This window comes from Sciurus carolinensis, chromosome 9 (assembly GCF_902686445.1).
Source record: "Sciurus carolinensis chromosome 9, mSciCar1.2, whole genome shotgun sequence".
NCBI classification, from domain to species: domain Eukaryota; kingdom Metazoa; phylum Chordata; class Mammalia; order Rodentia; family Sciuridae; genus Sciurus; species Sciurus carolinensis.
Window position 1 is genome coordinate 124706329 of NC_062221.1, and position 72089 is coordinate 124778417.

The 72089-nt window shown below is 38.6% G+C and overlaps 1 protein-coding gene across 4 annotated transcripts; it reads right to left on the reverse strand.

Moving 5' to 3' along the window:
• Nucleotides 1–7635: 7635 nt before the first annotated feature.
• Nucleotides 7636–57066, reverse strand: Adamts5 (ADAM metallopeptidase with thrombospondin type 1 motif 5). Of its 4 annotated transcripts, none has more exons than XM_047564853.1 (9): nucleotides 56689–57066; nucleotides 54516–56354; nucleotides 42783–42915; nucleotides 32696–32863; nucleotides 24789–25072; nucleotides 23157–23340; nucleotides 22610–22785; nucleotides 20581–20756; nucleotides 7636–7946 (listed from the first exon to the last, which is right to left on the reverse strand). In XM_047564853.1, the coding sequence occupies exons 2-9, from the start codon at nucleotides 55617–55619 to the stop codon at nucleotides 7925–7927; spliced, it is 2247 nt and encodes a 748-aa protein (XP_047420809.1). In that variant the 5' UTR covers nucleotides 55620–56354; nucleotides 56689–57066; the 3' UTR covers nucleotides 7636–7924. The 4 variants fall into 4 exon arrangements, with proteins under 4 accessions (XP_047420809.1, XP_047420808.1, XP_047420806.1 ...); XM_047564852.1 differs by lacking the exon at nucleotides 7636–7946 and adding an exon at nucleotides 13568–16030 and having other exon boundaries at nucleotides 54516–56304; nucleotides 56689–57063; XM_047564850.1 differs by lacking the exon at nucleotides 7636–7946 and adding an exon at nucleotides 13568–16030 and having other exon boundaries at nucleotides 56689–57063.
• Between the last annotated feature and the right edge of the window lie 15023 nt (nucleotides 57067–72089).

Below are 72089 nucleotides of genomic sequence, written 5' to 3' on the forward strand. Positions count from 1 at the left end.
CCAAGATGGCACCTGGCAGTCAGCCAGAAGTTGTTTTGGTCACATCACACCAGGTGATTTGTCATTGGCTGTATTCAATTAAGTCCATGCATACAATGCATGCACATGTGTTCTTGAGTGCTCCTGATCGTGCCTGCTCAGTTTTGACCTTTACCATAATTGGGCAGCTGGCTCCTCGCCTGATCTTCGCATAATTGGCGTCAACCCTTCCCTTCACCTCCTGGGGGGATATAAGCCGGCTCTCCTCCAGCGCTGGGGTTCCAGGTTCGAGGTTCCAGTTCCCGGGTTTCCTGAATCTACAATGAACCATTCCGAATTCAAGAGCCTCGCTATTCGTTTGTCTCCCGTGCCAAATTGACTCCGCTGGACGGCGTCACCTCCTACCATTGTGACAATCAAAACTATCTTCATACTCTGCTAAGTGTGCCCTGGTGGGCAAAATTTCCCTTTTGAGATAAACTGTACTTAGGTGGTATGATTTGAATATGACTTATGTCCCCCAAGCCTCCATTGTGTTTAAAGTCTAGGTCCCCAGGATGGTGCTATTGAGCAGCACTAGAACCTTTGGTAGATGGGACCTGGTGGGAGGTCTTTTGACAACTGGGACATGAAGTGTTCCAAGTATGAATCCTTGGAACTTTTCATGTGACTGCTTTGGCAGTTCTCCATAGATGTTGGTTCTACAAGCCTGAGTGTGGCTCTGCCCAGTTGTCTGGTTTCTGGCTGAAGATGTGGCAGTGTGGCTACTTGCCCAGGCAAGCGGAATGGAGGTTACTATTAGCAGTGCCTGCAGCATATCTTGTTGCTCCTGTGATTGCCATCTGCCATTCGCCATGAGGTTCTCACCAGAATCGAGATGATGTTGGTGCCATGCCCTTAAACCTGCAGAACTAAATATGCCTTCTATCTATATAAAGTTAGATGCCTCAGGCATTTTTATAGTGATGAAAACTGACTAATACATACAGAGAAATTAAAACTAGGAATTTGTAATAGGTCAACATCGTGTACAGAATGCATGAAGTATATAGCAGTCTATAGGATAAAAGGAAATATTGGGAGAATTATTTGTTAAACATACTTATAAGTAATATATATAACTTAAAAGATATATATGTATGTATATATATATATATATATATATATATATATATATATATATATATACAAAGAATACACTGACACATTGGGAAAACTTTTTATTAGGGGAGGGATGTGGTAGAAAATGAACCTCTACAGTTACGTTACTTCAGACACACCTGCAATTGGAAGAACTTTCAGAACATGAAATGTTCTTCGACATTGCTTCTTACTTTGACCAACTCACTGGTTTTTCATTCTATCCTTTTCTTTGGTTATCCAAAAAAAATTCTTTTTGGTTTTCCTTCCCCTTATGCTATGGTTTGAATATGAAGTATCCACCAAAGAGTTAAGTGTTGAAGTCTTGATCCCTAATGCAACAGGGTTCACAGGGATTGGATCATGGGGGCACTAGTATTATTAGTGGATTAATCCACTCATGGACTCATAGCTGAATGAACTATTGAGGGGTGGTGGAAATTTTAGGAGGCAGAGTCTAGTTGGAGGAAGTAGATAGGTCATCAGGGGCTTGTTCTTGAGGGGTTAATCATACCATGTCCTGTCCCCCATCTCTCTAGGTCTCTTTCTCTCTCACTCTTTCCTTCTTTTGCTTCACTTTCTAGCCGCCATGAGGTGAATCCACACCATCCTACAGTGATACTCTGTCTCACATGGGTCTCAACAATGGAGCCAATAGACTAGGAAGTGAAACTCTGAAGCCATGAGCCAGAATAAGTATTTTCTCCTTTAGGCTATTTTTCTCAGGTATTTTGTCACAGAAATAGACTAATACATATGTGTTTGAAACTGTTTGAAAACACATTACTGCATCATTTTAAAATTCCAACTTTTTTTTTCCCTATACAAAACAGAACACAATGTTAAGGTCTCCATCTTTCTTATCTCTTTTCCCTAGTGGATCTTCCATCTGTTTATATTCTATTAAATTTTTATACCCAGGATTGAAAAATTAAATTCCCATGGAAGCTGAATAAAAAATACATCTCTCAGAAAGATAGAGATCATTGGGTAGTTATCTAAACCTCAAGAAAACCCCTGTTTGTTCATAACAAGGAACTCAAAGATGGTTAATAGTTGTCATTTGACTGCTCAAAGACCTAGCCTCTTGTTGGGCATCTGCCCTACTATGGTTAGTATGGATCAAGGAAGGCAAGTGGAATGAGAAATTTGGAAGTCTGCTACATATCTTGTCAAGCAGATCAGGAAGAATATCAGTCTATAACTGTATAAATGTGCTATAAAAGTCTAGTTGCTTCTTTGGCAATCATATCACCTAATTGGTATTGCATTTTAGTAATATCATAGAAGAAATTCCTTCTAATGTAATTTTCTTGTCACTTATATGTGCATTACCCCGGTCATTGATGCTGGATCTGTGTCTTGTTTGCTATTGCATTCCAATATTATCAGAGGCCATATTAGAAGGTGCTAAGGAAACATTTTTTTAAGATTATCAATGTCTGCCAAATATGTTCTAATCTTAACAGCAACTTTTTCATTTACAAAGAGATATTTACTAGAAAAATTTTGTTTACAACATATATCTTTGGTTTGTATTAAATTGAATTTCCCTATTTATCTTCTGGAAGTCTATGAATTCTTTAGAAATTGTGTGCAATATTTTGTAGGCATGTGCATTTATTAAGCAAACCACAGTTTTAATCAGGTTCTTAAAGAAGTATATTATAGTTCCTATACAATAAGGCTTTTTCAGAAAAAAATGTAAGTGAAAGATCAGAGATAAAGTGCCTTGAGAGAAGACTTATTTTCAGGAAAATAATATATTTCTCTAGGGCACATTTTTATGATGGGCTAACAGATCTGGTTCCATGAGAATGTTATAGGCTAGACAGACTCCATTTTACTCTGAGACTCCATGTTATTTAGGAAATAAGCTTCTCCCATGGGAACACCCCACCTCTTTCCTCATCATCAGTTACTTAGGGTGACATGTTTAGCAATACAAAATGACAATTCTTATGTAATGAAAAATGCTCTTTTGATTCCTATTGCTCCTAAACAATGTACCATGTGAACTGTGATTGTGTGGATGTTAATAACCATTCTTTAGTTTGTACCTAGGTAAGGGTCGTTTTGACCCACTTCCCCCTCTGCTGATGATCTCGTGATGTTAGTTTGTAATTTCGAATCATAGCAACAGACACTTATGATTGATGTGATTTTAGGTATAAGAACCCCTACAACCCTATGGTGGGGGCCATTCTCCCAATAGCCATTTTTTGGGGGCATTGTATGAGACAGTCAGCTGACCGGCTTAATAAAGATTCTCAAATTTGAACTTCTCTGTGGTGATTAGTCTTTTCTTAAGTTGTACCCCATAGCAATTTTGTTGTAATTTCTATTTCCTCTGATGAACCCAAAGTTAAAAAAAATAGGTTTACCATGACAGTTCTGATTTTATGTCTGATTCTGTTATGGAGGTCAATGTCAAAATTCCATAAAGGATTTGAGAGTCTATCTCTAGTAGATTATAGGGATAGCAATAAGGGGTTCCAGAAACACTACCAAAGTTTAGCTTCGTTTTCTCAATATAAGATGAATGCACACAGAGGCTGTCATTTCAAATATCTCCTGTTGAGCTGCAGATGCCTTTTAAAATCTGGGCCCATAGTTCCCATGGATTCTCTCATAATCTCTAACCCAGGTAGGACCAATGGCAGAGAAACTGACAGTGTTTAGGAATAAAGTTTGTCAGTTTAAAGGAGCTGGAACTTGATTGTTCTTCATTAAATGGATCCAGATTAAAGTGCCACAGACATTTCCTAAATGATGTATTTCCTGTTTTCATCCTTCTAATTAAAGAGGTTTCAATTGCTCTTGAAATGACCCAGCAGACGTGTGAAGATTTCAGCATACCACTGTATACATCTGGCCTAGCATATTTAGGGGAATGATGATGTGCAGCTTAACACATTTAACTTTATGTTGAATAATGCCAAGTTGATAACTTTCTTTGCAATCTTAAATCTGGAACCTCTCTTCCTGGTCTACAGAATGACATTCCTGGTCTACAGAATGACGAAATCCTTTAGAAATGTTAATTTCCTCCACCCACTCCCCAGAAAGACATGCAGACTGGTAAAACAAAAGAAAAAGACAACAAAAATCAATTCAACTTCCCCCCAACCAGAAAGATTCCGGAGTCAGGGCTGGTGCACCAAGTTAATTACAAGCCTGCATGATTTACTGTCTTCAGTTAGCTTGTTATGTACTCAAATGAATACAAAGGGTAATGCTCTCCATTTAATTGTTGACTATTATGCTTTTGCAATTCTAAACATTGTTGTTTCTGAAATGAAAGTCTCCACTTCTTTTGTGTGTGTGTGTACAAATGACATGTTAGCAAAAAAAAAACAAAACCAAAATTAAGAAGTTGATAATCAAAGAACAAAGAGTGACATATTTTATAATTTTTCAGCTTTTGAAAGAATCAAGGAAGAATCTTTGAAATTGTTGATTCACATAATGTAAAATTTTTAATTAGTGTGATTAAGAGATGGAAATTCAAGGGATAGGACGGAAAAAGCCTTGTAGATTCCTCTTGAGTCTCTGGAAACATCTGCTGTTGGAAGATGCTTCGTAAGAAGAATGAGAACCCTGCTGGAGAGGACCCTACTTGACAAGACTACAAAAAGACAGAGGGGACCCAGCAGGGACTGACCTCCCAGCTATCCCTGCATCAACACCAGGTGTTGTGGATGAGTCTGGTTTGGACACTGAAGCTAGATGATGCACTCACTCAACTGAGCTCTGACTCACAAAATCACTAAATTTGGGGATGGTTGGCTAACAGTACTTTATAGCCAAAAACCTTCATTAAAATTTTAAATTATGTGACTAACGTTTAGCAATGTTTTTGCTTATCCTCACTGTGGCTACAGTCTTGCTCTGCACCAAGCTTTTAGGTAAACCTGTCTTTGAGTCAGAGTGTATATCTGAACCCCTCAAGTGACTGTATACAAACATTAGATTGGATGGTGACCTCACTCCAAGCTTTTGTGCCAAATCTAGTAACTGCGATACTCTGTTTTTCTTATGTTCTCCCCTTGTATTTTAGCCCCAATAACTGGTCTTAACCTTGTTCATTCTGCTCATGTTTCTAACATGCAGCCTTTCTCAAGTTCCACTCTAGCTTGTGATCTTTGCCTGTTTTCATCTGTGCAATCATTTTCCATTAGTACCAAAACCAAAGTCAAGCGTTCAGCAGCTATTGATAACACTCTTTAATTATCTCAGAGTTCTGGAGGCTCAGAGTGGCTCAGCTACGTCTCTGCTCTGGGTGTTAATAAGGCTGGAGTCAAGATATGTGTTTTGTAGGCTTCAAAAATGAATGTGATTCCAAGTTTGGCTTAGTCAGTTTTATGTTACTATAACGAAATAACACAGAATAGGTAATTTATCAATAAAAGAGATTAATTTCTCTCAGTTTTGGAAGATTTGGAAGTCTGAGGACCAGAAGCCAGTATCTGAGGGTCTTTTTGCTGCATCATGACATGGCAGAGGATGCAAGGGTGAGCTAGAACCAAGGGGGCTAAAGTCATCTTTTTATAAGGAATCCAATCTAGAGATAAGTAATGCCCTCCCACAGCAATGGCATTAATGCATGCATAGGGTCAGAGCCCTCATGACCTAATACCCTCTTAAATGTACTACCTCTCAACACTGTCATACGGGGTATTAAGACTTCAATACATGAACTTTGGGGTACACATCCGAACTGTAGCAAAACTCTGTCATGTTTTTGCTAGAATCCAGTTTCTTGCAGTTGTGAAACTCAGGTCCCTGTTTTCTTGCTGGCTATGGGACACAGTGGTTCTCAGCTTCTAGATGTACCTGAATTACCTAGTGTAATTCAGGTGTGTGACTACTTTTCTCCATTTTCTAAGTCAGCAATGGAACCATGGAATCCTTCTCATGCTTGGAATATCTCTGATTTCCCCTTTTTCTTTTCTCTTCTGCGTTTCAGAGTTCGTGATATTCAAGTTAATTTGGGATAATTTTCCTATTTGAACACTTGTTGAGTAGTAACATTAAGTACATGGCACAATACCTTCAGAGCAGTACTTAGGTTGGTGTTTGAATAATCAAGGAATGGGAATTGTGGACATCTGTAGAATTTTGCCTTCTACAAAGCATCATAACTGGAACAGAAGATCCATCTTGGAATCAAATAACTGAGTTCTTGTAACTATTTTGAATCCCTTACTTCCCTAGCCTAGTCCTGGCTTGAATTTTCTTCTAAAATGTTTTTTTAAATGGTTTACATATTCAATATATTTTGTCACATTTGCCTGCTTGGTGTGGATAGCATTGACTATTCCTTGAACCCCTTAATACCGATTATCTGCTTAGAGTGTCATCAATTCAGTCACTCATTTATGTATAAAACTACTTATTAAGCACTTATATGTCCATTGCATTCCTGGGAGCTGATGATATAGCAGTGAAAAATAAAGATCAAGTGCTCAAAATATGTACATTTGTAGTTCTGAGTATATGATAGTGGTTGATGAACTTGTATAAATGGGTACATAATGAAATTTCAAGTGATGATAAATTCCATGAAGAAAAATAGAAGTATCTATTAGATTTAGGTGGTCTGGGTTGAGAGATTGCATTAAGCAGAGGCTTGTTGGAAGGGAGGAAGTTAGTATATATCTGGAGAACAGTATTCTAGGCATAAGGTTTTAGACACGGTTCATCTATGATGCAGTGAATGGCAAGGAGGTCAATCAGCTGGAAGTAGGAGAGAACATCAGAGAGGTAGCCAAGACCAGATCCTCTGGGGGCTCTTTAGACCCTGGAAAGGACATTGTTCTTTACTTTGAAAAAAGCAGAAAGGTTCTGGAGAATTTTTAGCAGAGGAGTTAAATGATTGGATTTACAGTTTTCCATGACCAGTCTTGTTGCTGATGGAAGCCGGCAGCTCTACCAGGTATTTGTAATTGTTCAGGGTAGAAAATATTGGTAGCATTGACCTGGGAAATAGCAGTGGATAGCAGTAACTGGCTGTTTAAGCATAACCTTGAAGGAAGGGACATCTATTGCTTATTCTCATAGATGAACATCCTGTTTGACCAACCAGAGCTGTTCATCCTTCAGAAACTTCTTCAGGGTTCTCCCTATAAAACCTCTTGTGTCTATTGCATCTTATGCCTGATCCCTTAAAACTGCCTAAAAACATACTAGGGAGATCCAAGGAACAATAAAAAACATCTTTGAGTAGGCAGAGGGACAGTAAAGAAGCTTGATCCGAAGAAGTGATCTAGGCAACTTATTTACAATGTCTGGTAGGTACCAGACATATTCGGAAGATGAAAAGGTTCATGACTCTCAACACCTTCATAGATGAAAACAACTCTTTTTAACCTAAAATGAGTTCAGTTACTGTTTGTAGAATGAACCTCCTTATAAGTGATCAAGGATGCACTTTTTTGCTTTCCAAGATTTAGATGCATTTAGTCATAAATTATAGCAGCAACAGAAGGTCTATGATTCCAACTGAAGACAAATCCTGAGTTAGGAGGAAATAGGGACACAAGACACTTTGGGCAGGTAGCACAAAGAAACATCTGTATTATATGTCATTTCACAGGTGGACGTTAAGTGAGGTCCTGGGTTGGCTTGCTTTCCTCCATCCCTGGGACTACCCCAGATAGTTGATCATTCTGGAGTTTGATTCTTTACCCATGTGATAGACATGGACAGAACTAAGAAAACTAGAACTTTCCACTATAAACCCCTCACTTGTGTCTACATAAAAACATACAGAGTCAATTGGTTCCAGGATCCTTCACAGATGTCAAAATCCAAGGATGGAGAATCTGTGGATACAGAGGATAGACTGTGATCACTGGTTCTGTGTGTAAACATGAGTATAATTGAGCAGAGAAAACACTCAATGGTATATCTAGAAAAACACAAAAGAAATAAGCATTAAGAATAATTTGGACTTCACATAATCTCCAGTTTCATTTCTAACCATTTCTTTGTTCATTCTCTATTTTAAAAGCTACCCCTTACACTGATTTGTGCCTCTTTGCACTTACCAGTAATTTACTAGTTTTCCAAGTCAAATTCTCTATCCTCTCTCCTTAACAACAATCTTTTTGTACCACTCTTGGCTCCTGACTTTATCCATACTGCTTGCCTTATACTCTGTAGTTTTCTTGCAATTTTTATTGGAATTTTAGGACTGTTATTGATTTACTGTGGGGGCCCACATTAGTGTCTTTAAATAGTTCTGCACTTCCCCAATCCCTCACAGCCTTCCGTTCACCCTGTAATCCCTCCCTCAGACACACAGTCCATAAGGATTTAAGACTTTCAGTGATTAAAGCTGCCAGAGATGGATCATAAATATATAAGATACTCTCAATAATGCCTGGCACTTGGTGAAAGCTAGATAACCACTAATGGTAATCACATCATGAAGGTCACTTGTAATACTGGAATCTTAAGACCACCCTCATAAGATCACAGAGAAGGTTTGTGAGATGTTTACCATAGTGTCTGATCCAATGAGATGATCTAAAAATAGCCATAGAATGATGGCCAAGTTTATATACCATCTTTTAAAGAGTATAGATGTTTTTAATGATTTCTTTGAAATGTATACATCCTACTATGGCTAAAATTTATAAATTATCATGATTCTAAACTACAATTTGCCATGAGAGGGAAATTCAGTGTTTGCAACATACACTAAAACAGTAATGATTTCAGGGTTTAGAAGGAATTAATATCCTTAGGAAACTTAATGCTACAAATTTGTTAGCTAATATATAGTCTTATAATGAATTTCGAATTTAAAAAATTCTATGCTTGTATTCATATCTCAACTCCTTTAATTTTATATCTGGTACAAGTTTATGTACAAAAAATAAAAATGAAGTCAAAGTTATTGTTTGTTGTTTCTAATTGAACACTCCAATTTTAATATTAGGCAGACTTTAGGGAATGATAGTCTGGTAAGAGCTTGAAGCAATAGTTCTATAGTAATTTAGGTAAGAAAAAATACTGTTTTTGCCAAAGTGGTTGAAAGTTGATAGAATTACAGATAACCTAGGACTTCTTGAGATCTGGCTTTTTGCTACCAAGGTTATGGGAAAATTAAAAATATATGGACAATAGTTTTCAACTCTAAAACATGCAGTACATACTTTAACCTAGTTTACAATTTGTATTTATTATATCCACTGAAACCACAAGACCAATGCTTAATTTTACAGTTGGTAAGTCACACACAGAGAAATGCTTTACAAAGTAGGATATTGTTCCTCAACGAAAAGTCTTACAGAATAGGTCCCAGGTGGCTCAGTTCAAGCAGTTTACCTGAATAACAGAGCAGTTGTGGAATGCAGCCTATAAGACACAGTAATGCTTGGAGTGTTGATTCTGATTTGTAGTTTGCCAAAACTGAAGGGATATTTTTAACCAAGACCGTCTTGGTTTTCCAAGATTTTCGGTCTCTTGACTGTTTTGTACACCATCCCTTCTGGAAAACTGAGGAAAATAAGAGCTTACATTTAAAATTTTATGTTCAGCTGTGTGAATCTTCATTATTATTGTCTACCATGAAGGTGTGTTTCAAGGTGAAACCTATGTAGGTTTACTACTTTACTTTACTCACAGATACTAACGCAGAAATCAAAAATTTGTGCCATTGCTCACATCAAATATAACATATTTTGGCTATCTACTTAGTTATCTGCAATGTCTACTTACAAAGCATGTGCATGATTTCCACTGACTGATAAATCATTGACAAAATTTAAGCAGTTTGTCAACTGTTAAATGTAGTGAGACCAACCAACAAAGTCATGCCTGAGTGCACAATGCAGATACCATATCAATATTTCTTAATCAAAGGTCTAGCCTTACAAAATTACCCAGAGTATAAACTTCTCTTTTAAACATACATCAGTTTAGGTAGCAGTGCTTCTAATAGACTGAGTTGTTCAAAGGCTTAGATACAGTCACTACATGCTTAGTGTGGTCATAAAATATTGAAAAGTTTTTAAAATGTCAGGCCAAAACCACAGAAATTTGCATGAAATGGGTAAAATATGTTTCATCTAAGCATGACTGTGGCCTGACACTCTTCATGTTTTGATGGCAACTTAAACATTATCAGAGGCACATAGGGTCTCTGTTATTGACCACAGTTGGTTGAAAATGACCACTGAATGTGCTTATTTCCTGAATATTCAGTATTAAATTGTGCTCAGACTTGACAAAAAGCTTGGAGGCCTTTCTTGGAAAATATAAAATCATGTTAGAAAAAATAGTAATTTAGAAATGGAAGGGAGACCAGTAGAGTAGAAGAAGGGGAATCGGGGAGAGATGAAGGGAGGGACAAGGATGGTTGTAGGGAATAAAATTGACCAAATTCTGTTGTGTGAATATATGAATATGTAACAATAAATTATACTAACATGTATAATTATAATGCACCAATAAAACATTTTTGAAAAGATATACCATATTTGATAGCAGATTAGGGAAAACATTAGCACCTCAATAACAGTGTTACAATTCTTCATTAGATATGCCAAAGAAAAATTTAAAGGGAAAGTGTTCCCTGTTTTATTTAAAAATGAGTTTTTCTCAGTGTTGTACTATGAGTCACTAATGTGGCAGTGCCTTAGAACATGGACTACTATTTATGTTTTCATTGGACCTATGCAGTTCACAAGTAGTTAATGGAGCCAGAGGATAAGGACCAGAGACAGCAAAATTATTACCAAAGTGCTAGTATATTAGTAGGGTACAATTAACTGAGACAGCTACTGTGAACACTAAAGTCTTACTCTCCTACAAAACCAACAACATTTAACAACATATTCCTTTATTTTCCTCACAAAAATTGCACTAAAATTGTACCATGGCACCAGGCATTTGCTTGATTAAATGCTTTGCTGATCCAAACACCATCTGTATTCTCATATTTTGGTTGACTAGTGCATGGTTTCATGTTTCAATATGTTCCCTTACTTTAATTGAATAGAATGTAATTATGCATAGTAGACAGATGTGTTTCATAGTGATAAAATTCAGTATGTTCTTTCTGTAGTTCATGTTAACAAAGGTCTATCAGGAAAATGTTTTTTTAATGAATTGATCTAGAACTATATGCTCCTGATAAATGAAAAAAAAAAATAATAGAGAAAACGTACAAGTGTCTTTTTGGTGTACTTAAGTGATGAAGCACCTTGAATTTGGTTCTATTATAGACTTAGATGTCCACTTTTGTACTCCATGTTATTTCGTTTATTTTATGCTTTGAAATGTTAAAAATAAATAGGGTATCTATGTGAATTCAAGTTTAGTTATAAAGAAATCAGTACTGTTATTCATCATTTCACATTCAACCTGACTCCTAGTAAAATTCAGTTATTTTTGAAAATTCAATCTTATTTTATAAATAGTAAACTCTAAGTCATAGACTTCTGAATCTAACTGATGTCCTCACCTAAACTGTTACAGTGACCTTGTTAACAAGGAAGGAATCCATGGGGAAGCATCAGAATCAGAGATTGATTCTGGGAATGGTCAGTAATTATAATGGTGCTTTGCTGTATTGCTGGGATCAGACTGAAGTCACAGTAAGGGGCAATATGGTCTTACCAATGGTGTTTGCTTATCCCAGGTATAGTCATCATGCTGTGTGACTGAATGATGTCACAAAATGTCAAACACGTTTAATCAATGGATAGCCCCGTTTGTAGAAATAGGGCTACCAGCATTGGAACCATGCAAATCCAATTTGTGTTCATCTAAGGAATCCTATGAATACTAGAGATAACTAATACTGATTTTGGGAAGTATCTCAAACATTAAAAGATGATTTTCGATTTCATTACCATTCATACCTTTCAGAGGTGTGCATGCACAGTTTTCACATCATGCACAAAGAACTCCTTGTCTATGTTCATCAGTGATGTAACTGAGCCTGATTCTTGCTGTTGTCTTAGCTTGTATGGGAAGCTCCCAGCTATGTGTTGTATTCAAGTTTAAAACTTGCACCTGATTTGATTGAATAAGCATTTTTCTTGTCTGTGACTTGGAAAAAATAGTGTTAATGGGATATAAAAGACTTATTAACATAGCTACAAGTAATGACACTTTTAGTCATGGAAGGTTAAATTAAAATTTTCCTTACAATGAAAAATGATAGTGTTGGAGTAAGGGTGTGTGAAGAATATATACACATACACATAGATCTATTTCATGCAGAAAGCTTTCCATAAAAAAAAAAATACAAAAGCAACCAGTGCTGTATATTATGTAAACTCACAAAGTGTACTTTATACACAAACATGAAGCATAAATTAAAAAGCAGGACAACAGCAAAACATTTTAAATATAGAAGAATTTGCACATACTTTTGTTAAATAAGAATAAATAATCTTATCACACAAATTCACATACCAGTTGCAAAAACAATAAATTACTTATTTTTCAGTGCTGCAACTTCTTTAAAATTTGTGATTCATCCCTTAACTCTTAGTTTCATAGGATAAAACTGTTTCCACAGGAAGGCAAAGGGAGTTGAATTTGTCAAATAAGTTATACCAATGTTATCATACTTGAAAATAAAAAGTCAGGGCTTAATTAGATCTTTTATCTAGAACAAATACATGTTATTTTCTTCTGGGCTCCCTTTGTTCTTAATGAAACTTATTCTGAAGTGTTTAGTGATATAAACGAGATTAGATTCTTACAAACCTGAGCATTTTCAGACAAACTATACATTTTCTTCTTTTTTCAACATCCTGAATCCTATACTTTAAAAAAAGAATTCAAGATGCAACAATGGAAAGGATAGACAGTACAAAATCAAACTGGACTGAATTAGATGGATTCATAAAGGACTTTTCCTCTTGTTCATTATTCTTTATGTCTACTAAACACTCCATCTCTGAAATTCAGATTCCAATTCGTATCATTTTTCTCAGGGGTTTAGACATACATTCCTCAGTCAATCTATGAAAACTCATTAGAAAAAAAAAAAAAGATAGAGAAACTCCTTACAAGCATGGAATAGTGGTTTATTTCTTTGAACCCCTCAGGATTTTATCAAGAAGTGTATAAAACTTCATTATCTGGGGGAAGAGTGAATCATTGACAAATGTTAATTAAAAAATTCTATGAATACAGTATAGTAAAGAAGAGTAGGAGACAGCCTTGTTTACTCTTCAATTTTTTAATGTTGTTGGAAACATAACCACAAAAGATAAAAATGAATTTTGTCACATTTGAGTTACTTGATAAAAATTTCTTCTTAAAATTGAAAAAAAATTAAATTATTATTTCTCTTTGAATTAATGAGGTTTTAAAATTTTTTTCTGACCCATCCGACTGGCTTTATTCCCTGCCGTTGGTATTTGGTGATCACCATCAAATACAGTTATCAGTCTTGTATAGACTCCATTTTTTGAAATAACTTCTTAAGATAAAACTACTAATTCTAAAGAAAAATCAGTCTGCGAAAATCTGAAGCATGGTCATTTGTTTTGTAAAACTATTATCTGTTTTAAAAAATAATTTCCTAGGAAAATACTTCAAAGAATGAGACATTCATATTCCTGATCCACTGAAATAGATGTGAAAAGCCATATCAATTGTGTAATTCTTTTATGTTATAAATATCATATAATAAAAATAAACTCTCATAAGTGTAATGGAACTCAATCAACAATTCCTTAAAATGATTATATGCAAATCTTTAACAATAGGCACATTTGGTATGATTATTATAAAATTTCATATAAAACAGTTAATTGACTTTGCAATATTTCACAAAGAAGAAAGAAATCCCAGTGAAAAAAATACCTTTGATTTTCTGAGTTATGAAATGGGAAAATGTAGTTTATAGTCTAAAAAAAGACTTTTATGTGCATGATTGTAAAATATTTTCAACATCTAACTATTCAAACTTATAAACTACTTAGACAGGCTCTGGAAATAAGAGCAAAATCTTCCTGGAAATCATATTTTATCACTCAAACACTTACTGATACAACCAAACACTTTCCAATTGGGAAAAATCTTTAGTATGGTAGAAATATATTAAAATATTAAGAAATCATTGCCTGTGGTGTGGAAACAGTCTTATTCATGTTAATCACTGTTTTTTTCTTTGCACTAACAATATTAATGATAAAGATCTCTTCTAGCTGTGACTAATTTCCAAGTTATCTTTAATATTCCTATTAAACCAGGTTGACAAGAAGTACAAAACATTGCAAGTGTTTTGGAACCCATCAAAAAAACAAACAAACAAGCAAAAACAAACACATTTTAAAGGCTTGCTGGTAAGAGGTATACCAGTGTTGAGGATGTTGGATGTGGGTTCTGCATATATATTACACATTGTGAGATATCAAATGAGAGCCAGAGAAAGAGAAAGCAGTTGTGAAAATCTAAATTGAAAACTGGATGACATTTTTGTTTTTTTCCCTATAAATTCCAACACTAGGAAACTGAGTTTTACACTCTTGAATGCTGACCACGTACACACACACACTACTTCTATATCCTAAGAATATATTAATTTGGCTGGCTGCCTGAAAAAAATACAGGCATTCAAAGATTTCAGTAAATGGACCCGTGTGTGTATTTAAATGACTAGATACAATGAGATCCTTTTCTTTTTCAGAATTTCTCAGAAGATGCTTGCTGTTAAAATGGTTTTTGAATACCTTTCATCTATCTCTTGTAGTCAGAAAACACATGAGATCTTATTAAAACAGCAGCAAGTTCTTAATTTCCAGTAAAACATCCACAGCTCTTTCTGGAAACTGGAAGAAGTTGAAATAGCTGCAGACCTACTTTGGTCAAACACTATTTTATAGAAATATATATATATATATTTATATATATATGTATATATATATATTTAATAGAACCAAGTGATATAAAGTGACATACCAAGGGAGAAGGTATTTACAAACAGTAAAAATAAGCTACTGTGCATCATGGGTGAAAATGATTACAATGTCTTTGAAGACATTCTGTAAGAGGTAGGTGACAAGGGGGGAAACTGTTCTGCCATCTTCAAATGTCCCCTGATTCTACATTCGTCAGTGTGTTTTCCGTTCTTGTAGGTCCAGGGGATGTTCAATAACTACCAAGTTTTCCTATATTCCAAGGTCACCATTGTCACACGAAGCAGTGTACATCTTCTTTTGGTCGCAGAGAGCAGATTCTGCCCATAATTGGACTCCTGGTGACAATGACAAGGAAGCATGACTTTCTGTGCGTTGGGTAGACCTCATGTTCACCACAGTGATGGATCCTACAGTCTTCTTTGTGCCCAAGAGCACACACCACAGGCTAACATTTCTTCAGCAGACATTGCTTAAATGCCGAAGGCCTCTGAGAGAGAAGACATCCCTTGGCTAGCTTCCGGTTTCCATCTTGGCACTGCACCGTCCTGGTGTGCCAGCCTGTATCACAGGTCCTAGAGCAGGCAAGCCAGGGACCTGTCACCCACTGCAGTTGTGGAGGGTGAGATCCCACTTTATTGCTGCTGTGGCTAGTGACAGAGTTTACTTTTTGAGTAGACTTCTTGGGAACAAAAAAACTGTAGCGGACATCTAAAGCTTTTGTTGGGTCTGTTGCAAGAATCTGCACTATTAGGATCTCCTTTGTGGCTGAGTAGCCCATACCGTGCAAGAAGTCATCCCTCTGGCTCCAACCGCTGTAGTTCATGACGGTTCCATTGATGTCGATGATGGTCTCAGAGGTGGAGATCATGTATTTTCCATTGATTAGGTATTCACCATTTTTCTTTTTCAGGGCTAAGTAGGCAGTGAATCTAGTCTGGTCTTTGGCTTTGAATTGTCGGACTTTTATGTGGGTTGCCCCTTCAGGGATCCTCACAACGTCAGTGTAGCCCTTACTGGAGAGAGGAATTTCCACAGAGGAGGGGGGCAAAGAAAGAAAATAGGCATACTCTCAACAAATGGATAAGCAAAAAGAAACTCTCTAGACATCTTCTCTCATCTTCACACAAAGTTTCAATGTATTTAAAAGATTCACTTAGATTGGCTTTAGAAATTAATTTTCTAATGGCACATTAAAAATGACAATATGCATTTGTATATTGTATATATGAGATGTTCAAAATTAGGATGAAGTCAGCAACTTACCTTGATTTGAAAAATTCATGCCAACTTCATTTAAGGATTTATTCAACCATGGCCATCCTTATCAAATCCTATCATCTTTACAAAGCTACTTTACATTCTTTCTAGATAAAATGTGATATATAAGATAACCAAAAAATATGCCCTCATTTAATCTCTTAGCAATTTTTACTGTTTCTCAAACTTATTTGCATATTGGAATCACCTGGAGACCTTTCAGAAAGAAGTTCCAAAGCTTGTGCCACACTTCAGGCCAACTGAATGGCCATGATGCAGGGTGGAGAACCAAGAGCAGAACCCTTTGAATTCTCACACTGCTCCAATGTGGACTGATTCAAGGGCACAGATTTAGTACTTTGTTGATCTGATGTCAGAGCAGAGGTTCTGTTTCCATTTCTTCTATGACCATTAAGACATTTAGTGTCAAGAGACAGGACACTAAATGGAAGTTAAAATTTTGTAACTAGGTAATGATAACTTAGTACTATCATAGAAATAAAAGAAAAACAAATGTTTAATGCCTTATCAAAATTCCCTGAATGCTTAGTCTCCACACATTTTGACAAACCAAATAAAGTGGTGACAAATAAGATAGGTCCCTCAGTCATCTGCTTAGGAGAAGAGGAAAAGTCACAGGTATCTCTAATACTCATGAGCCTGTGGCAAATGCTAGGACACAAATGCTGTTTAAGCACCGATGGGCTAATCCAGTGAGAAGGAGTCACCTTTGCCAAAATCTTTGCTTTTGTAAGCAAATTTCTAATAATCCCCATATATTTACTTTAAGTAATCTGCTAGTCTTTTTAAGTAGAACTCCTGGTGCAGTTCAATAGAAATTGCTTGTACAGTGTGACTGATATGTATGGGATTGAATTGTCTATTTCTTAATCAAAGTTAGAAGTTAAGGGGACATTATCCACACAATAAAAATCCAAGTAATTCTCCTGCTCCTGCATTTCCTCTGGATGAGAGGGAAAGCTCATCCCAAGAAAGTGCCCTGTCTACTGGGTATCTATTCCACAGTAATTGCCAAACGGTGTCAGAGCTCCCAAGAGTTGAAGAGAGAAGATGCAATACTGAGGGCATTGCTTATTCTAACCTGATTCAATATCAATATCAATGTCATTATCACAACGTAACACATTATGCATAATCCTTTTTCCAGGACTTTTTTTCTGTAGTGTCTAAAACCAATCAATGATATGCAAATCTACAGTAGCTTCAAACAATGACAGAAAGAATGTTGGAGAGTCTTGTCTTACATACAAAGACTAAGAAATGGGGATTTGTTCAAGTATTTAAACAAGTTCACTCTAACTCACTAGTGGCAGTGTTAGGCTTAGAAGCCAGGTCTCTTGAAACCCAATTTGAGTTCTTTTCACATGTCTCCTTGCCTGAAATCCTTATCCATATTTTATACTGGTTAACTGAAACTAAGTTCTAGTTACGTCCAGAGTGTGAATGATACCAAGGAAGATATAAGGAAAAGAAAGATTGAAGGGTAAGGAACTCAACAGGAGAGCTTTTTGTTTTTATCTTGCTCAGAGCCTGCCTCAGTTTGCTGAGAATCAGTGAGGTGAACGTCATAACAGATTTTCAAACTGAATTTTACAAGACACTGGTAAGGCTAAGGATTAGAGCCCTGATTTCATAGTGTCTTAGTAAAAGATGGTTCCATTAATGTTTTGCTTTCTCTACACCCCAGGAGGTATCATTTAAATTCTGGAGAGCAACCAGGTTCCTTGACTACCATAAATAAATGCAGTTGTTTTCACTTAACTATTATAAAATCTGGCTGGGAGAGCAAGGAAACTTGGTTTTGTTCAGGGCTACCTGCACAGTGCCAAGAGCAGTGCCCGTCATAAAGGAGTAAATTCATTCACATACCAAACAAGCTCTCATGGAAGTGACATTTTAGCCAGTGGGGGAGGGAGGGCAGTCAAACCCACAGCCCTTCCCCCAAATAAAACTTATATCCATTGTAAAGAGCTCCGAAAAAACAGAGCAAGGTCAGAAGACAGAGAGTAATAGTGGGATTGGGGGAGTGGTCTTCCTACTCATTTAGGGTAGCCATTATCTGGGAAGGTGACATTTGACAGAGATCTACAGGAATTCCAGAGAGAGAGTAGCTTATTAATTGGGGAAAAGTGTCCCAGGCATAGGAAACAGCACATACATGATGGCTGTTTGAGAAGAATCGGGAAGTCCAATGTAGTCGGAGCAGAGCCAAAGGACCATGTTGAGGAGGCACCACTGAGCAGGGCAGGGGCCAAATCCTTTAGAAGCTTGCAGGTTACAAACCAGTCTTGGACACTAAGTGACACAGGAGCCATCAGAGAGTGTTGACCAAGGAACACCAGGATGTGATTGGGTAATAAAGCAGTTACTCTCCTTGCTGGATGAAGAAGAGGCTATAGGGTCCAGGGACAGGGATATCAGTAAGAAGACTACCGATGAGCCAGGCAAGATTTGGTGATTGAGGATGAAGTTATCATGGTGGTGAGGGGCAACTGATCTGGATAAATGGTGGGAAGAGAACCAACAGAATTTGCTGGTAGAGGAATATGGGATGTGAGAGAAAATGAGAAGAGAAAAGTCAACTCCAAAGTTTGGGCTTAAGCAATTAAGTTACCATTTTACCAAAATAAGGAGGAGAGGTCATATTTGTGAACAGGTATGAATTTGAAATATTTTAGTATGTATTACATCATTTAATCCTCTCTATTGTTTCATTAATTGCAAGATAATTGCTACTATTTCCATTCTACTTTTGAGAAATATCCTGGTAAGGAAATTTAAGTGACTTTTCAAAGATGACGTGGTTAGTGAATTATTTTTGAACTAGAACTTGGTTGTAAATATTACAGCTCCAAGATCAATGTTACTCCTAGGTACTTTATTTGGGACATTCAAACAGGTCATTGTACCACAAAATGTAGTCTTGGTCAAATCAGTTTGTAAGAGGTTGTACTGAACCTCTTTATCATGACTTTCTTCATCTTTTCATGTGACATCAAGTGTGCAGATACTAGTTGTCAACATAAAAACTTAAATGTTATACTTAGCATTTGAAAAAGGGGTTTAAACTTTATGTAGAAGAATACATAGGATATATGTATATGGTATTATTTATATTAGTTTTGTTCCCCATCTAGTTTATAAATTTTTATTTCCTTCCTCTCTCCATGCCTACCTTCCTTTATAAATTATTTTTTAAATTACAAAATGGCCTGTACTTAAGTTACAGCCTTTGCTCAGGTCAACAGCCATTAGCCATGTAGACATCTGTGTCTTAAACTTTTATAGTGTCAGTTTTCTCATTTGTAAAACAAAAGGCTGAACTCATCATCTGTAACATGTCTTGTACCTTTGAGATGTATAAAATGCAGAATATAATTGAATGTGCAGGGCTTATCATCACAGATGGTTCAATGTGGTTGGGTAATTAATTACTATTTCATGATCGACTAAGATTAGTGGCACATATTTTAACCCAGAATAAATTTTTAGCCACAGATTTTTATCATATCAAAGAAAACTTCCAGTTCTTTACATTGACATCATGCTTAATCTTTTAAATAAATTCTTATAATTAATTTGGTTTGTGCATTACTCTCTAAAGATAACACAGCACCTACATCAAGAATACAAGTCCACTCAGCTAATTTCACTCAGCATAGATGTGGTTTTGCAAAGAAGAAAAATAATCCTGTATCCCATTAGAGGTAGCCATCCTATTTGTTAGCATAATATTTCATGCCAGAAATTGGTAATTTATACACCTAAGTACTTAAAGCACAACTAAGGATGCAGGAGACATTTCTTTATGTATTTCCTTTAGTGTAGATATAAAACAGAATATTCACTGTAAACCCAGATTGGTACCCACACTGCTTCAATTAACTTACAGTTTGCAAGAAAAAAACGATTTCTCAAGAAAAACTCAGGCTAGTAAGAATTGCCTTGTTAAAAAATAAGTTAAAATGGAAACCAGGAATCTTTTCATCAATTATGTTTTAGGAATAACAGATCTGCACAATATCAGGATAGTTGGATGCTGTCCTCTTGACCTACACAGCTGGGGCTGTCCATCTTTTTCCAGAGGCACCAGGAGTTTCTCCTGAATTATCAGGGCTTTGTTCATATCCTCTCCCTCCCTTCTCACAGCCGAAATGCGTTCCTAGCGCCCTGTCAGACTTGCCCTAAAAACAGCTTATGAGGTAATGCGAATCCCCTGTATCAATTTTGCAAGAGTCTAAAGCTTTGCTCAATTCACATAAGGGCAAGCGTTCTATCGTATTACCTTTTCTTATTGAAGGTCCCAATCACCTTTGTACAGCTGGAGTTGTCTCCTCCGCACACCCCGCACTTGTCATATTGCAGCTTTGAGCCAATGATGCCATCGCAGCCAGTGCGCACACACTTCCCGCGCACGCAGACAGAATTGCTGTAGGGCCTGCACTCAGTTCCGTCAGTCACCTGAAACAGCGGACACAGCAGCAGTGGGCACGAGGGTGCTTTGCAATTTGATTCCTTTGGTAAACTTGCAAGTTCTCATTTGAGTTTGATTGGAATAAATCATATATCGAAAAATAGAACGGCAATCAAAAATCCACCCACCACTTAGTTTTCAGGAGTTTCTAACTGAAACATCCTTGCTATATTAGCAATAAGATCTGGGGACATCTAAGTAATGCACCTTCTCTCAGCTTAAAGTGCTAGTCCATCCTAGGTACTTGTCTCCATTTTGGTGTGCATAACTCTTTCCCACAGTATCATCTTGGTTTTTTATATTAATTGAAACAATTTTTTTCACTTACTGGGGCAACTATGGTGCCTGTGGAGAACTGAATATAAGCAGGCTTAAGGACATTAAGGACACAAAGATTCTTCTTTACTGTATAACTGCTCTTAGGGTAGCAAATTTGAAGATCTAAACTTATTCAAACCCATGTGATTGGATGGAGAGCATTCCCCATTGTGCATTTAAATGTCAGACATTGAAATAAAGATAAACAGGTTAATGTAGAAAATAAAACATGGGAAAGTCAGAAAAATACTACTGAAAGAGAGTGAATATATTTTGAAACAAGGAGTATAAATTGTTGTTAAAATTCTAGCTAAAAATAACATGCATATAAATTGTGGCTTATGCATGTATTTATAACACAAACATGTATGTATGATCACATATATAAACTTGCATTTGTTTGTGTATAGACAAAACTCTTTCTTTTCATATATATGTCTGAGTATGACTGAAGGTGTGTGGTGTATATAAATTGAAGTAGACTATACTTCAACAGGTTAATGGTTCTCTGGATAGTGCTATTTCCAGGTTCTTTTTTTATTTTTCTGTGCTATTTATTTATTGGTACTGGGGTTTGTTTGAACAGAGGCGTTCTTTACTACTGAGCAGCACTCCCAGCCCTTTTATTTTTTATTTTGAGACAGGGTCTTGTTAAATTGCTCAGGGCCTTGCTAAGTTGCTGAGGTTGGACTTAAACTTGGAATCCTCCTGCCTCAGCCTCCCACGTCACTGGCACTACAGGTATGTGCCACCCAGCCTGGCTCTCTGTATTATTTTTTAAAGAAAATGTATTATTTCATACTAAAAGAAATATATTTCTAAGATTTCACTTAAATTAAACATTATCTTAGTTTGCAATAATGTACATATCTGAAGACCAGTTTCAGAACATTTTTTAAATGTTGCTGCACCTGTTTGCAAATTAGTTAAACAGAATTTGAAAGTTGCTGCACAATAGTGAATGTAAGAAAGGGAAACCTGCAGTATATTTTCTAAGCAGAAAATGCTCATCTTTGAAAAATAAGGGATAACCACAAACATAAAATATATTTAACTGGAATGACATGGATTCACATTCAAGGTCCAAGACTTATTCAAAAGCTTGGGTCAGAGACAATGATCTTGATGCCCATCTTCCTGACTCAGCAGAGTCTGTCTTAAGTAAATGACAGAAAAATAGAAAGGCTGCTTGCTTTATATTCCCCTTTGCAAATGTGCCTAGGAAATACTAGTTGTTTTCATGGCTATTTTGAAGTTCAGGTCACACTTTGCTTTCCCTGACAGTGAGTTATGATTTTCAAAAATAGCTTTTAAAACATTTACTTGTTCTGTTGAAAAAATAATTTTTATTCATTGTATAAAGTTTTAAAATATAAAATTATAGAGATGAAAATAAAAGTCTCCAAAATTCAAACCGCCTCCAAGATAATAACTGCTTATGTTTGGCATCTGTAGCCTTCATTCTACCAAATAATTTGCACCAAGGATACCTTCTGCTTTTGTGCAGGCAGAGTGTAGTTACCTTTGGAGAAAAGACCACGTAGTAGCCGGTGCCCTTGGCTCTGCAAGTCAGTTTACACACATCTGCTGGTAGGACACCTGCGTATTTGGGAACCCATTCTACAAATGTTTTGACTCCTTTTGCATCAGATTGATAGCCGTTTTTGGCCTCACATTGCTCATGACGAAAAGATTTACCTAGGGTAAAAAAAAAAAAAAAAAAAAAAAAAATGTTATTTTAACATTTGACCTGTTCTGAGACTTAGATGTAATCTTGTACATTTAAATATTTAAGGAGATGATGCTAACTTTATCACAGAGCTCCTTTATGCACCAGTGCTGAAAGATTTTATATATACAAAGTTGAAAGCAGGATCATTGTCTTTCAATTCCCTGAATACACTAACTTGTTTATAATAATTTAAACATCACTCACATGTTTGTTATTGATTTGCATACCATTGGAACTGTGTAGCATCATATGTTATTTCTTCAGCCTCTCCTATTTATTTCTGTCACAGTTCAAACACATGTGGCATAGGGTAGTTACTGACAGGACAGTAGCATACCATTAGGCGGGCAGGGCATGACACTGCAGGAGCGGTAGATGGCTCGCTTCCCTGTGCAGTAGCGGCCACTGTTTCTGGGTGCAGGGTTATTGCAGTGGCGATAGGCAAACTGTACACCTCCCCCACATGAGCGAGAACACTGGCCCCAGGGTCCCCAGGACCCCCAGTTGCCATGGCTTGATGTCTGAAATAGAAAAGATAAGGTTTTTGTTGTTGTTGTTTGTTTGTTTTTTAACTCAGGAGGAAAACATTCAAAGGTACCTTTGGAAATAACTTGCATGTAACGGGATGGTGGAAACTTCATGACATATGTAGTTACATTTTCACGGAATTGAACATGGTCATGCTCTGGAATTGCAACCCATTTTCAATCCTAAGCAATTCATCTTTTCCCAGTCTTTACCACCAGTAGCAGAGGACCTAAAGCATCCTATTAAGTACTAAGTACACCACAAAGAATGTCTTCTATTTTCTATGGGCATTTTAAATCATGCTTTCCGATATTGTACAACTCTGTTGGTAACCACTGGACCTTGTCCTCTTTCCGTAAAATCTGACCTCATGTGTTTGATGAAGTGCAAAATTTTGATGGCTTTGCGGGAGGCCAGGCATTGTTTGGTTGAGTCTGCATGTCCATGTCTTTTTCCCCTGTTAGACCCGAAACTCTAGGGTCCCTCTGATGACATCATGTTTCTGTCTGTCTGTAACAGACTCTGAACCATATATAAATGTATTTGGCTGAATGAAATGGCTTGGCTGAAGTCCTAATTAGATGTGACTGAAACTGAAGGACACCTGTAACCTTCATGCGTGTACCCTACAGGGAAGGGAGAGCTCTGTGATGACAACCTAGGTCTAGTCCCGGGAAAACACTGCAGAAGGAAGCCAAGGGACTCCCAGAGGAAAAACACTGCATGCTATTTTGCCCAGGGAAAGTGTGCGGAACTACTTCTGGCTGCCCGTGTCAGGGTGTCTGACGGTGTTGAAAGATTGGTGTTGGTGACAGCCTGCAGAAACACAGGTGATGAACACAAGGCAGCACTTCTCCAGGACTCTGCAAAATCTTCCAAGTGAGAGGGAACACTCTGTGTGATCTGGCCTTGAAGATGAAGCGGGCAGTTTGTGACCTGACCTGGGACTATGCATTTAGTGCAAACCTGTTTCCCGGGGACAGCCAGAGGTTACTGCAGTTCCTCAGGTTAGATGAACTTGTACCAAGGGAAGAAACATGGCCATTTGGAGCTTGCCAAATACATGTAAGGACCATGGCATTGACTCTCCTACCGTTTCCTTACTAAATTTACATAATTACATTAAATATAGAGTTTGGAATTTTAGCAAGAGGAATCTGAAAGTGAGCCTTCAAAAAATAATTTCTGGGGCCCTACTTGGGGTCTCTGTCAGATTGGTTCTGGGTCATACATTTATTTGTGAAAGGCTATAATTCCTAAAGAAATTCCTGGTGTCAAATCTTCTCCAGTGTTTGATTACTGAAGGTGGCGAGGGCAGGTCAAAGGCGAAGCTTATATAGATGGAGGGGGAGGGAGAATCTTTTAACCAAGAAATAAAGCCCTCTATGACAGTGCCCAGGCGGTCCCATGCTAGGTCTCCAGGCGTTGGGTGACCACTTACTGAGTAGTACTTTTTCTTGGTTTTGTCCACACACTTGCCCTGCAGGCAGATTCTCCCCTTCCCACACGGTGTCCCTTCCACAGCCGGCAGCTTCTTGGTCAGACACACCATCTGGCCCTGGCGCACCACGGCGCACCAGAGGCGGGCACAGACGTCCATGCCGGGACACACCGAGTACTCAGGGCCGAAGGTCAGGTTGCACTGCTGGGTGGCATCGTAGGTCTGTCCTGGGAGCTCCTCGGGGCCCTGGATCTGCTTCCGTGGTAGGTCTAGTAAACAGTTACCTAAAAGAATAAACGAAATTGACCACTGCGCGAGGTTTGGGATTCACACCACTGAGGTGAGACATCTGAAAATGAAAGACTCCATGCTTAAGAACCATGCACCCACAATCTGCAGTGTGACCCCTGGAAAAGGGGCTCTGCAAACGGCACGGGCGGCGCGCCTCCGACTCAGCAGCGCCCTCCAGCGTCTTAGCGGGTGATGCGCTGGGGAGCGCCTGTAATGGAGGTGGGGCTGGCGGCATATGAGTACACGAAATTATTTGTAATAAATACTTTGAAAATAGTCATTGTGCTGAAGCACCCTCCCAAAAAAATTAGGATGGACCTAGAGGAGATCTGATAGTGTACTTAATAGTAATAATAAATCCTCTACAACTTTAAGAAACAGAATTTATCCTTGGTATTCTCTTCTTTCTCTTCCCTTGGTGTCTATTCTTTGGTGAACAGGTATGTATTGGGTGTCTGGAATATATTTTTCAAAACCATATTAGTGTCTTCCTGCAAATACCAGAGATCAGGGTGGTGACAGGCAAGCAGGAGTGAGATGAGGAGTCCTTCGAAGCTGGGACACAGATGGAGCAAATCCACAGGTGACACATGTCTCTCTGCCCTCAAAAAGTTTGCCTAAGAATTCCTTCCCCAGTGAGTTGACTCCATTAATCTTCTTTTGTCACATACTCATGCATGCATTCTGCCCATCTATTTCTTTATTTTTTCTTTGTTTCCTTAATTTTAGGATTTATGCACTGATGATAATAGCAATGAAAACAATAATGAACATTTGTTACACCTACTGTTCTCAGGTATCTACATGTAATAACTTATTTAATCCTCACAAGACCCCTATGAGGCAGATTTATTTATTTTGCTTACTTTATAGATAAGAGAACTGAGGAACATAAGACGCAGATCATTTACCCAAGGCCACAAGGCTATTAGGGCCTCATGCCCAGAACCTGCCCTCATTGCAAGCCAATTTGCCTTCTGTAAGCATGTGGAGATCTGTCTTACACCACTGCCGAAAGGCAGGCATGCTAATGGTACAAACAACTGGTCTACCTATACGGCTAGTGAAACACTAACAAGGTGCATGCCATTGGCCAAGGCAGTTACACGCTCCCTAATTCACTGTGAAGAAAATCATCTCTTCTCACTATCACAGTCTAAAGGTAAAATTAGCAAACAAAGATACAAAGGGAGAACAGAAAAACAGGAAACAATGATAGTTCTCTGTTCAACATATCTATCAACCTTTTAGATGTATTATTCTTTTTATTCAAAAAATTCAAATCCTTACTTGCTACTGAGAAGTGGCCCATTTTAAGTGTTCTGCAAATGTTTTTACAGCTACATTCAGGTTTCTTCAAAGTGAATACCTTAGAATTTGTCCATCTGTGACAGAGGCATTATATGAAAATGAATAAAGAGCAAAGTTCCCATTTAACTTCTGTGCCAGGGTGTTTGAAGAGGTAAAGCTTCTGAAGGGAACCCAGAAAAAGCATTAAAAGTAAGTGGCCTGCCAAAGAGAACGTGTGGGAAAAACATCAAGTTGAAAGGAAAACATCCACATCAAGTTAATAGGAAAGAATGATAGGAAAACCTCACTAAGCTCTGTTTACAGGACCAAGATGAGGCACACAGAACTCCATGGAGGGTGTTATCTTCATTGCTACATGGAAAAAGAATGCCATGGAAACCAGGAAGGCTTAGCAGACTGCTGATGTTTGAAGACTCTCAACAAATCTGAATCAGCAAGAATGCTTTCCAATTCCTCAAAAGTGCTGTTTTAAGAAACTTTAAAAAAATTGTACTACAAGGCACAGATCACGGAACTGGGTAACCAGATATGATCTGGGAAGTCTTTACCGTGGGTGCATGTGGCATGGGTCTGCCTTACTTATCTTGAGCCAAAATGAGTCGCCACCTTTCTATGCATATGAAGTCACTGACACTGACTCTGACGATGAGTAAAATCACCCTACAAAAAGGAGACTTGAAGATGTGGCCGCTCTTCATGACACTTCATTCAGAAATACAAATTTTCAAAACCAAGCACATTTGCTTCGCTACTAAGAATTAGGTATATCAGATCTTTGATTTTTTTTTTTTTCCTTAGCGGTTGTGTGGAGATGACCTTTGAAAATAAAATGATTTCTTTCATTAATTGATTGACTAACTTATCACCACCATGTTCACAGTCCTCGAATATGTTACTGGACCATTTCTGCTGACTCTGAGTCATATAGTCTATGGATGTCTTTTTCATGTTGATGTATGTCCTTCTGCAACAAAATAGTATAAACGTCTCTACGTAAAGGCAGACCCATTCCAAGGAACGACACCAAAGTTATTATACAGCATGATTCTGAATCTCATAGCATAAAATATTTAAAATTGAAGTAATAGCGTATTGGATACACATTTTTCACTTTTCAAAATGCACAGTTGGAGGGAAAGGGAAATTGATCAATTTTTAGGATCATTTATATTGACCTCTATAGGCTCCTGACCTACTTCTGACTTTCTCTTAATCTCTTATTCTCAATCACTTTTTCATATCTACTTCACATGCATATGAAATTATCCTAGTCTGAAATTCTATCTAGGCTTTGCTACCAACACTTACTTTTTTTGTTTTGTTCCACAAATTACCAGTTTACTTCTTTGCCCCTGCCTCCCTCTCTTCTTTCCTTCCTTTCTTTGCTTTAACATATTATGTGTACAAAATGAATACTTTATAAAGTCAAAAGAAATCACATTTTTATTGTCCATGGTGAATTAAATGTTTAAAATAGGCAAAATACAAAAAAGTGAAATGAGGTGATTTGAAAAGGATGCAAAAAGAATGTGGCTTCTCTTTCTGGCCACTGAAGTCTACCAATGAGGTGGAAGGTAGCCCTTGCCTCCAGGTGATCTCTGGTTTTATATACCTAGTTTATAGCACTATTCATCTCTCATATTAATGTCGAGTGGAAACTATCAGATGAAGATTGTTCTATATTTCCACTTTTCTTCTGTATTTCCAGCACTGTAATTAAGTTTCTGTCTTTCTATCCTTTTCAATACTCAGGCATAAAGTTAAGAATTGACCTAAAATGTCCTTTGCAGAGAAGAAATCAATCAGTGTTCCCACTGAAGCCTCCAAAGAGGACCAACAGGACCGCATATTTTCCCTTGTTGCTTCCTATCTTCATGTCCCTGCCTCTGTGCCTCTTCTTTATTTATTTTTTTTATTTTTGGGGGTCTTAGCTTGAATATCTGACATTAAAAGAGAAATGGGTGCATTTGCCTGCTATTCAATGAGTCATTTGGGAGCTAGTGTTAGATAAAGGAACAAAGGCATTGACAAAGGAACAAAGGGTACTGACCTGAAGTAACAGTAAAGTCTGTGAGTGAAGCTGTCAGAGGCATGAGGTGCATATCAGCAGATGCAATGGCAAGGAAATAAGATTGAAAATGCCCCACCATAAAGGGGGAAGCAAAGCTTTTGAAAAATATAGGTCACCACGGCCTTAAAATGTCTCATTTGCACAATAAATAAAGAACATTTATTGTGAAAATCAAGATATAACCATAATGCTCTGAATTTTGCTAACTACCACCTTAAAAACTGAATGTTTAGCTCTTATGCTAAATTGTACAATCAGATAAGCTGTAAAGTTGGCAAAGGATTCAGAGACCTGGTTTTCCAAAACCATTCTTTTTTAAATCTAAAGTTCAGTGTTTAGTGAGTGATTATAAATAAACTGAGCTCTTTAAATCAACTACATATTAATATTTCAAGATTGTCTGCAGATTTTCCTTAGCACCTGTGTTGCGGGTGATCTTGAGCTGTCTCTACCTAGGTGGTGGCCTTTCTTATCATCTGGCACTGTGGACTTGGGGATATAGCAAACACAGCTATCTTTTTTGGCCTCAAGGTTATTAAGCATTGGAGAGAGGAAATTCAATAGTCTGCTTTCACTGCACAATTTCTCTGCCAGTGCTTACCTTTACTTTAGATCACACTCCCAGCCAGCTTGCTTAGAACTAGTGGGTATAAACACTCAGGGCTTCCGCAAGTCTCTTGGCCAAGGGTGGAGGAGTCCCAGGGGAAATGGCTACTCCTTTCTGAATCACAAATCTCCAGACACAGCTACTTTTGAGTATGCACATGGGCTTCTTAACCATAAACTAATTGCTGCATATTTCTTGTTGGAGCTAAATCAGGAAACACTCAGTGCTAATGAATTTAAGTTTGGCAGTGGTTGAGTGCTACAAATGTCCAGCCACTTATAGCTAATAATTTTTAAAATAAATCAAGTGCTTTGAATTTAGTTTCTCATCTCTCCAGCACTTTTGGAGGTGGGAAGGGAAGCGATAAGATATTACATGAGAATGCATTTTCCAGATACGGTACTCTGTAGATACCAAGATACCATCAAAACTTACATATGTTTTGGGGCTGGAGATGTGGTTCAGTGACAAAGAGTTAGCCTCACATGTGTGAGAACCTGGGTTCAATCCTCAGCACCACACACACACAATTACACACATTTTGTGAAAATACCTACTTAAAAAATAGCAATTGCTTTGCACTCTTTATATTAGTTTTACCATTTAACCTTCCTCAATAACAAAAAATCATTTTTTTTTCTCGAATTTATTCCATTATGCCAAAATACAGCAGTAGCTTTAGGGATAATACAAATAGACCCCTTGGAAAATGGTATCAGACCACTGGACTTTTTATATTTTGGGGCTATATTTTACTGCTTTTGTTTCTTCTTTATTGTTAAACAGTGCTGTTTCTTGCCCTCAGTTTACCTGTCTGAAGTCTTCTCCACTCCCCATGACCATTTCATTGTTTAACATTGTTAGTGGTCTAGGAAATTAGAGCAGAAAAACAGTAAAAGTATAACGTATGAATGACTGGTATCTGAGTGGAAACCTACATAGCTCCCTAGGAGTAAAATGAAAGGCTTCATGACAAGATTCCTGAAGTCTATTGGTCTCTAGACAAATATGTTCATTTTCCTTCCTTCCTTGGGCTTTGACATTCTCCTTGGTTTGCTCCTTCACATTCTCCTTGGGTTTGCTCCTAAGTGCCTTAGTTCAAATGTCAGAACCTCAGTCATCTAGAAATTGGGTTTCCTGGTTCCTATGGCTTCCTTTACACTTAAAATGACTTAAGTCAGTTTTTTCTGGGGGGGAGTCCCAATTAAAAAGTTATTAAATTATCTGAATTCACATTTAAATAACAGTACTCTAGAGTGTACCTGCTTAAATTCTGTGTATGCTACTTTGAGAAGAAATGAAACATAATTTAGCTTTGCCACTGTTTCACACTATTTTCCTTTATTTTTCATTATTCTGAAGCTAATTTAATCACTATAGGTGACTCATAAAATAGAATTCTTTGCTTTGGCTAGAATAAAACACTGCCTAAACAAACCAACATATTCAAAAGTGAGAGAATCTAAATTTGAGGAAAAAAGTCAATAAATAAACTGAACATTTTCTGTTCAAAGAATTCTGGTAACTGAATATGTTTATTTAATTTGCATCCAGGAAATTCAGATGATTTTAATCAGCACAAATGAATAAGATAATATATCTACAAGAATTATGTTTTTGTTCTGTATCAAGAATCCTTTTGAACAGAAACTGGATAAAAAAGAAACATGTAAATTTGTTGTACAACTGTTAGAATTCAGAGCATGGACTTCTTTAAATATAGAAATAATGTTTAAAGATGAAGATGATGCTGAAAGCCAATTTGCTGCATAGAAAGCAAAGACCATGAGTTCCAAAACATGAAATAAATGAATCATTCCAAAATTATGGCAATAAGGAACAAAATTCTGCACAGCATTGTAATTAGTTGACCTAATACTTGTTCAGGAAAAAAAATTTGGTCCCATTTTAGCCGTAAGTATTTGCTGTCTTAGCAACTAAATCCATTCATTTAATGAGTCAAGGTTTAGCTCAACCTTTTGGAATGTACAATGTGTGATTTTGAAATTAGATATTAATGTTATTTCATTTTCAGCAAACTTGAAAAAATAAAACAGCAAAAGTAATATTTGGGAAGAAGTGCTAAGGTTCCACTGAAGACAGACTTTATCTGACATTGACTTGATCCATGTAGATAAAAAGATAATTAGATAAAGATTTAATTTAGGACTTTATCAGCATCTAACCAGCACTGTACACTAATAAAACATAAATGCTCATTTTATTATTAGTCTAAGGAAAATCTAATACAGTGATTCCTAGTCTATTCTGAAGTTTTTAAGCAATTGGGCTGTCCTTTCAACAAATAAGCAGCATTTATTTTGTATTGAGAAGAATTTAACACCAAGCTGGACTCAGGTTAGTTCTAGGGATGGGAAATGTAAACAGCAGCAAGCAGTGAAAGCCTTCACAGTTCATCAGTGATGTAGTGTGAATGAATGAAACAACACATTCTGGCTATTTAAAATCAAAGAACTGTGTAGCTGAACTTCTTTCTGTCCGAAATGAATTTAATTATCATTGTTTTGACACTGTGTAGCCGAAGTTCAAGATGCCTAACACTCTTTAAGAAATTACGAATATAATAAGTCATAACTCTTGTGGATTTGGGAAAGACCATTATTACAGATGCTGAACCGTACACAAGATGACTTTATGAAAAATTATTATGGTATTTGATTCAACCACCAGTTTTACAAAGAGACAAATTTTCAAAGAGCAAAAGTGAAGAATATGCCCTTTTTCAGTAGATGCAGTGAAGTGAAATATGTGATCTCTGAAGATGGCTCTCTGACTCTAAGGTGTCCACCTTCCTGGTTTCCTATTATTTTTAAGTAATAAAGGATGTGAGAAAATTTGCAACAGCTTGTTTCAGAAGTTTACTTAGGGGTTAGAATTTATTATTTCTAAAATTATAACTTCCTCTGTATTTCTATATAATTTATGGCTCTGATTCTAGTCTTAAAGAGTTTAATAAAGTGTATACTATGCTCTGAACTGTCTCTAAAGGATAAGCCAAAGACTTTCTTTTGAAGTTCTTAAAGTGCTTTCCCATCATTGAGATTCCTTTTCTGTTTCTGTTCTGCAGTTTTTATTTCACTTGCAGGAGAATCTGCTGTCAGAATGAAATCAAATTCTTCCAGTCAATGAGAAGCTAGAGAGCTTCCTCTGCTGGTTTCATGTTGCCATAAAGAGAATCCGGTAGAACTGTCACCTACACCTACACCACACCCCTGTAATAGGCATGTAACAAATAATTCTGAGAGTTGTATTAATAGCAGGCAAACCAAGATGTCTGCCAAAGTTCTCACAGGAAGCCAGTGGTAAGAGAGGGAATAAAAGCCAGGCTTTCAGGGCACCCGCTAGGCATTCTGTGTGGTCTCCCACACGGTTTCTCTTTTGAACTTTACAATTCAAAAGCAAAAATACCATAGCTATAAAGCCACCAGGGATGCTGGCATTACACACCAACAGACAATCAATTTCCTTGCTCCTATTTTGACACCGTCTGAACCACCATCGTTTTAGAGGGCAAGATGAACATTATGGGAAGGCAATAAAGTAAAGCTCCTAAGAATACCAGCTTTTTTTTCCCGTTGAGTCTCTGTTGTCCTGAAGGATACATACCATGGCCGTCATCCAGGAATTCTGTGATGGTGGCTGAGGTGCATTTGGACCAGGGCTTGGATGCATCAATGCTGGTTAGGATGGAAGACATTAAGCGCTTATCTTCTGTGGAACCAAAGTTCTCTTCGCAGAATTTGGAATCATCATGGGAGAGGCCAAGTAGATGACCTAAGGGAGAGAACCGAGGAAGCACACAATATGGGAGTGAATAAAGGAACTGCAAATGACGAGCAGTTTTGCAATTTTATTTTTCCCTGACAATTACGCTGATACTTGAGTTTTTTGTCTCCCAATTATAAATGAGTTCATTTTAACTTCTTTCTCACCCAAAGACTGCACTGTAGGGAAATAAAAGCTGCATCTAGTTAGTTGAGCCATTACTTTGGGTGAACATTTGGAAGAAAACTGAAAAATTAAACTAGAGAATGGATAGTCCCATAATTCATCTGGCTCACATATGCTCAATGACATGTAGAAACAAAGCCTTATTTAGAATCTAGAATTTGTGGGGCAACTGTGGGATTATGTCATAGCCCTCACCACATATTATTTTGATTGTCTAATTTTCTGCCTTCTCTGATCGACCCTAAGCCCCATGAGATCAAAGTGCATCTGCCCTCAATTCCCGGTTGAAACCTTTGCATTTAACTTAATGCCATGCAACTTGCAAACACTCGAGAGATGGTTCTTGAATGTCAGAGATTTATTTTCTTGATCAAGGACATAGGTAGTTATGTGAAATGGACTGGGAAGGCAAAGATAGAGAAGGGAAGTGACTAGCTTTTAGGTTCCATGCAAATGCAAGCTTATTTCATACTTTCTTTTTGTTACTTGGTGAGCTGTGACTCGTTACTAGTTTCACAAGCAGAAAGCTTATTTTGAAAATATATCCGTCTCCATTTAAGAAATCTCTGAAAGCTCAAGATGCCCTTCATGGAGGGTTAGAGACTACAGAACAAATAAGATCCTGGGAAGTGATTGATCAGCCAGGTGGTACTTGTGCTTAAGCTTCTCAACCACGCTCTCTGTAATCCCAGCCCACACCATGGCCATTCCATTAGTCAGATGCCATTACACACAGCACATCAGCACATTCCTATAATCTGAGTAAATTGCTTTTTATTACCTAATATCAGTTTTCAAACAGTCTAAGGATGAATTGACCTTCCTCAATAACTCTAAAAGGCTACTTTAAAAAAAAATAATTCAGGTAAGCAGTTCTAGCATTTTGTAGAAACTCTAAAAAGTAGACAACAAATCACCCCAGCAGTATTTTTCCCAAAACTTTCGAGAATCCTATGAAATCCCACTGAAAAGCATGTAGAATATAGTATAGCAAATTGATTACTTCATTTTCCTTTGATTCCTGAGTGCCAAGTACAGAAACTTTGGCCATTCAATCGAGAGTCCAGTGTACACCGTAAAACTCAACAGAGAGGAAATCTTTCACGCTGCATTCCAACTACTTTTGGCCAACTTGTTAAATCACTGACACCTCATAACAAAATTATTCACTGAGCAGCTGACTGCTGTTGTGGCTGAAATTAAGTGGCTAGGGCTCGGTGACCTTCCAAGTCTCCACAGATTTATGCTATTTACTCGGTAATTGACTTCAATAGTATTTATGAAGCTAGCAAGGTCTCTCTGGGAAACCTTCCCACTGCTATGCTGAGTTTGTGGTCAGCAGCATGAATGTGCATCATACATTATACAGTATGTCCCGTAACATGCATAGGCAGATCAGGAGGGGGCATCTAATTTTTGAGCTGTGTGGTAAGATTTTCAGGATCACTGATCACAGAAAAATAGAATCTTCCTTAAAATTACTGGAAATCACGTCATCAAACACTTGCTGAGAATCCACTGAGCAGATCCTGAACTTCCCAAGGTAGAAGCTTTATCAGCTTGCACTGTGGGAGTTGTGTGGAAATTTTATACTTAAGTTTTTACTCTGGTATGTAAGAGAAAAAAGAAAAGTGACCCAAAGTAACCTCTGTAACATGATATATATATTTGAATCCAGATTTTCTATTTTGAAAAATGTGATATTTGCATTCTATTTCATAAGATATTCATATGTGTTAAATGGAGTAACAGCCTTTTCCTCCAAATTGATATAAATAGCATTTTCCACAAGCAGTTTTATTATTGCATCAAGGGATTTTCACTTCATTTGGAGGGTAGATTTTAGATTTCTGATTTAAAATACAGGCCGTATGGCAAACATCAAATTCACTCTGAGGGGCTGGGCAAAATACCTTGTTTTTTTTTTTTTTTTCTTTTCTTTCATATAGAGGGGCAAGGCATATCAATGTAAAACATTTAATTACTTCAGCAAGGCATCTTACTGTTAAAATATTTGGCACAATTTAATGGATCATTTGACACGTATATGGCATCATATCATGATTATTTTATTTTTTGCTCCCCAAATTTACTAGTTAATCCATGGAATTTTTTTATTTATCAATTTTTAGTACATTATAGTTATACGTAAGAATGGGATTCATTCTGACCTACCCATAAAGGCATGTAACATAGTTTTCTCCATCTCAGTCCTCAGTAACTTAATTGCCACTGAAGTTACATCTAAGAAATTCTACCAGAGAAGATTGCCATTCTGATCATGCACAAATCTTAGCTCCACCTCCTCTAAAGCTGAAAGAGATGTAAGTTTTGTAAGATCCCCAAAGTCAGGAAGAAATGGACTGCCTGGGGGTCATTTGAAAGAGCAAATGACGTTCTGCTCTCCACAGGGAAAGTCGGTCAGTTGACTGAGAGAGGCACGCTCTCCGCAGGGCAGCGAGAGTCACAGGCAATAGCAAGAACATGTGAGAAACCCCAAAACAGGAAGCCAGTTCCAGAGTGGCTGGAACCAGGTCACAGTGAGAGACCCATGTGACTTCCCCTCAGGAGCTGGATGGGAATTGAAAAGGAAGATCAATGTGAGGAATGTTTGGATGCTCTTCAGGAAAGACGTGACACACATACTAAAGGATGCGAACAGCAAAGAGGAGTGGAATTTTTAAAATGTGAGTCCCCAATCAGTTACACTAACAAGTCTGAACTCAGTCTTAAATTTCCCAATATCCTTGAACCCTGGAATGGCAAGGTACATATACAAGCATGAAGTTACTTTAATGGGATGCCTACATGAGAGAGAGCACTATGATACCAAAGCTTACTAACACTGGTAACCCTTGATCTAGGAAATTAAAATATAACATCACAACTGACAACTGTGTGTTTCAAAGAGTTGTGAAAGGGAATCAAAATTTAAACTTATCGTCCAGGATGGACCTAAGCTTCTCAAACATCTGCCTTATCAGGGAGAAATTTGTTCATAAATCACCCATGGGAATATTCAAAATGAATGGTGTGGATTGGAGATGAAGGATTTCTGAAACAGGCAGGCCCCAGCAGTATACCTGAAGATGAGATTTAGACATTCATGCCCCAGAGGCTAAAACAGCTCATGAAGCATCTGAGGAAGTTTTGGAGAAAGTATTTACAATGCTAAAGTAGTTTGTTGTGTCCATTATGTTGTATTTAATGGTGAGCTATGAGAGTAATTCAGAGCAGCAAGACTGGTTGAGGGGACGCAGGAATGGGATCAAGAAACCCAGAGAAAGGCAATTCATGCCCTTGAAGAGATAAAGCATTTCCTTCTCCAGAGTCACAGCGTAGGAACAGAAGAGGGAGGAGAATTGGGAGCTTACAGAAAATCTTTGAGAAAGCTCCTTCAGTAAAGCAGGGAGTGAAAACTAGAGAGAGAAAAGGTGGAGGAGGACTTAGGGGCAGCCATTCCCTATTGGGGCTTCAACCAGATATCATGAAGCCTTGTTTTGGGGAAGAAACAGTATTTCTATTGAGAGCCTTTTGTAATCAGCAGACATGCGAAACACTGGAAAGCAGTTTGCTTGAGCAATTCTGTTTACAATACTATCTTTCATAGAGAATCCCTAATTCTTGATGATGTAATTGGAAACGTCTCACCTGAAATCCTGAGGTAATGAAAGGCCAAACAGCCTTATATAGTGAATTCACTTGATAATGGTTTCTAAATAAAATAAATGGAGGAGTGGGTGAGAGAAAGAAGTTAGAGTAAAATTTCCGGAATAATGCAACTGTCTAATTCATGAGTATTTTCTAAGGGATCAAGAGACAGATTGGGGAAAATGTGAAGTGCTCCTATATCTCAGAATAAATTTTGATGTTTGAAATTATTGGCAAAAGTCAAGGTGTAATTTGATAGGAAATATCCATCTATTTTTAATGTTGAATCATGTCACACATATAAAAGCCCTGCAAATGAGACCCATCCCATAAAATAAGATCATGAAGGAATTTTTCTGAATTATACTAAGGAAATAAATTTAATGATGCATGTCAAATCTAAGTCCCTGGGGTCATGAGTCTGAGTTATATTGCTGTTGCAGAAATAGCAAACAATTGGATTTTTCTTCCAGTGTGATGATCTTCTTTTTAAATTGGCACAGAGGTAATGTTGTTAAATAATTTCACCTTTGATATTCCCAACAGAGATTTAAAGAACATCTCATCTTTTTAAATTTATAAGCGAATCTAGTGTTGAAAAATTAGTGATAACATTGGAGGAGTCAGAACACATTAAAGGAAACGGGTAGGCAGGCTTCCTATTCACCTCAGGTATTGCTGTACAGCTATGGCTGGCTTACAGTATTAACCTCAGGAAGGAAACTGGTTGTTTTTCTGAACTTTGGTCGGCAAATTAAACTAAATTTCTAGCTCCTGTCTCCTGATCCTAAACTGACCAATGGTCAAGGGGACACAGCACCACATCTTAAAAAAAGTTACCAGAAGCTCTGTAATGTGTTTACTCGGGAAAGCGCTGCTCAGATGAAGCATCTGTTTCTTAATGAGGTCATGTTTTCATTTTACCTAATTTTCCAGCTGGGATTATGGAGGTGCAAGAAGGTTTGGCCAGGGATTAAAATGTGAGTCAACAGTTCACATGGGATAATAATCTAGAACTGAAGAAGGCACCCATGAGCTTAACAATCAGATGATCACTGTCCAACACAGCTCCTTATACAGAAGTGATAAAACTCTCAAAAGCCCATTTTGAAACATTAAATATAAAGGGTAAATGTGATATCAATTACGTAATTTGGGTGGAAGAAAATAATCCCTTTCACCTTATTCGTAACTGTGTCAATGTCCTTCTGAATTAAATTTGAAATTATATCCTTTAAACTAAATGTTTTCTAAAAATACCATTCATTTTAGGATAGTAGGAAAAAATTTGGGTTTTGGAGCCAGAGGAGTTGAATTCAAATCTTATCCTAGAGGTATAGTTCTTGGGCTTAGATTTAGACACTTCTCTGTGTGTCAGTTACTTCCTCACTTGGGTGACCCATAACTACTTCTCAGAGCATGTTGTGAAGATTAAGTGACATAAAAGACGTAAACCGCTTAGAATATGTGCTTGACCAAGGGACCAGCTAACTTTACTGTCCTTGCTGATGGTTATGCTCTCACTTATTGGGTATGCTAGTCTTCAGTGATTTTAATAGATTTTAATATTACTAAACCCTTTGAATTGGAAGGGAAAGAGAAAAATTCCTAATTGCTAGAGGAAAAACAAATCACACAGTATATGCAATTTTCCTTTTTCTGCCACCTTCAACTTGATTTCCACACATGCAGCAGAAAATCAAGAGGCCTCCCCCAGAGAAACACGAATTGGGATTTGATGTTTTAAAAACTTAACAAGCACTAAATCACTCAATGATGTTAGACATATAGAAAAGACCTATTCCGACCTTTCATCTGGAGCCAAGAAAGACAGTATGGCACTGCTCCAAACTGGATAGAAAAAAATGCTCCGTTCACATTGATTAAAGCAATGGGTTTGGGGATAAAAAACAAGTTAAATCCCAGCTTCCTTCTCACCTCACATCTCACAGCCAGTTCGGACATCTGATGCTGTGCACTTGGCTTTGGTCTATGGTGTGTCAAGGGCTGCCACAGCTTTTCAAAACATGGCCTTGTTTAATCTAATCATTGATGGGAGTAGTCACAGGCAGATCAGCACAACCAGAGAACACCCTCTAACCACAGCAAAACACAGGCAGCCCTGCTGTTGTGTCTCGGCCACTTCCCAAGTCTCCACTGAGTATTTGGTCTTGACTTTTTAAAATCGCCTGGCTTTAGCTTAGGAAGCACATTGGAGTCTTTCATAGTGCAGAGATTCACTTAGCACATTTTATAATTAACTACTATAAAGCAAACCTTTGGCATGTTTGCAAATTATGGATTTCATTAATCTAAATAAAATCAGATTGTTCTCCCTAGTGTGTTAGAAGCTGGCTCAACATCAATAAAATGATTGTTTTTAACAACCATGTGTGCAGCAGGTGAAATCTTTATTATTACAAGTCTATAATAAAAGTTTGACAAGTTAAAAATATAAACTCAAAATGTAAACTTACATCAACTTGAAAACTTTCTGCAGTTCACATTTGGATTGTAAAATGGCCGTAAACACATTCCTACCTCCACCCAAGGCACATGGATGGAGACTGCGTTTTTGATGGTTGGAAATAACTTTTTGAAATAGTCTAACAAATGGGTCAATGTTCACATGCACAGAACAAGTGAAGAGGAAGATAATTTATTTATTACTGACAGTGTAGATGTCTTCTAATCAACAGCTATCTTCCGGAAGCCTGCATTGGCATCAGTGGCCTATGCACCTCCAAAACCCTGCTGCTTTCTTTTCTCTTTTTGGAAGATTTAGCAGAAAAAATAATGCTCTAGTTAATATGCAGTACATGAAAAGAGTAGCTTTTCAGAATTGTTCATTTAATCCATGCATTCTAACTTTAAAAGCAATTTAGGATCATGAACAGAAATGATGCAAGATAAGAACTTCAGTTTTTTTCTCTATCATGAGTTGGATCTCAAGGTAGATTTTTTTTTTTTTTTAGAAAGGGTAAAAAAAAAAAAAAAAAGGAAATTTAGATTTACTTGTTCCTTCACAAAGTCAATCTGACCTTAAATTTTAAACCACTATGTAGAAAAAGAGGAAGCAGGGGGACACTCCCATGAGAACCTGTAAGCCAGTTCAGGGAAGTGTTATTCTTAATCAAACATATCCTTTTACTGCTTATAGAAGAAATAAAGTAGAAAAATTATAGGAACAGCCTGAAAATGTTCTCCCAGCTTGTGTTTTGAGATCAGTAACACATTTACAGTATCTGTTTGCATGAAGCAAACTGCACAGTTTGGAATGAGGCTAAAGCAGATTCAAAACACCAGGAAACTGAGGTTTCCAAATGTCATTTTTATCACCATACATAGTCTGTCTATAGAGTTCCTCAATCTGGAAAGCAGCAAACATATAATAAAAGGAGAGGAAGAAAAATGCATGGAAGGAATAGAGCAGAATTTGAATCCAGGGCACGGTGAGCTTGAGTTTGGCTGAAAACTTCAAGCAAAGATCCAAAAATAAAAGCACTGGAAACAGATCAGTGAGCTGCATTACCTAAGACCCAGGGACTGTAGGGATAAGACTCTAATAATACACAGAAGACTAAGAATGTTTTGGGAGGTTATCTTTCTTAAAAATTTTATGGCTGGTACTTTATAACATATGTTCATAATATTTAGGCAGAAAGCAAAATTAAATAATAAAGCAATTAGAAAATAAAGTGAATGAAAGCCAGATTTCTTTATGAACAGGGAATTAAATCCATATTTCCCTACCTCCAGACCTTGTATGTCTCAGATTAGGCCATTTATAATGCAAAAAGGGAAATCAAGTGGGCAATAATTGTTTGGAGAATGATTTACAGAGAATTTTAAAGAGGTAAACAGAGGTGGTCCAACAAGAAATTAAAGGGGACACAAGGATATGATCATACATTAAAGATTTAGGTTTGATTTTGCATATGAAAGCCCACATTTCTATGACATTATTCTATAACTATGTCCAATAATCCCGTACCACTAAGATAAGTTCTTACTATATATGTGTACATAGTTTCAGTACAACATTTGTTCTTATATCTGATTTTCAGACTGTGCACACGCTGGCGTAACCAAGGCACTGGAGGAATTTGGTGGGGCTGGGGAGGGTGGCGCTGCCAGGCTTTTCTTTCCAGCCTAGTTGGCTTGGGAGTCAGCCCTGAAGAAGCTGTATTGATAGCGAGGTGTTTCTCCTACAGGGAGACCTCCCAGATGCTGCCGTCTTGGGAAAGCAGATCATTACAGAGAGCAGGATGGAGGGAAGGAAGAGCCCTTCTTAAGGAATGCCCGATCTCTCCAGTGAAGGGCAGGATCTGGAGCTCAGGGGCCTGTGGGTGGATGACACCAAAACCCAGCTCGGCTGGCAATTCCTGGTCTTTTCTCCACCCTGCTAAGACAAACCAGGCTGTTGCTCTGGGATTTAGATGCTTTCATATGGGACTTTTCTTACTTTGGATAATGGTGACTAACTACTGGTATACTTTTAAAATCTCCTCTGTTGAATTATAATCCTCTGGAATACTTGAATGAATTCCTTTAGTTCCACTGCAGAATGGGGATGTTGCTTTTAGCAACTCCTGTGATTCCTTCTCCCATTTACTCATGCACATTCATCAATATGGAATAAATACTGACTAATGATCTATATTAGACTGTGTATTTATCAATCTGCTTAATTGGTATGAGTGAGAGACACATGAGGACAAGCCCCCTACCTTGAAGACCAAATGGCTTGTGTTTTAAAAACACCTTCAGGCTTATGGGCTCTTCCAGTGCAACATGCCCAAATTACTTACGTAACACAGAGAACATTAAAACAGCGCTTGGGACTCCAGCTCAGATCTTTGGCTCCTGAGGCCAAGGATGCTCAACAACTGTAGACTGAATTCTCATCTGTGATGTTGTACAGTTATTTACATTAACGCTTTATGTTTGGGTTTTGTTGTTGCTGTCAAGATTATAAGAGTGTCAGGAGTGTTAGAGACATTAATGTCATGATTATCCCATAAGAGGTGAGAGTTATGGTTTTAGCTGTAAAAACATCTAAATCTGTTTAATAAAAATAAGAAAAAAAAAAACCCTTAAAACTACAATAATGATCTAACCATATTTTGTCCCACCAAAACAATGATGCTAAAAGGTGATACATAAATTAAGAAAGCAAATAAATTATTTAACTAAAATGCACAAGAGAAGTACATGTGGATATATACATCTAGTTTGGCCCCTGAAAGAATTTCATAAAATAGATATTATTATCTCTACAATTCACATACAAAAATTAAAGCTTTGAGAGTTACCTGGGACCTATGTGACCCAGGTAAAAGGTATTTTACCAAAAATTGAACCCAGAGTGTCTAATTGCAACATCTAGTCCTAAGTATTAAACTGATTTCTCATACATCTAGTGGCCTATGTCAGTGGTAAGAAAGCACATATTCCTTATTGCAGGTATGTATTTTAACAGTTAACTCTGTCCTAGATTTATAGTCGTAGGGTTTGGATACATATCTTAAACCAAACAAATTGGGTAAATGACATTTTAAAGCAAACCCTGTTAAGTGTCTGCTTGGTTTCCCTTGCCCATGCTACAGAGAAGGAGACAGGAATATTATCCATAAGCTACTGATTACCTTTGATGAGAGTCTGCTATCATCTCTCACAACAGAGCAAAACATGTTAAACCTCTGTGCAAACTGATTAGCCCTGGGTGAGCCAGTACTGTGCTGAATAACTTCCAAAAGGGACGTCTCCACATTCCATAGGTGACTGTGACAAATTTCGTCTAGGAGTCACTTAGCAAAGCTTAAAAGGACAGGAAGAAGATAGTAGCAGTAGCAAATTTCTCTTTAACTTTTAAGTGACACTGTCAAAAGGAAACATACACCACGTTGCTGACTTCGTCTTCCTTCTCACATATTAGTTAACCCTAAAAGTGCAAATATAAACAAATTTAATTCCCAACGGGTACATCTGAACCAGAAGAAATCTGGAATTAATTGCCAAATATTTTGGTTCCTGCTGCAGCTGCTACAAGTGTTTGACTTGGCCAGGGAGGAGAAAAGGCGCTGCATACCAATTTCGTGAGCCACGGTGAAAGCTGCGTGGAGGCCGTCATCTTCAATCACAGCGCAGCTGCGCTCCGGAGAACATATGGTCCCCACGTCTGCCATTCCCAGGGTGTCACATGAATGATGCCCACATAAATCCTGCCCAGGAGAAAGAAAGAAATCATTACAATCAATTTACATCCAGAAAGAGCCACCATGTCCAGCCACTTGCTCACCCCAAATGGCAAGGCTGGGATATGTTTATGGTGTCACCTGCTCAGATCTTGGAAAGGTTCCAAAGACAAACCCAGGGCAGAGACTCTTCTGAGCTACTTTGGGACCAGAAGCACAAAAGGATAAAGGCACTCAAGTACATTTGAAAGCACGTCTTAGTAATGTACCTTGTCCATTACAATCAAAGCTTTAACAGAGTCCTAAAGCATATATAGTATGTCAAGGATGACCTTCCCAGATGGTCGTGTATAGGAAAGCCCTAATATTCTGACCCCAAAACATGCTAAATTTATCAGAAGACCCTCCTAATAATTTGCTTTCTGTCACAGGAGAAAAATGCATCTGTATATTAATGATGAGATAAATTTTTCAGTAACTTGAAAGGGAAACTGAAGTTTAATTCATATATACAATCACTCAAAAGATCATCTCTCAATTTCCAAACTGAGTTGTAATTTCATAGTTTTCATCTTCAGAAACGTATGCACCCTCCACTCTCACTCACAGCATTTAAGTGTTTCTCAACCTGATCAATCCTCAGAAAAATATGTCTAATGCAGGTGTATTATTTATGTGTATAGAATGGATATGGGCATACGAATTTTTTTGGTGAGAAAATTGCACAGCTTTTAAGAGATTCTCAAAAGGGAAAATGATTACACTCCACTAATAGTTAAAAATCACAGTTTTGGCTGAAAGGAACCTCAAGAAGACATTGAATGATGAAGATGAAAAAGAAAATGTCAGTCACATTTTCTTTTTCATTTTTTGGTACTGGGGACTGAACCCAGGGGCACTTTACCACTGAGTTACATCCCTGACCTTTTTATATTTTTATTTTAAGTCAGGGTCTTGCTTAGATGTTTATGGTCTTGCTAAGTTGCTGAGGCTGGCTTTGAACTTGTGATTCTCCTGAGCTTCCTGAGCCACTGTGATTACAAGAATGTGTCACTGCACGTGGCTCAGCCATAAGTTTTGGCATATAAGATTTGTAAAGACAATATTTTCTTTAAATGTTATTTCAAAATGAACAGACATTAGATTTTCTTGTGCTTATCTATTATTTTCAGTAAAATGTAATGAATAGTGTGGACATCCCCCCAAATAAGATAGTATTTCTAGAGAGCCATACATTAATAACTGTAAGAAGGAAAATAAATTTTTAAAATGTTAATTACTATTTAAAGTTGAAATTAAAAGTACTGTTTCCATTATAGCTGCCATTTTTGCATTCCCCTAATTGCCATAATGCGGGAACTCAAAAGACACTTGGTTAATTGAGTTGAATGGTGACATGTGGTCAGACTCAATGTGACCCTCACACACTTTCCTATGCTGCATGCTAGTAGGACCTCTCCAGCCATTAGGCAACAGAGCTGGATGTTATGATCCTGCAAGCCGTGCCACCGACCCAAGGCCAACACAGTCTTCTAATTCTTCCCAATTTTGCTGTCTAAAAATCCAACCAAAGTGAAGGGACACCCCATTGTATTCCCTTTTGTGTGTTTTCAGGTCATTATTGTGTTCTGTACATTGTGTTTCCGGCTGTGATGAATTACACTGTGGTCACCATATTAGTGTAGCTGCAGACATTCTCAGCCAAGTGGCCTTGGTGAATCAAGGCCCCAAACCCACAACACCCTCCAAAGTTTCCTGTGTATTCTCATATGTCATCCCATGGGATCCCAAACTACAGCTGCTGAGAACAAATTAGTAGTTTTTAAAATTAAAATTGGGATACACTTTTGCATAATAATCAGTCTGTGAGATAATAATATAGTAAAATACATTTTTAAATCCTCATCCTCTCCAATCATTTTAGTTGTCCTAAGACCAAGTCCCAGGTCATCATTTAAGAGAGCTGCTAGATACTGTAGGTTATTTCTGTATGCCTATGTAGTTCTGCATCAAGGTTTATGTTTATTTCATAATTTGGGGTTCATTTCTTCAAATAATGAAATCCAAAAACTAAATTTTCCCTTCTTGCTAATAAGGTTGAGTAAAGAGCCACAGCTAAAGGAAATGGCCTTCCTGTCTTGAATGGCATTTCAAGTAGAATCTTAATCTCTCTCTGTTTACTGCTAATCAATTGCTCATTAAGGGCCATCAGCTCTCCTTGTCATCTTTGAATTGCAATAAATGCATCTGGCCTTTTGCCATGGAAATGTGTGCATGTGACAAAATTATGAACAGAAGCACTTGTTATTTTTTCAGCCACCCTGATTAAATCCCTTGACTACATAGTCACACTATTATATTTCCATAGCTATAATTATAAACTGGCAACCTTTCCATTTTGCTCATATGATTTCAAGACTTAGCAATATACTTGTTTTACTCTCAAGATTCACAATGAACATCTGAATTTCTTTGTGAACCAATGCTCATCTAAATGTATGAAAACTAACCTGTGTATCAAATTATTAAGAATTCAGCATATCACATTCCTTTCTATTTTCTGGTGGTGGTTTATAATGATACATATGCAAACTTTATTTCATGTCTATAGGATTTGTTTTTCAAATTCAGAGTAAGAGCACTGGTACTATTGGAGCAATAGCATATATGTATGTATATATCATTATATATAACCTACATTTGGAGCAGGAGGTAGTGAAGTAATGTGGTCCTATACATACATTATTACAGAAGAGGTAAATGAATTAAAAGTAGTGACAAACACTTTTTGCTTTATTCATTGTGGATCTGAAGGTTAATTATATCTTTGCTGAAAGATGGCTCTTCTTATACAGGATCAATATCTTATTACCACTGTTTAGAGAAAAATGCAATAGAAGACTTAGTAAAATGGAAGAATTACAAAAGCATGCAGAGATATAACTGTGGACTTTTGGTGTGTGTTGGCTAGGTTACAAGACAGAGACAGGGTGTCCAACTCAAAAAAGAATGAAATTATGGCATTTGCTGGTAAATGGATGGAGTTGGAGAATATCATGCTAAGCAAAATAAGCCAATTCCCCAAAAACAAAAGCTGGATGTGTTCTCTGATGTGTAGATGCTAATCTATGAAGGGGAGGGAGCTAGGGAAGAATAGTTACTTTCGATTAGGGGAGTGGATTAAAGGTAGGGGAGCCGGTATAGAGATAGGAAGGATAGTAGAATGTATCAGATATTATTACCCTATGTACATATGTAACTACATGACCAGTGGGATTCAACATCATGTAAAATCAGAAGAATGAGAAATTATACTCCATTATATATGATGTATCAAAGTGCCTTCTACTATCATGTATAATTAATTAAAACAAATAAAAAATTAAAAAAATATATATCTGAGGAGCTGGAGTTGTGGCTCAGTGGTAGAGTGCTTACCTAGCATGTGTGAGGCACTGGGTTCGATCCTCAGTACCACATAAAAATAAAAACATAAAGGTATAAAAAACTAACTGAGCTGGTCTTCAAGACCAACAAAGAACTGACAGGAAGGCCACTGACATTGTGACCATTCACCAGGTGTGACCTTTTAGAAGACTTGGCTTGTGGCGAATCTTGTGATTTATCATGGAATTTAGAAGTACTAATAAAGCCCAAGACAAGTTTGTGGGGATGTGGAAGAAGACAGGGAGCAAATAATGCTGCCTTGGGGAGACCAATGCCCAGAGAATAGCATAGCTTGGAAAGTCCCAGTGCTGGGAAAAACGAACCAAGCAATCGTGAATATCCAAAGTAGAACACATCACAGGAGTTGAAGGATTTCCTGCCTTGATTGAGAGACTGGTCTCCCATGCCCCACACACATGCTTTGATAAGTAGTGAGGAAATACAAATGCTGATAAGAGCAGACACCACCAAAACCACAGTGGCAACAGCCCAAGTTCAGGAAGAACACCTTACACAGAAGTTACATAACAGCAATTCCTGTTTCTGTAAATATTACCTCCTGGTAAGTGCAGGGGTGATGTTCAAGGGAAGAGCAGGAAACAGAGTTCATGTACATGAGTTGTTCACCCCTTTCTCCACACAGCTCTTACAGAGGAGTGATTAGTGATAAAGAATTAATGGGGTGGTACATAGTTTAATCACACACACATGTACACTCACCATGCATCTTCATTCTGTGAACATGATTACTTTTTAAAATTATATTTTATCTTTGATTAACATGTGCTACTTGTACATATGAATGGCTCCAGTGTGATTTTTCCACACATCCATGCAGCATGAACTGATCAAATCCAACTTCCTTTTATTTCTGTGCCTTCAACACGGATCTGCTTCTTCAGGTGTCATTTACTTTTCTGGCTACCTATATAGCAGTCCATCATAATAAGGGTTTTATTTTGCACTTCAACACAAACTGTATTAATTGGGACTTTTAGGCCTATCATTACCATGACCCATGTTATATTATCTCTAACCACACCTCTGGGTACAACTGGGTGATGCCAAACATGCAGAGCCCACCTGTATTAAGAGCTAAGGAATCCAGGCACTTTTATTCCTCAAACAATTATTACATGCCTACAGTCTGCTAGCCACTCTGCTAAGTGCTGATACTACAATGAACAAGTGAAATAAGATCTGATCCTCATCTTTAAGAAACATCATAATTCAGTGAGCAAACCAGATATGTCAAAGGGAAAGCAAGCTGTGCTAAGATGAATAGATGGTTGCAGGAATTCAGGAGAGGAAGCGAACCTTCCTTGAGAGAATCAGTAAAGGTTCCAAAGAACTGGAGACACCTTTGCTGGTTTTGTAGTCTGGAAGAAAGGTAGTCTAACAAGGAAGGACTTGTGGATACAACATGGGTGGTAAAAGGCAGGCTCTGTTTGGGAAGGAGGAGAAGTTGGCTATGATGATTTCAGGATTTTGGGGGTGGACTAGCTAAGGAAGCTGGAAAGGTTGTCTGGATCCAGAGTTCCTAGATAGGACACATTCTCTGATAAATAGGGGGAAGGAAGGGAAAAAGAAAGCACACTTGAGATCGAAGGGAGTAGATGCTTGGAAGAGTCATTCTGGAGAATGGGAGCAAAGCTGATAAAGATGGTGCATGGAAAGCAGATGCTTTTCTCATTCTACCTCTATCAGTAAGAAGTATGTGGGAATGAAGGGAAGGGAAGGGGATGGGAAAGATAATAGAATGAATCAGACATAATTTTCGTATGCTCATATATGAATACATGACTAGGGTAACTCCACATCATGTTCAACCACAAGAATGGGATCAAAATTTCAACGGGTTGCATCCCATATAAGCATAATATGTCAAAATACAACCTACTGTCATGCATATTTAAAAACAATAAATAGGAGAAAAGAAGTAATATGTAAATAGTTTACTGACTTTGAGACAAAGTCCCTTCATCACTAACATAAGGAAATTGGACAAGGTGTTCTCCAATTTATAGAGAAGAAATTAAAGCTCAGGGGCAGCAGTGCCCAAAGTCTCATTGGAGCAGAATGAGGCTCAAATTTACACCTGCAGCCAAACATTTCAATTCCTGAACTTATTTCATGGCATTGTTAAATCAGTACATTATTCTTGATGTTATCTCGAACACTGACATCTGCACTTCTAAAAATTTTTTACAGTAAATAAAAAGCAACAAGGTCTTCATATCTAGGGTATGACAGGTAAAACTCAGTCATTTTAGAGGGCAACTGAATATTCAAATTGTATTGCAAAGGATATTCCAGAAAGCAAGAAAACAAGTGATGGATAAGAAACCTGATAATGTCATTAACTTGCCTCTGTCTTTCTCTGTCTTGCCACTTCTACTGTAAGTCACTGTAGTTGCTCTCTATTTCTTATTCTTCCCATTATTCCTTCCTGCTTGGACTATCACCTGAGACTTTTAACTGGTCCTGTGTCTCAGTAACTTTTCTAATTCTGCACCGTGATCAGTTTCTTTCTTAGAGTACAAATCTTTTAAAATTCCTCCACCCCTCCCCATTGACCTTGGCCTGGCATTCAAACCCTTGCACAATGTAACCCAACCCTCCTGCTTCCCTTTGCTGACCTTTTCTGCTCTGTCCTGTTCACTATTTCCTGCATTCACTATTTCTTATGAATATTTCAGTCCCCAAATCTTAGACCAAAATAGTCTTGCTGCTGGACAAGAGTCATTTATCCACATTTAACTTTTTAACACTTCTCAACTGAACCTGTGCTGCTCAGTTCCTAGTGCCATTACTTACGTTTAGATCATCCTGAGTTTCTTCAGTTTAGATTACAGAGACAGCCTAGCTTCAACTAGATCCAGTCCAGCTACTTTCATCCTAGAACACACCTCTGATCATTGCTGTTTTCCCACTAGTACTCATTCCTTTGACTCCCACTGCATTTAATTTATAACATAGACTGCTTGCCGTGGTGCTGTGGACTGAACTGTGTCCTCCCTAAATTCCTAAATTGAATTCCTAAACCCCAATGCCACTGGATTTGAAGATCGGGCCTATAAGAAGGTAAATCAGGTTAAATGAGGTCATAAGGATGGGTCCCTGATCAGATAGGAAAAGAGTCATTTATCCACATCTGACTTTTAAACACTTCTCAACTGGACCTGTGCCCCTCCATTCCTAATGCCATTACTTTAGTTTAGACCACTGTGAGCTTCTTCAGTTTAAGTGACACCAGAGCTCCATCTTTTTCAAACCTTTCTGTGCCCTCAATGCACTCACAGAGGAAAGGGCACCTGAGCACATAGCAAAAACATGGACAAGCCAGGAAAAGAGGCCTCACCCCAAAACAAACCTAGAACTTTGATCTTAAACTTTCCAGCTTCCCAAACTGAGAGAAAATACATTTCTGTTGTTAAAGCCACCCATTCTATGGCATTTTATGATATCCCAAGAAGATGGATAATGTAGTAGTAGACAGTTTCTTCTTTATCTGTAACCTTGTTGCTACTGTCTTCTCCAAGTCATCTCTTACCTTTCCACCCTCACATTCCCTATCCCATCACAGCTGACCCCTTGCATTTTGCAGAATTATCACGACACCCCTAGGCCACGGGACATGAAGGTCTGTTGTATTCTTTTTTATTTTTATTTTTGGGTGCTGGGGATCGAACCCAGGGCCTTGTGCTTGCAAGGCAAGCACTCTACCAACTGAGCTATCTCCCCAGCCCCCCTGTTGTATTCTTAATGCCTACATCCTCCTTACGGGTCTGGCTAACGCCTATCTTTTCTTCAAATCTGAACTGAACTGGGATGTGATTGGCAACCTCATTCACTTCCCTGATGCCCTACAACCACATCTTTCATAAAAGTCATCATGCTCCACCCAAATTATCCACTTCTCTGTTTCCTGGAATAGATTCTGAGGAAAGTGGCCACTTTTTAAATCTCTAAATCCCTGCCTAGGAGGAACATATTGAATGTTTGAATAAATTAGTGATTATATTTTTAGTTTAAAGAGCACTATCTTCTTTCTCTGCCATTTGTCAGCTGTTGCTCTAAAATTATCTGTTTCTCTGTACACGAGTGTTCTTATCTGTCAAACTAGAAGAATGAAACTGGTTGTAGACGGCTGAAAGGATTAATGATCGTGTGGTTTACACCCCTGAGTAGTACATATAAAGTGCTTAATCACAGGTGGTTGAATCCAAATCAAGTCTATCCATCTCTTGAGGACCACTTGAATTCTACTTGTACAAAAAGACCTGTATAAAAATCCACTGGTAGAATTCACAGTCCCCTCCCTCTTCCTCTCATAGGCTTTGCTTACGGCTCAGTACTGCATTTATCAGTCTTCCCGACACTAGACTGATCTCTGCACATATCTGCATCCTCTCTGCTGGTGATAAGCCCAGTGCAGGGACCAGGTATTTTCCATCTTACTACCTACCACCGTCTAGTGAGAGTGTCACACACGGCAGGTGCACACAGGCTCGTGCCCAATGTGAGACACACAGAAAGGCAATAGGTTCTGTGTGTGGTGGGGTATTGTCTCTAATAGACGAATTTAGAGTCTTCAGAAAACTTCTCATATACTAATAATACTAATTAGAGCTGCTTAATCTGCTACTAGTCTCCCCATTTCAGGGTTGTTTAACCTTTTATTAGTTAAGATTGACCTGCAGCTATGATTCATTGATAAGGGCTCCTTTTTTTCTTTAAATGAATTTGAATTCAAATTTAGACACTGAGTCATTTGGTCTAGTCAGCAGGACAGTAAGAGAAAATACATCCCTTTCTCTCTTTCAAGCTTCTGGTCTCCCTCTTGAGTGCCCCCTATTGTCAGAACCCAAGAAGGAAGCGGGAGGTAAATGAGACACGGGTCTAAGTTCCAGTCCCAGCATCCTAAGCTAAGGTAGAATAAGAGAAGAGAGTCTTGAGCTGGGAGACAATAGCCCATTAAAGTGCACACTGATAAATAACGACAGTGAATTAACTTTGGGTATGGCACAGTCTCTTAGCTGGTTCAGTTTCGATCCCATGCTTTCAACCCACAGTAGGATAAAGCTTTCGTTGGTGATATGCAAGGGTGAAGGGAATGTTAAACAATTTCCAATTTTGTCATCAACTGGAGAGACTTTTGTTTTTAAAAGAGAGTGAATGGTCTACAAAGTGGGTTTGAGAGTTTGTCTTTAAAGAAAAAAATTTTTTTTTTTTTTTTTTTAAATAAAAGAGGAAGTCAGGAACAGGAAAGATTCTTGGAAAAATAAAGACTGGGGAGGTCGGATTTCAACCATTTGAAGGCACAAGTGGTGTGAAATCCAGCATAAGTGCCATTCCACAATGAAAATGGCTTCTGTGCCAGAAAATTGAGGGGTGCTAAGTTTCTCTAATTAGAACTGTACTGAAAGGCCAGGGGATAGACCTGAGAGCAATGTGTTAGTTCGATAGAAAAATTATGGCCACTATTCTGCTGACTTCCAGACACAACATTCAAGGTGGCCGCGGCTAGTAAACACAGTGGAAAACATATCCTCACACATTTGCTTCATGCCTGAAAAACAAGTAATTTAGGAGAAGACATCTGGAGACAAAATTTGAACAGGACTCAGAGCCCATCAAAACATGGATTTGATGGCTTGGCATCTGGCTGCTAAGCAACGCACTTCTTAACATTCAAAACAGAGTTGTAAAAGTAGAATCCTGGTGTCGAGTCTGGGTATTTCGCATTGAAATAGAAATAGGTGAGAAAGATATTCTTAAGGCCTTAAGACAACTGATTTCCATGAGATAGATACTCCCAGATCACCGCTCCTCCAGCCTTTTTGTTTTTCTCTTTCTGCAGAATAAGGCAAAAATAAACTCTGCATTTGGAGTATTCTCAAGTGAATGCTGCATAGAAGTCTTGAAATACTTGTCTCAGTCACCTAATAGTACGCTTTGAATTTAGCTGCATATACTCTAATACCTTGTACTAATTTGGCTTTTCAACTGCGGTTTTTATGAAGTCAGATGTGTACACTAGAAGGCCAACTGGAAACTAAATGAGATTTCCTGTCCTTAAAGTATGCTGCTGCTTGGCAATGAGGCCAAGGAGGACCCATGTCAAATATTTCCCATGTGTAGATCGGTTTGAAAACAGTATGTTATTATCATACTTATTAAAATGAAGATAGATGATCAATTTATTTTTTCCTTGCTCTCATCCATTTAAAATATTCTGATTAAGTTTCACGGTTTGGAAAATAAGAACTGTTTAACTACCCAAGCAAAAAAGCAAATCCAGAAAAAACAATAGATAGACATCATATACAATCACTGCCTCGTTTCTTTTAGTCTGGGAAACAATTAAGAAAATTATGGGTCAGAGAGCAAGGAGTGATGGGTCTTTTATCAATTTTGATTTATGTTAGAATTCTAGAATATATTTTAGTATTAGAGATGAATGATTAAAATGACCTACTCTTCAGAGCAGTCTGCCTACAAAAGATTTTTTTTTTTTCCTTTTTCTTTAGGGAGCCTCCTTCCATAAACTCTCCAAAGCTTCCTGCTTGGCAGGCTCTTGTGATGTAGCAAAGCAAGGAAACCCAGACATGGAAAGTTACTTATGAAAAAAAAAAAATGGACTTGGAAACTAAATAAGAAAGGGATAGTTTTACAGGAGAACTTCATAGGGCGGGCTACAAAATGAATGTTCTACCATTTCAAAGACTAATGTTGTGCAGAGGAATTAAAGGATGGATTCCAGAATATCACTTAATGAGGAGAAAGATTTTCCATTGTGCACCACACGGGAGCTCTGCCTGGTTCTCCCTAAAATGTTGCCCTCCAGTGTCTTTGTTTACATGTGGTTTACATTATGTCCACTCCATGAACCACATGTACCACTCCAAATTTATCAACACTTTCCTTCATACCGTGGGTGCCTCAGTAAAAAGAGAAAAATCAGGTAGTGAAGTCATGATTCTGAAGTCTCATGCATCATTTAATTTCTTATCTGTTCAGTTTGTTCCATCTCTCGATTTAGATAATACTTCAAAGTTTGTAATCCTTCATCTATTCTGGGATCAGTCTCAAACACTTCAAGAACGAGTTTTAAAAGTTGATTCTTAACAGGCATTTGAGAATCCAGAAATCTGCCAATCGAAGCAGAACTGTGAAAACTGAGGCTCAGAACTATGAGCAACCCAGGCCCCAATTCAATCCAGACTTTTTGTTAATGTCACACTAACGTGGTGGTCTAATGACTACATAAACAGATATTGTGTTCTTCCCTGAACCTCTGGCCTTATAAAGATCCATTTCTTTCCTGTAAAGGTCTTCCTTAAAATCCTGGGAAAATACTCCTTGCTCAGGTCTTGACTCTTTGCCTAGATCTTGTGCACTGGAGCTTCAGAAACATTCTTCCAGAACCCAAACCTGTGAATTGGATGTGACCCTTCCTTGGCCGCTGAGTTGGCAAGGATAGTGCTTGTGATTCACTGGTCTACTAAGCAAGAACTTGTTAAGCAACTTCACAAGTTTGTCCTGTCAGCTGATTGGGCTTCTGTGTTCTCCTGACCCTCCCACATTTCTTCCTTCCCAGGAACTGAGACTGCAAGGTAGACCTGTAAGAACTCCACTAGGAAACCAGATTGGAAAAGGGGTCCTTCAGAAAGTCTTCCCTTCTCTTGTGTTGCAGCAGGAGCTCAAGTAGGGACATTTACAAAGGAAGAGCATCAGATGAACTATCCGGAGGAACTAACAAGCCCTTTCTATTAGGTTAGACAAAGTTATTTGTTTGCTTTCACTGGAAAGCAAAAGATTGATGATTCCAAAGGAAATCTTGCTTTCCCCTCTTCCCATTAAACTATGAACAGTTTCTCAAGCATTTTAGTGCTCTTTCACCAAGTATGAGACCCTGTGCTAATCTATCTCAGACTGGACGACATCCAGCGTTACTGATTGCCTAAGCAGGTCTAGTCACTAAGGCAAGAATGACTGCGGAGGCCAATCTGAACACAGGAGCAGAGCTGGAGGCTGCCTGGGTTTTCTGCAAGATGCAATTAAGCAAGTCTATAGTGGCAGATGGTTTGTAGGGGAAACAAAGTCATCAGCAAGACTGTCCCTTCCACCTACCTCCTTATGCCAGCGCCAGGTGCACCCACCCCAGCTGGACCTACCTCCCTGGTGAACAGGATGGCCGCATCGTAGTGCTCCTCGTGGTCATCTTCCAGCTGGTTGTGCTGGTGCTGCCATTTGCAAAAGTTCTTGAGTGTGGTGGCTGCGTTCTTGCTTACTTCCAGGCTCTTGTCCTTGTCCCCCAGCACCACCACCTTCACTACGACCAGGCGGATGTGGTTCTCGATGCTGGCGTGGCTGTACAGCCTGTTGGCGATGGAGGCCAGGGTCAGCAGGTAGTGCTGCAGGCCCCGGCCATACATCCGCGCCATGGACGCATCCGCCACCAGAAGCAGCTCCACCTGGCGGGCCCGGGAGATGGAGCGGCGCCTCCGCCGCCACCAGGTCTGCGGTCCTGGGTCCCCTGCAGGCAAGAGAGCTGACGGGTCCCTGAGCTGTGAGGCCAGCGCTGCATGTTGGCCTGGACTGCTGTGCAGCTGGGGGCGCTGGTGGGCGCCTGGCCGGGACGCGGGGGTCTCACAGCTGGCGCGTGGCGGCAGGGCTTCGAAGCTGAAACCTTCACGGGTGTAGACGTGCAGGACCCGTGCTGACCCATCCCCGTACACGCGCCCGGTCTCTCCCTCCGTCAATGGCCCCCGCAGTAGCGGCTTTAAGGTGTAACGCGCGTGCTTGACCGCGAAGAAGCCGTCAAGACCCCCACACAGGTCAAAAACAGCCAGCGAGCGAGGGCTGCCGTCCACCGTGCCCCTGTAGAAGCAGTGGCTCCGGTGGCGCCCAGGTGCGCTCAGCCCGCCTCCTGCGGGCACGAAGCCAGCAGTGCCCACCGAACCATCCCTCTCCAAGTCCAGGAAAAATCTTCGGCCGCCCGCGTAGATGAGGTAGCCCACCTTTCCGCCGCCAGAGTAGAGTTGGTCGATGTTCTGCACAAGCCCGCTGCTCCTGCGCTGCGGCGCCAGGGGGGATGGATGGCCCGGAGGCTCGAACCTCTCCTGCGCCTCCTCCCCCTGTCGCTTACGGGGTTGGGCTGCCGCTGCAGCAACCGGAGACTGCCGGGCTTTATCCTGGGCAGGTGCCTCAGCGGGGCTGGCCGCGGCCAGGGACAGGCGGAACGCGCAAAGCAGCAGGGACGCCCACCCGAGCCGCATAGTGCGCTGCCCGCGGGGAGGGGCTGCGCGACGGGGACTTTATGGATATTTGTTATTCGCCGGGAAGTTACCGGGGCGGGGGATGGGGACACACACACACACACACACACACTTGCTTGCAAGGTTGAGTCAAGTGTAGGAGGGAGGGGGACCAGAAGCAGCGCCAGCCTGTCCGGGCCGCGATGCCAGCGTGCGAACTTTTCTTTGTTGGTTTGGAAAATGTTTGGATTTGTGCTCCGGAAAGAAGGGGAGTAAAGAAAAAGAAAGAAAAAAGAAAAAAAGAAAAAGCCAGGTGATGGAGATTCAGCAAATATGGGAAAGGGAGAAAAACCCAAATGTAGCCAAGGTCGTTGCACCAAGAAAAGTAAAAAAGGTATCGCGCACCAGGCGGGCAACTGGTGCGCGCCGCCTCCCGCCCCCTTGCTGCTCCGGACTGGCTGGCTGCGGAGGTTCCAAGCTCCGGAGCCACTTCCTTTCTTATTTTGTGGGTTTCCTCGGCTCTGCTGAAACCCAGAGAAAGGGAAGAAAGAGACGGAAAAAAGCCATAAAAAATTAAAACAAAAATGCGGGGGGCAGACTGAGGAGAGCCGGTGAAGTAGCGCGTCCGAGTCCCTTTGGCTGCGGTGTCTTCCTGCCCGCCGTCATCCCCAGTCGGCCGTAGAGAGCGCGGAGAGCAGCGCGAGCGCTGTGAAGATGCGAGGAGGTGGAACAATGAATTTATAGCGGCATGCCATCCTGCAATGGCAATTTCAACAATTCGTCACTGCACGCTGCCTCTTAAAGGGAGAGCTTCCCCCACCGCTCCCACCCTTCCCTGTCCGCGCCTAATCAGATGAGGGAGGGCGAAAGCAGGGGCGGGGGAGGGTGATCGAGGAAAGGGAGACAAGGAAGGAGGAAGGGACCGGGACCTGGAGGAGTGGAAGGAGGGACAAAGGAGGGAGCGAGGGCGATGGGGGGAAAGTATTTGGGAAGAAAAACATAAAATTTACTTGGTCTCATTTAAAGCCACAGCGACTGCGGGTCGGTCTGTTATTTCACAACCAATCCGGGTTGGTTAGCCTCGGCTTACCTCATCTCCTGGAGGGATGTTTTGGTGTGTTTTTAAAGTTATTGAGACATTTCAAGTCTCTCCCTGCCTCTTTCTTGCTTGCCTTTCTTGCCTGGGTAGGAAGTTCCTGCTGCAAGTTTTTCCCCTTTGCATGCTGGTGCGCTCTGGCCTTGCAGACAGTGCCACACCATCCACCAGCCAGGGCTTTCGGCTTCCCAAGCGACCCCTCGCCCCTCGCGCTCCTTCGCTTCCTCCCAGCGGGCCGGGTACCCGGTTTCCTGCCTCCTCATTCCCCAGCCTATCCGAGCTCGGACGCTAGCTTGGTTCGGTCTCCGGGTGACTAACTTCTCCCGGCCACCAGCAGAGCGTCAGAGCTGCCGGAGAGCCGCCGCGGGCGCTTCCTGGCGCGTCGCTGAGCTTGGAGCGCTGCGGTGCCCCAGGACAGGGCCGCCTGCGGCATGGGAACTCCGCGGCTTTGTGTGCAAACGATGGGCTCCCCCCTTTCTCAAGCGCGCCGTTAGTCAGTGCCCACAATCTGTCACTTAATCCCAGCCACTGGAACGCCCTTTGCTTTAGAAAGGCAAGGCGGGAAAGAGTTAGCTATGAAAATGAATTCTGCTCGATTCCCCCCCCCCAAAGCATTTATGAATTTTGTGCTGTCACTTTCAATTTTTCTTCCTGCTTAAAAAATAATTAAAATGATAAATGCCCATATGTACAATCACGTAGAAACAAACACTCATCGCCATAGGCCTTAAACTACTAGTCTTCAGAAATTCCTTTTAGGAGAAAAAGAATACTTTGTGGAGAAGGAGCTTGGTGCTTATTAGTACGCGGGTGGCATTTACACCCTTGCTCTTTTTCTCTGTCCTCTTTGTTTCCTCTAATTATCAATTCTAAGAGGGTAGGAGGAAATTCCTAAGACTTTCTGACATAATAACTAGAAGATCTACTGTAGCAGCAGGAAAACCTCCCCTCCCAATGTTCTTTGGGCTAATCCACGACAGCACCAGTGAAAAATGAATCTGGTATAATTAGCACATTTCCATCTTTTTAAACTCTGGTGGTGAGAAGGGTAGCTGGAGATGCTTCCGTGGCCCCCAAGCCGATGATCGCTTCTCAGGAAGGGAACCATGAGGGTCCAGGACTGGTTGGAGGTCCTGAAAGTACCAATAAACCTCTGGAGGACTTCCAGGAGCGTCCACTAATGATGGTCCATTTCCCTCTGACTGGAACACCCTCTGCAGTCCTCTGGGAGGCAAGTAAAATGTGTTCTGACATCTGATCCTCACTCATAAATTAATACCTCTGAAGTCCCAGGAATAATCAATAGCTGCTGATGGATTCTGAATTTCGTCAGGATCTGTAGGGAAGTTGCTGTTGTTAAGGCCGTGACCTTCGAATTTCCACCTTCCTAGGCTCTCAGTAGTCAGTTGTCCAAGGCGGTACTACCAGCCTGATGGGTCAGGATATAAAGGAAGAGGATCTAGGTTCCAGCAGTTACAACTTCCCACCAATTGCCTTCAGCAGTAAGCTCATGATCCTTACTCCAGTCTTCAATACATTGTTCTTACAAATAGCAAACTATTTTTTCAAACCATTTTTAGTGAAATTCAGTATTTGGCCTTAAGCCAACTTGATTCAGGAAATTCAACCTTATCATCATTGTTAATCTCAGTGGATCATTTTGAAAGGTATTGTAGGATGACAGTGGTTCAAATGTATTAAACATAATTCTTTTTATACACATAATATTTCTTATTTGGAATTTAAGGAAATTCCAACTGAATTTTCTTCTTATTGAAGTTTGTCTCTTTTGAAAGTGCTGAACTTCTCACATAAGTCTTGGATATGATTTTTATGCCTTTAAATTTAATAAACAAATGACATTTATGTTTGGATAGATTATTCAATTGTTTATGAATACACTGAAGAACACTTAGACAAAATCCAAATATGAATATTGAGTGCTCAATATTTATTAGAAACACATCACAAAGAAAGGAGCTAATAAGGTTGTGAATACAGTGGATAAATTCCTACTTATTTGGAACAATTCTTAGAAGTAATTTTTTTTCTGTGTAAGTTGCTTGAACACTTTAGAAAGTTCATTTGGTGATATGTTAAAAAGTTTATGCTAGTGGATTAGAATGAGTAGCTATGTTCTAGAAAAACAATGTTAATTCAAGGAAGTAATTTGCATAGGATGAAAGCAATTGAAGTCTTTCTCTTTATCATAGGAAAACAATATACTAGCAACTGTGTTTAGGTGGACTAATTTCTAGTACATTATTTTATTATTCTAAGTAACAACTTTGTGCAGGAAAAAAGACTGTCTATTCCATAATATTGCTAAGTTGGAAATTATCAAATAGAGATCAGCTAAGGCAACTTCCATTTACCAGGGAGAAATGGAGACCTAGAGGTTCAAGTAGCTTATCTGTAGTCAAAAATCTATTAATAGCCAACTCTTCTGAAAACTAAATCCTCTAACTCTGGTTTGTTGCTTAATCTACCACCTCTCTTAAAAGTTATCCAGTCTAACAAGGGGGTAGGGGGTTTTGTGAGGCTCTCTAGGGTCTTGTGAAGGTGAATAAGCCATGACTAATGTTTGCAAGACACTCCCAGTTTAGAGATGGAGCCAATTGGATCAACAGTTTCGTGGAATCCAAGCGAGAAAATACAAACACAGAGGGGACAAGAAGCAACAGAAAAACACCTGCAGGTGCTCTGAGCTCTGTATTTCCAGCACAGCTTCACTCTGCAGGATTTCTATGTTCTCGTATGTAGTATTTTCTCAAATTTCCATTTGCTAAAGTGTCATTTCCTCATCCCCACCCTAAACTATGGTTTTAACCGTAAGAGTGAGGAAATATCTGACAGTAAAATATTCCCTGCCAGCCAAACACCTGCACCTTACCTCCCATGCAGAAGAATCACAATCTCCCAACTCCGCTTTCCTTTCCTACATCAAGACTTCTCCCCAGACCTTGCTGCATTGGGATCCTCTTGGTGTCCTCTTCATGGCTATCATGAATTAGAATGACTCCACTACTGCTTCCGGACACTTATGCAAGCTTTGAAGACTCCAGGTGAATCTCTCCCCCCTGTGTCTCTTTGCTTTGCAAATTCTAGTTCTCAGAAGATTTTACTTCAAAACCAAAGGTTTCATTTGGGCAGCAGGGAAAGGGGTATATTTACTGTTCTAACTTTGAAATCAATCTCAAGATTTTAGAGGGTGAAACTGCACCTCAACAATCTTCCCCTCCTTTTCCCAATCTCCCAACCCTTCCTTTATTCTTCAATGGCAGAACATGCATCTTACTGCACCAATGTACATACACAATCTCACACACATTAGCACATGCAACACATGAGTGCTCATGCCTAGACACCCACCCTAACTCGGCTGCATTGACGTGTGAAGATGAAGTTTCAATCAAAGCTCAGAAAACAGAAGAAGGGATTGAACCAATTTTTCACTTTTGCTTGGAAAGAAAACTTAAGAGATCTGCAATGTGAAGAATTATTTCTTTTCTCACAGAAGTTTCCTGCATGCCTGATAAAATTCTAAATCATTTTCTCTGCTATCAGAATAGGACAAATTATGACCCATCTATCAATTGTGATGGATAATATATGCTTTGGAATCCGTTTTATTTAATATCATAAAAAATAAATTCTTAGAAAGCTACATTTTCATATTTCCTATACACAGAAACTTTATACTGTAAAAAAGTCTTGAAATGAATAATGTGCATATGTATTATTTAAAACATACAGGTGCTATCTGTAAAGTAAAACCGACAAGTCATTTTTTATACTGACCAGCTGTGAAATGTTGTTTTAGCTTTTCTCACACAATTATGCACATATTACTTGCTTTTATGAGTTACCCAAATTCTTTTTTCTTTATTTTCCAGAAATTATCTTGAAATCAAACCTTACTGGAAACACATGGAAAATTGGGAATTCCCAGACAAGAGTAATTTGAAACATTTGAGGTTTTTTATTTTTCCTTCATGATGGCAAATTTCAAGCACAGATTTCAAAGAACTTAATGAGTAGTAGTTGTAGCTATGATTGTAATGGTAGTAGGATCGCTCTTGAGTCCTACAATCACACTTTTTAAGGCTAAGTTTGTGTCTTAGCATCACTTTGTTGAAGCTTCAGAAATATCACAATCTTCCTTGAGACTACTCAGTATTTCCATTTTTAATGCATTTGCCTTATTCTGATAAGGAGCTAACATTAGTGTAAACAAAGGTGAATATAAGGAAATGGAAATACTGGCTGCCTGATCAATGAGTTTCCACCATACCCACAATGTGGAGGGGATTGCAAGTTGCTTAGATGGCAGACACAGCCTCGTTCACTCATGACTGTCAATGGATATCACACACCTCTCTAACACACCTTTTCTAGTTGGGTACTGACAGGTGAGAAAGCAGTTATCTAGGTTACTATTCAGGTAAAGACATTGCAGTTCTGATTCACGTTCTTTTACTTAGGAGATGGCACTCTTCCTGCATCCTGGCTTCCCAACTGCTCATCATTTTGGAAACAGGAAGTGATACCCTGACAAAAAGGAAGTTTGATATGAGTCCTAGGAAGGGACTCCCTTATAGGGATTCACCACCAATCCTGCCCACACCCGCCACCCTGTTGGGCAGGACCTGTGTCTGCTGGAGACACCCCTTTCACTCCAGCTGAAGCCCCGCACAGACCCAAGACTGCCACTGCTAACCTTTGAAAATAGAAGCAGATGAGCTTGAGGCATCAACTGAGAAGAGGAAGTGGGCTTGATTGATTCACAGTTCAGGAAACTCATCTTTGCTCCTTGGATTCCTCTGTGGCTCTTCCCCAGAGTCACATTTTGCTCTTTTCCTTCTCATCTCAGAACCCTCTTTCAGTCCATCAACACCCTTTCCTTCATGTTAGGGCCAAATGGGGATTTGGTCATCAAATTCTTTCTAGATGGAGATAAGTAGCAAAGGATAAGATTGTGGTGCTGTTGCTTGTGAGACTGTAGCTCATGTTCAAAACCATCCTCCCAAGGCAGAACTTACTGAATTTGACCATGAAGACCACCAGATCCTTGATGGACCATGTCCGTTTGGGTTCACACATTTCAGTGACTGTTGAACAATACCTGAAAGAGTTCTTCTGACTTGTGACTTTCTGGAATTGACGGCTAATAGTAACTTGTGAATTACTAAACACGTATTTACAATTAACTATAGAATTTCTAACCTGTTTTTCTGCAGTTCAGACTCACACTCATCTGACAACAAACATTAATCAAATAGGTAATTATTTTATCTGTTAGCTTACTTGATGTCTTTCTTCTAGAAAATTGAATGAGGAAAATGTTGCGCGTTGAACCTAAGTGTGATAGAGGTATTGACAGAAGAAAACTGCCAGTATGACGTAAAGAAAGCCTCTCATTTGTACTCTCCTGCTGAACTCCACAAAATATTCAGGCAATCCATAAATAACTTTAAAAAATGTGATTAAAGGACAAGCTAACTCATTAGAGTCTCTGCTAACAGCTTCCAGCCAGTCAGTTTACCCTCTGAAAAATGCAAAATGATGTCTGAAGACTATGAATTTTTTTTCCAAATCTTGTTTTAAATTTAGACCGTTGATAGGAATCTATGGTTGAGTCTCTCCTACCCGAGAACAAACTTTTTGCATAAAAATAGCAGTATTTCAGGATTGGTTTTGGTCTCTGCATCCTTCTTTCCCTTGGATTTCCCTTTCTCCTTGGATCCCCTCTCCCTCTCTGTGTCTGTCCTTCACCAGAAAGCCTGCACTATCAAAACAGGACCCATGTGGGGCTTCTTTACCACTGTATCTCCAGTTTCCAGCTCAGTAACTAAAAGGGAGGCATGAATTGACATGTTAAGTACGTAAAACACAGGTAAACATTTAGAAAAAAAAAAACGTATGCAGGTGTTTATTGATATTTACTTATCACATTTCTTTACCATTCTTTTTCTAATAATACAAATATACTTGTTAAGGGAAATTCAATCCATGTGTTTGAACAAAGCTGATTCTTTCCCTATGGGTTTGGACACTGGATATCAAACTTGGCAACTAAGAGTGCCCCTTACACCTGTCCAGAGCAGCTGGTTCTGCAAAGAGCTCTGCCCATAGCAGTATTTTTAAAAAAAATTTTTAAATTTCTTCTAATTTGTTGTACATGACAGTAGAATGAAGTTATGCATTAAATTTGAGTGCAATTTCTCATTTTTCTGATTGTACATATTGTAGGATCACAGTGTTCATGCAGTCATATATGTACATGAGGTAATGCCTGTTTCACTCTACTGTCCTTCCTACCCCCATACCCCTCCCCCTCCCTTCACTCCCCTCTACCTAATATAAAGTAACTCTATTCTTCCCTAGCACCCCTTCCTTATTATGAATTTGCATCCATATATCAGAGAAAACATTTGCCCTTTGAGTTTTTTGTTGTTGTTGTTGTTGTTTGTTTGTTTGGTTGGTTTGGCTTATTTCGCTTAGCATGATATTCTCCAACTCCATTCATTTACCAGCAAATGCCATAATTTCATTCTTTAAAACTGAGTAATATTCCATCGTGTGTGTGTGTGTGTATCACATTTTCTTTATCCATTCATCTGTTAAAGGGCAATAAACAACTCAAAAACTTAAGAACAAAAAAAAAAAACCAAATAATCCAATCAATAAATGGGCTAAGGAGTTAAATAGACACTTCACAGAAGAAAATATACAATCAACAAATATATGAAAAAAATGTTCAACATCTCTAGCTATTAGAGAAATGCAAATCAAAATTACCCTAAGATCTCATCTCAGTCCAATCAGAATACCCATAAACCAGGAGCTAAATGTATCTTTTTTCTGTGATCAAGGAATCTAAGACCCATCCACTTAAAAGGAAAGCCTAGGACTGGGGATATAGCTCAGTAGATAAGAGTGCTTGCCTTGTGTAATACACAAGGCCCTGGGTTCAATCCCCAGTACCATAAAAAAAAAAAAAAAAAAAAACAGGAAAGCCTAATACTGTAACAAACACCCTTGAATTCTCAATGGCTTCATACAGAGTGCATTCTTTGCTCATGTCACAGTCCATTATGGGTTAATGGCTGGTATGGTGCTGCTCTGTGCAGTTATTTGGGAACCAACCTTATTCTATCCTTTAATCCTATCCCGTTCTTAACCTGTTGCACCTAATAGTGACATAAAAAAGGAAAAAGAGAGCAAGTAAAGGGACACCCTCCCTTGTGCCTTTTCCTGGAAGCAGCATACTTGTAGTCTACTGGAAGAAATATAGTTCATATGGCAGGAAAGGCCATATGGCCCCACCCAGATGTAGGACTGGGCAGGAAGCTGGGGAATATAGAGCAGCTGTGAGCCAAGAAGAAAGAGAAAAAAGCATCTTCTTAGTTCTGATGATTATTCTTTTATCCTAGAGTTGTCACCAAGGAGAAAGAGCTTCAGAATGAAACCTACCAAGGTGAGAGAGGGAGCAAGACAGAGAAGAAAGAGGATAAAATAACAAGCAATAAATCATTAGAATTCTTGAATCCAACAATGTCAATAAAATATTCACTTTTGTTTATGCTAGGATGATTATGGGTGCTGCTACCTAAAACAAAGAATCTGAATTAACACCCCTTTTTGCTTGCCATGTGATGTCTGCCCTTAGTTTAGTGCCTTGCATATGGTAGACAATTTAAATATTTTAGATTCAAAGAGTTCACCAAAGAATATTCAATAAAATATACTGAGTTAAAATACTCTATGTGTATTGGTCTGATGTTAACAAATTTATCACTAAAAATTACAATGCCAATAACTAACTTCCCCTATAATGAATTTTCTGTTGTTCTGTTTTATGTTGCTTACCTGGGTAGGTCCATGTTGGTTTATATCAGAATTATCAACATCTCTTATTTAGGTTGATATAGTAATTGCTGAATTTTCACATTTACGGTTAATCAAAATTGAGGCTTCAATTGTATTTCTATTATCAACCTTATTAATAATAAGATTAATCTTATTAAATATTGCAACACCTGTGGAATCCTGAAACTTAAACTAATTCCCCTTCGATGTGTACTCTGAAGAGATGTTGGGTTCACCTGCTTCCCCTGTGCCTAACCCAACAGTATGGAAGAACACTGAGCACTATGGCTCTTAGTAGTTAGAGCAAACTGCTAGACTGAGGGTTAAAATTATTCTATTAAACTGGGAGAACATTTACTATGGAGTAACTTTCTGTGGGCTTTAGCACATCCCTCAAAACCAGTAATGCCAAAATCCTGGGGAACCACTGCCTATGATGCTGGGGAAGCTATTAAACACTTTGTGTACTTATTTACTCATCTTCAAAAGAGTGAAAAACATGATACAGACTTCACTGATTCTTATGAAGATGAGGAGTGTGAATATGTTGGGAATATTTGGTACAAAGCAAATGAACAATCAATGTATTATTATTTTTAATTACCCATTACAGTTGTTGAGGATTTTGCTTTAACTCTTTCATGTCTGTTTACATTTTGCCTCAAGGAGTTTATTTCTGACATCGTTCTGATAGAAGATTTTGAAGGAGAGTCTTCAAGGCCGTGAGGAATAAATACATTTGAGACATTTCAGGTACTACGATTAGAGAAAAGCCTGATGCAAAGAAGTGGAAAGTTCAAAACTCTTTAGAAGAATGTCTATCCTAATAGTCATTACCTCTGCTTTCTGTGTGAGCTATGAAGAAGAACAAGAAAAGAATTATCTTTTCCATTCATGTCTTCCCATGCCTTTGGTCCCTGATAGCATTAAAGTCATTTGGGTGTTTATCTTTGTGTTCCTTTTGCACTTGCTAGATTGTCATTCCACAGAGTATGAGGACTGTGGCCCCATGTGCACAAGCCTCCAGTGCCAGAACTATCCTCATTGATCTTCAACAAGCACCTGCCTCCTTGACTCCAATTCAGTCAATATTATTTTAAGACAGACATAAAATAGATCCATTTAAAAAGGGAACTCAGTAATGAATCAAGATACCAAGTGGAGAATTTCATTTATGTTGCCTACAGGCATAAGAAAAGGAGGTAGTTGAGACAGCACCTCCAAGTGGTCAATCCAATACAATTCAATCCAATTTGGAAAAAGTTGTAAAAAGGCTAACCGTATTTCTAGGCACAAACAAACAAAGAGAAACCATGTCTGTGTGTTTCCATTAGAATAAGCTTAATGATATAGTCAAGAGTGTGTTTTTATAAAGCTCAGATGGTGAAGGCAAGATGGAGGCAGTTGAGTTAAGCCCATGGAATTTAATGTTGGGTGGAAGCTTCCAGAAGTATTTGATGTTTTTGCCACATGTAAAGTTAACAAATGAATTCTTTGACTCATTGCCTCACATGTATTTTCTCAAAGAGAAGAAATTCATAGAACAGAAATAGCATGTTCAACAAAGAAAACACTGGCTATGTTGGATGAAAATACATTCCCAAATATTCTCCATGAGATGGGTGAGAAAACATGAGGCTTTAAGGAAGCCAAGGATAAACTGACTCATCTACTTTTGTGGCAGGGTAGCATATTTCAGGATTAAGACTCACTTGTTTTCTTGTTCTGTCATTTCCCAACAGTAAGGGACTTGAAGAAGAACTCCCTGAATGTTTATTGACATTCCATTAAAAAGAGCACACGCCATAGCCAACTCTTCTATTTTTTCCTTCAAAAATGTCCACAAGTACTTTGTGCTAAGGTGTTTTATTGAAATATGTGGGCTCTCAACATTTTCTTAACATATCTTTAAAGTAGGAGAACATATTTTCTCTTTCTTCATGTTTCTCTTGACCAAGGAAAAATAAACTTCCATCCTCCAGAGAAAGCAGTGACTCTCAAATACTTGGGGAGCTCTTTAAATTTATTGGGCATCCCCAAAACTTTGGCTCTATGAGTTATATCTACTGATATTTACCATAATCCAAATGAGAACTAGAAAATACATATTTATTTTATTTTGTAATGAAAATAAACCCATTACATGCTAATAGGTTTAACAATTTTATGAAAATAATTGTATTCTTCTAAATAAGAAAATAGTGAAATGAGTGGAATAGTCTTATATTTTTGTAAATTTCTTTCTTTTTTGTGCCAGGGATTAAACCCAGAGGCACTTAACTACTGAGTCATATCTGTAGTCCTTTGTTTGTTTGTTTGTTTGTTCTTTTTAAGACAGGGTCTTGCTAAATTGCTTAGGTCCTCACTAAGTTGCTGAGACTGGATTTGAACTTGTGATCCTCAGTTTCCTGGGCTGCTGGGACAACAGGTGTGCACCTCCATGCCAGGCCTATTTTTATAAAATTTTTTATAAAAGGTAGCTGAACTTTCACATCTTTTATCTTTAATACTTTAACCAATACATGCCACCAGAATACTTCACTAATGTCTTTGTATTATGATAAATATTTGTGACCTTGGGCATCCCTGGAGGGCATTAAAAGCCCAACTCTAAGAAGTGGCTACTCAAAACCAGAATCTGCCTGACTTGGGAGCATGTGAGAAGTGCAAAACCCCAGGCCACACCCAGGGTGAATTGGATCTGTATTGTCACACACTCTCCAGATAATTCACAGATAGATTCATAAATGGGAGTATACTGCTGCTGGATTTCCATCTTTCATTGATTTTTCTCCTGAGAAAAAGAGAGACAAACATTGGTCTGCATTTTCCAGTTTGGTATAATTAGCGTGGCACTCGTTGCTATGGTTTGGATAAGTAGCCCCCAAAGATCATGGGGTAAAGGCTTCATTACCATGTTGGCACCATTATGAGGTACTAAAATCTTTAAGGGTCTCTTAAGTCAGCATTTTGTTGCTGTGACCCAAAGAAAAAAAACAATTTAAAGGAGGAAAAACTATTTTGGCTCACAATTTCAGAGGTTAAGTCTATAGACGACTGACTTCATAGTTCTGAGCCCAAAGGGCGCCAGGCAAAACATCATGATTGAAGGATAGGGAGGAGGAAAGCTACTCAGTTCATGACAGCCAGGAAACAGAGAGAGAACTCCAATCACCAGGGACAAACTATAACCCACAAAGGCCTGTCCCCCATGATCTACTTCCTCCAGTCGTACTCTATAAGCCTATAGTTACCAGTTAATCCACATGAGTGGATTAATCCACTGATGAGGTTACAGTTCTCATAATGTAGTCATTTAACTTCTGAACATTCTTGCATTGCCTCACACATGCATTTTTGAGGGATACCTCATATATAAACCATAACAAGGGGTAAGACCTGATGGGAGGTCTTTGGAGGTATATCCTTGTAGGGAATAGTAGGACCCCAATCCTTTCCTCTTTCTTTCTTGTCGTGGTCATGAAGTGAGCAGTCTTGTTCTGCCACATGCTCCCTGTCATCAAGGCTGCTACCTTGGTATAGTCTGAAAAATAACAGGGCCAAATGACCATGGACTGAATAAAAGTAAACCTTTTCTCTTTATAAATTGATTATCTCAACAATTTGCTATAGTAATTGAAAGCTGACAGACTCAATCTTGAGCACATTGACCTTTGTGGGGAGGATGTAGGATGATTCTCTGTACTTAGAAATTCATTCAATAAGTTTGGTAGATGTCTTGTTTTTCCTATAAGTAGGTGCCTTGGTTAAACAAGTAAGTTAGAAAAACAGTGAATCAAGTTCAAACCATGTTCCAATGAGGTTTTTCCATTTGTGTTTTAATCCTTATCTGCTCTGAAGCTTATTTCTCCATTGGTTCGGGAAGAGTTGTGAATTATTCCCAAATACTTCAGCATTACCTGCCAATAGTAAAAGTCTTCTGTATAATGCCAAGTCCAGTGTATATGTCTCTTATATATTGTTGCTGTTATTAGAGCTGTTAGAGACAGAGTGGTAACTTAGAACTTGATAATCTTTTAATTATTCTTTTGTTTTGAAAAAACATATATTTTACAAGAAAACAAGATGTGAAGGCTTATGGTCAAGAAGGCACAGGAAGTTTACTCTTATGCTTGCAAGTTGCAATGATAAACACATACAGTTGTAAATCTATAATTACATATGTAATAATGATGGATAAGCTAAAATAGAAAATGAGAAGACATAGGCATTCTTTAAAGATATGTCTCTTTGGATCAGAAACAAACTCTAAGTCAAAAAGTCAGTCGTTGTGGATTCCATAGTAAGTAGATAAGTGACAGCTAAGAGTTTGGTCCCTGAAGGATAATGGGACAAAACCAAACTAATATAAATAAATGGAGGTCTGTAGTTAGATTCATTACTCTAAACCCTAAACTTCAAGTCTCTTCCCACCATTCCTAGGTCTTGACAGTGAGTTTAAGAAATTGGCAAGTAACTGCTGTCTGTAGCAATGGATTGTAGTAAACTCTGACCCAGGTTTGCAATAAGTTCAAGCTCAAAAACTAAAAGGTGAACCCAGGAAGATAGTGGACTGATAAATGTGTCTGGTATCCCCAGTGTTTCTTTCAGTAGGAACTCTCAGATGATGCAATATTAACAATTAATGATGGTTAAACAGGGATGGATTAGCACAGAGGAAAATAAAAGGGAAGACATCAAACAAAAACAACCTTGTTGAGGTACACAAAAGATGTTACATTGAAATTAGATGCAGGTATAGTGGAGCATGCCTTTAATCTCAGCCACTCAGGGGGCTGAGGCAAGAGGATTTAAGTTTGACACTAGCCTCAGCAATTTAGTGAGACCCTGTCTTGAAATTAAAAACCAAATTAAAAAATAACAACAAAAAAGTTTTGGGAATGTGGCTCAGAGATAAAGTGCCCCTGAGTTTAATCCCTGGTTAGAAAAAAAAAAAAAGGAAAGAAATTAATTACAAATTTTGAAAATCAAAAATATACTTTAAAAATTTAAGCCTATTTTAATGGATTTCATAAATTATATATGGTTGAAGACAGCTAATGATTTGTAAGAAGGTACAGAAGATTCATGTAGCATGCATAAGAGAAAGAAAGAGTAAAAGAACAGTAAAAGATGTATATGTTAGGTAGGAAGAACTCAAGAGAGTTGGGATGTGGAGAATGGTACAGAAGTAGTAAATGAAGAGAAAATATTTGACTATTTTCAAAATTCATTAGGTCAAAAGTTTGCTCTGAGTATAAAGGTGAAGTAGTGAAAATAATTTCAATGTGGACTCATTGCACTGAATCTTCCTAAGAAGAGAGATTATTGTTAATCTTGATAGCCACTGGAGGTGGGGGAAACCCAGACTGATAAATCTTCAGTAAACATGAGTCAGCAAAAATGCACAACAAAAACAGTGAATTAAAGTTTTTAAAGGACTAAGGGAAACTCATTGTTTAAATCAAGACTTTTATACCCAACCATATTATTTTCCACAAATGAGTAAAAAATAAAGATCAAAATAATCGTTTTCCAAGGTTAAGAAATTTTATCATTAATCAAGAGGAACTTATATAGGAACTGTTAAAAATCTAAATTACCAAGAAGAAAAATAAGAGGAAAAGCATAGAATACAAAGTGAATACAAAAAAAAAAAAAAAAACTACACACACCAAAATTTATTGATAAATATATATGATTTTGTCATAAAAGAAAAAAGAGTGCATCTGGTATGCTTTTTCTTCTTTTATCTAAAAGAATAAAATGGGGGAAATTTTTATGACTCTAACATAGGACCAACCCAAAAGAGCCCCCAATGATCAAAGATGAAACAATATTTACTGAAGGAGCAATAAAATCAATAAGGTAGAATTAAGTTATAATCCCACACATAAAATAAACATCCATGAGCCATACTTACATGAATACATTGTTGAATAAATAAATACAAGAAGAAAAGAGATAAGTCTCCCATACAGAAGGATTCCACGTAGTATATCCATACTCTCTCCCTTGAAGTGGGTGAAGCTTAACTCTCCAACACTTATGTGTAAGCTTCATTTAGCTACTTGCTTCAGATGCAAAGTATGGAAAGGGGGAAGTAAAGAAATCCTGTAAACACTACTTCGACAGGTAATCAAGGTCAACAACATCAATAAAAAGTAATGTTAGAGTGTGTAACTATATTAAGATGTGACAAGAATCTCTCTCTCTCTTATTCTTTTCAAAGTCCTCCAACCCCAGTTAAATAATGTGAAAACCTCTCAGAGAAAATGGGAGGACTAATGTTGCTGGGAATTTAGAAATGAGAAGAAAGAAAGTGGAGTGGCAGGAGCCAGAATCTTCTTTTGTGAATATTTTAATTTAGAAAAACAAAATGAGAGAAAACGAAGCCCGACTCAGGTCGAGTTGGAGGAGCAGAGGAAACGAGTGAACGGATAAAGCTGTAAGAGTGAAGACAGAAGAGACCGACAACTGTCCAGTAATAATGTCAACATCCAAGCAGGGTTTGACTTCTGTGTTAAGGACACCACTCTGGAGAAGATGGAGGAAAAGGAAAATGGATTTTGTGACTGGTGACGGTGTTTTGGTTTAGAAAACTGAATTTAAGCATAGAAGTATATGTGAGACAGAACTCTAATTACCAGGGCTTTCTTGTCTATGGTTTATACACAAAGCTAAAGGAAAATAACTTACCTTTCCTCTTTTCTTCCCTTCTCCTCCCTTCCTTCCTTCCTTCCTTCCTTATTTCCTTCCTTCCTTCCTTCCTTCCTTCCTTATTTCCTTCCTTCCTTCCTTCCTTCCATCCTTCCTTATTTCCTTCCTTCCTCCCTCCCTCCCTCCCTCCCTTCCTTTCTTTCCTCTTTCCTTTTTTTTAAGAGTAACCCATATTCCTCAATGTTATTAAGAAGGCGACACCTAAATATAGGGTAGCTATAGGAAGCTCTACTTCACAGGTCGCGTTTCCTCCAAAAAAGTAGACTTGGGAGAGAAGCTTTGAACAGATGCAAGCATGACCAGAGGGAATTCCTAGAAAGCCCTCTGAGCCTGAACTGAGGACTCTGCACCTTGCTTCAAAGAGATGACTCTTTCCTGAGTTTTCTCATGCTCTCCTAAATTCAATGGGGCGCTTGTCTTAACTACAGGTGGTTCCCCACTTACAGCAACTGGACTTCCAGTGAGTCACCAGCTCAGTGCTCTTCCAACTACTCAGAGCCCTGGCAGGAGGCCACAGAGAGCTGCATCATTGGCACGGTCTGCTCCCTGACATGCACTAATGTTTAAGACCCTATGTCCTGGGTCCTTGACTTCAATGACCTCTTGAGAGCCTACCCAGCTTCCCCTGCCTGGGTTCTCCTTGGTGCTTTGTCTCAAACATTCCCTGTCAATAATCAATGATAACAAGGTCAGATACATTTTGTAAAGCTTTGCTATATACTCTAGTGCACATGTGTGTTCATTTTGTACTAATGCTAATAACCAAACATTTAAGCAATCACTATAGCAATCTTTTTGGATAG

Excerpts from the sequence above, each read along its gene's own strand:
- Adamts5 (XM_047564852.1), bottom strand. The coding sequence starts at position 55,619 with ATGCGGCTCGGGTGGGCGTCCCTGCTGCTTTGCGCGTTCCGCCTGTCC. Across the intron at positions 42,916-54,515 it reads CCATCCTGTTCACCAGGGAG|GATTTATGTGGGCATCATTC; the intron begins GTAGGTCCAGCT and ends TCTCCTGGGCAG. Across the intron at positions 32,864-42,782 it reads CACCGTGGCTCACGAAATTG|GTCATCTACTTGGCCTCTCC; the intron begins GTATGCAGCGCC and ends TCTCTCCCTTAG.